Here is a 61,996-nt window from a genome sequence, read left to right on the forward strand (position 1 = left end):
GGCTCTTTCAAGCATATTGGCAAAAACTGTCACTGTGGTTTTAGCATTTGCAGTCACCAAACCAGGATCCAGGATGGTGAAATGGGTTGGGAAACAAATTTCCCACTTCATTCTTTTTGGTTGCTCCTTTGTTCAAGTCTGTATTTGTACTGTATGGCTAAGTACTGCTCCTCCCTTCCCAAATTTTGATATGCACTGCCTGGCAGAAGAAATAATAGCAGAATGCAATGAAGGGTCAGTTTTTATGTTCTATTGTGTCTTGGGGTACTTGGGATTTCTGGCCACGGTCAGCTTCACTGTGGCATTTCTGGCCAGGAAGTTGCCAGACAGCTTCAATGAGGCCAAGTTCATCACTTTCAGCATGTTGGTGTTTTGTAGCGTTTGGTTGTCCTTTGTGCCCTCTTACCTGAGCACAAAGGGGAAATACATGGTGGCTGTGGAGATCTTCTCTATCTTGGCTTCCAGTGCTGGGTTGCTGGGTTGCATATTTGCCCCTAAATGCTACATAATAATTCTGAGGCCTCATTTGAACACTAAGGACCAATTAACCTGGAGAAAATATTAAGAATCTAATCATTTTTAAATTTTATATGATCTTAAAATGGTGGTATTTATTAAAGAATATTATTACTAAAATATATAATTTACTCCTTTGTTTTTCCCAAATAGTATTTTCCGCACACTTAGCTAGGGCTAAGTGTTTAGAATGTGGTGCAAAACTCTTTACTTCTATGATTCAGTGCTTTCTTCATTCTCCTGTTTATTTGGGCTTCTGAAACTGTATCTGTCATGAAAAGTTTATCTATGATGGGTGTAGACGTTCCCCCATTGACTAGTCATTTATGTGACTTCCACTGAAGCAAAACCTCATGTGTCCCCTCAACTACCTATGATAGTTTAATTTTGTAGAAATGTGATGGCTTTGTATTGTATTTGCAAAACATGAGGGTCAGAATACTGGACTGCCACATGGCCAAAAATCATTTTGAAGGACCTACTTTTGCCATGAGTATAGTGAATGATAGTGAACCTGTCAGAAAGTGAATGTACTGTGACACAGTTTCTATCTTTTATAATAAAATATTGTGTTAAGGATATGCAATGCAAGAGAGTTTTTGTAATTTTTAAAAGTTATGTTAGTTTGTAAATGTAATGAATACAAAAATATTTATTTGTTTATTTGTGCCTGATTACTACAATGCATCAATATACATGAAACTTCTATTCCAAATAAGCAGGTTCTTTGCCTCTGTCCTGGAGTTCCTCTATGCTTTTGCACTTCTCTCTCTGAGCTCTTTTGAGAGCTCATGTTACTTGTCTCACTAACTTAAAGTGAGATCTGATATTATTTTCCAGGCATGGAAAACATTTTACATCTCTCTTACTCTACATACTCTGCTTTGCTTTATTCGATCCTCAGATAGCACAGAATGTCATCACTGCCCCCCACCAACTACTTGAAACTTCTGGAAAAACTTTCTTTTTCTAGGCATTTCTCAATTAACTATAATTTTTCCCCCATCCCTGGCCCCGTATTGTACATCTCAGATGCCAAAGCTCCATAGATGCTCATGCAGAATGACCTACTTGATTGTGGTAAGAATGTTGAAGAATTATATTTGTTACAATTAAATCCGTAACTGTCATTCATATGTTCGAACCCACTAATTTCAGATTTGACCTTTTCACTTTGTGACACACCCTGAACACCAATTGGTCACATTGATCATATGCTCACTGGAAGACTGAATACTGAATAAGCCTTTACAGGAAAATTAATAGCTTGATCTCAAGTATCATGGATGTTCTCATACTAGTTTAAGTTTTTCATTTGGCTTGAAACCAACAGCAGTTTTATCTCAACCTCATAGTATACTGGGAAGAAGAAGGGGAGACCAAAGGGGGAGATCTATCTTGGGCAGGGTGCCTGAAGGTTGGCTGGGAGAGATACCTTGCACTCCAATGATGCACTGCTGTGGGGAACAAGTTCCTCTTGAAACTACCATGCTGTAAAATTAGGACTCCATGCAGATTGAAGGTTTAAATATCTGACTAAATTATATTTCTTAAAGTTACGACAGTCTCTGCCACATCTTCAATTGTTCAAAGGAGCACAAACCCCAGGAGAATGCCTGCACTCCTTTGGGGAAATTCACATCCTAAATAGACAGTACCCTGCCCTACTTCCATCCCATGGGCCCTAGTCATCTCTTGTCACTTTTGTCTCATATCCCTACTGAGTGCACATGCAACATTTGTCCCACATATGGTACACTGAGATGTGATAACTTGTCTTCTGTTCCTGAAAATTATGCTGGTATAGGAATTTACTCTGGAAAAATTACATTGGACCCTGTCATTTATACTAAATTACTATGACTCCTCCTGTACTTCAGCAAACTCCCCATGGATTTGTCAAGCTACAGTGGTAATCAAAAACAATCTGAAACCCATATAGATTATACCTTTGTACAGAGGTCAATGACAGGAAGAACTATGCCAGTCTAATTGACAAGTTCACCTTATCAAAAGAATCTGGAGCCACAGAAGAAAGACTGTGACAACATAGTGGAAGGTTCATAGCAGACAGAAAACACAATTCTTGGTCGATATTTACCCTAAGAGAAAATAATGTCTATGTGGTTACTATTCCTCTTTCTGTGGCTGCAGCTGCCCTCAGCTGATGGAAAGGAAGACACTGTTATGTGTATTATGACTGATCTCTTCCAGCTCCCCTACGAATATTATCAGAAAGGGGATGTACTTATTGGAGGGATGACTTCTCAGCTTGGCTGTGTGATGGATGAAATATCTTTTAGTGAACACCCTAAAACAAAGTTTGCAGATCAGCTTCTGTAAGGACTCTTCCCCCACCCACCTGCCCAAATAGACACAAGATTAGGTCATATACAATCTAAAGAAGCCATACAAGTACCTGCAGTTAATATGAATGGATTATTCAAAGGTGTATATGATATCCCATCTACAGTATATTATTGGTATTCATTTGCACCAGTTTGCTTTTTCACATATGAGTGGAAAGCACTTTTGCTGCACATTGCCTCAGAGCAGCACACATTGGAAGATCTGGGTTCTTTAACCATTCCCCCCCTTTTTTTTAGTAACAAAGGTTTCAACTGGCAGCCAGGACTCACATTTTTGCACCAATAAGGTCTGGGAATTAGGAGTTGTGCACACAAAACAAAGAAAAGACAGGCTGACAGACTGAGCGTGGCTACTTAATGTGAGCAACCTGTGGTCAGTATGACATACCCCAATATTGTTTTTCCTCATCATCTTGTCATCTGCAGCACACGCTCTATGTTCTGTATTTATATACTAGTAGTGCCTGGGTACTGAACATATTATATACTCAATCATCATTGCTAGAACAGCTTTTTTAAATAAAACACACACACACACAAAACACCCTCTCTGAGCTCAGTGTGAAGGACATTACTTCTATGGACTCCAGGTTTGGCTTAAAGTTGTTGTTCCTCTCTGACCCACCCATGATTGCCTCATTTTGTTTTCTCCACTGATGCATGTTTTCTTGCAATAGCAGATGCCTTGGCAGCATGTTCCAGTATTAGATAAATTGTTCAACTGCTCATTTTGTATCAGATGTAAGTAGAACTTATGCCATATCATAATGACAACTTCCAGAAGGTTTATCTACAGTATCAATAAATACTTATTTTTCATGTAGATTTGAAAATATGGCAACTTAAGACCTAATTATGTTTGCTGCAAAAACGATATAAGCAAGGTAATTCTCACAGACAGGTGATAACATGAAGGGTTGAGGGTTAGATATCTGTCTTACGCAAGATGCAATTTTTAATTTAGTGCTACACCGAAGAACTATCAGCATGTCCTATCCTTGGCATTTGCTGTGAAAGAGATCAACGAGAATCCAAAGATCCTACCAAATGTCAGCCTGGGGTTCCACATCTATGATAGCTACACAAATGAAAGGATGACTCACCAGAACACCTTGAAGCTTCTGTCCAGCACAGAAAGAATTGTCCCTAACTTCATATGTGACAGGAAAAAGAATATGATGGCTGTTATTGGGGGACAAGACTCTGACATCACCCTTCACATGGCTACTATCTTAGACATCTACAAGATTGCACAGGTAGGATGAGTGTGTGTGCAATGAAGCTTTTTTGAATCTAATATAATAGGCCTTCCCTGGCATTTTCTAAACTTTATTTCTATTACACTCTTCTTTTATGAGTGAGAAAAATATTGCATGGGCAAAACATATAGATGATTCCAAAGCCCAAGTCTTTGCTTATATTTTATCACAGCATCCATGGAGTAGAAAATAAAAATCATTTATACTTCTTTTCATTGTGTACGTATATGTTGAGGAAGGAGCGATACATTTCTTTCATTTTGATTGCAGCAGCATATCCAGCAGTGGAAATGATTTTTAAGATGTTTTGATCTTATGATCTGCAAAGATTATGAGGGAGTGGTTCTTACTTTTATATATATAACCAATTGATTTGCTGTATGCATGTTTCTAATATGGATGCCTCAAGCCATACATATTTTGTCCAAGGTAGGAAGGAATTATGTGGAGAGAAATGATCAACATTTAATTATGTATCTGCAACCTTCCTCCAAAAAGAAAATATCTAATGGAGGGTCTCATATAACTTTTGGTGTTGTAGTTCTGCAGGTCATTAAGAGAAAAAATATAAATATTAATGAAGGGATAACCCAAAATTCATTTTGGCACTTGGGGAAATGTCTGAGTGGCAGGGGCAACCCACTCAGATGGGTGAGGTACTAATAAAATAACAAAAAAAAAATATCACAACACAAAGTAAGGCAACATACATTTTGCACAGGTTGCAAAGAGATCAACATAATTCAAAATAAATATTTCCTATCTGATATTTTGATAAAATAAAAAGAGGATGGAATTTAGCAATGGCAAAAGTAAATCAGTATGCAAAAATTGGAACACAGCTTTTTATATTTTCACTTCTTATATTATGAGAACAAATATAAATACCGAAGAATATTTCTATTTTGGAAAATTATCCTGCCTTCAGAAATTTTGAATAAATCTTGGCAGTTTAGTTTGACTTCTGATCATCATGTTGAAATTAATCCTATTTCCCCTTAGGTGGCCTACTGCGTACTAGCTCCAGTGAGGAGTATTAAAGCCCAGCTTCCTTCCCTCTACCGAATGGTTCCCAAAGAAATCTATCAGTACAAAGGAATTGCACAACTACTTCTACATTTCCAGTGGATATGGGTGGGGATTATTGCAACAGATGATGACAGTGGAGAAACATTTATGGAGATCTTGATCCCATTGCTCTCTCAGCATGGAATCTGTACAGCCTTCTATCAAAAAATGCCATCCTTATCTCAAGCTATAGAGAATTTCAGTTCATTAGACATCATTCGGACCACATCTGTTCGCTTCATCACTTCAGAAGTCAAAGTACTGATTGTATGTGCAGAACCTAAGACCATTGCAGCTTTGATATGGATTATATATTTATTTTCCTTATTAGAAGGTATTAGAGAGACTTCTATAGGAAAGGTGTGGATTATGACAGCACAATGGAATTTTTCGCCAGAAATACTGCACAAAGATTTTGATATACAGGTCTTTGATGGCACATTGTCTTTTGCAATCCACTCAAATGAAATGCAGAGTTTCACAAGCTTCCTGAAGACATTGAATCCTAACACTGCCAATGAAGATGGTTTTATCAGGATCTTCTGGGAGCAGGCTTTCAACTGCTTCTTTTCTGCTTCTAATGAGCACGAGGAAAGGATGGACAGCTGCACTGGCCTGGAGAAGCTGGAAAGCCTCCCTGGGACCCTGTTTGAAATTAGCATGACTGGCCAAAGCTACAGCATCTACAATGCAGTTCATGCCATAGCACATTCTTTGCATAGGATGTACTCATCCATGTCAAAACACAGAGCCATGGCAAAGAGAAGTAAACGAGATCATAAAAATTTTAAGTCTTGGCGGGTGAGATTTCACACCCAGAACAACCACTTGGTTGGTTGGAATACATCAACAGAATAAAACCAGCACACAATATTCACCTCTGTTTTAAACTGCTACCTCTTCCAGCTTGCTTGTTTTCGTTTTCTTGAGCATATTTTATTTTAACTACTGTTTTGTGTTTGTGTATTTATCAATTATGTTTTCCTTGAAAGGTAGCATAAAAATACTTTAATAATAAATATATAAATACATATTACCTATATGTTTCTGAAAATTGTAGTGTAGACACAACCCTTTAAAGAAGAAATTTCATTATCCCCAAAATGGTGCATCTGTGGCCATTTTTCTTTTCTTTTCTTGCCTTGCTAGCAGTGGCCACAGATGCACCATTATGTATTTGTTTACTTTGAAAATTCCATTGAGTGATCTTTATAGTCCTCTTCCCCACCATAGGAAGAAAAATGTATTCTTGTGTTGTCCCTTTTTGTCATTCAGCAAAGTCTGCTTTTTCTTCATTCTGCATAGCTTCACTATTTCTTGAGGAGCATCTCATTTAACAACAGTGTTGGTGAGACAGTTTCATTTGATGAGAATCGTGAACTAGCAGCTGGATTTGATATTATGAACTGGGTTACTTTCCCAAACCAATCCTTCTTGTTACTGAAAGTAGGAAGAATGAATCCACAGGCATCACAAAACCAAGAATTTACATTGAATAAGGAGGACATCATGTGGAACAGTGCTCTTAATCAGGTGAGACTGGACTACCAATTTTTTTAAAAAGAGGGACATGTATTTTTAAAATGTGGATTCTAAGATACAATATTGTATAGTAAAGCATTCCAAAATTTTGCTACACTGAAAAAACAAACTCTATTCCATAGGACTCGAAGCTAGCAGATGATTATGCCACCAAATGTTTATTATGAAGTAGAATTTGAAAATTGCTTGGTTCTACATAAATATAAGAGTTCCAAATATTTGTACGTTTACTAAAAGCTAAAAACTAAACAAGTAAGCACTCTGTGAAATAAAGCTGCAATCCAGGAGTTAGTTTCCTTGAATTGAGATCTCATCTGCACTATACATTTAGAACAGTATCATACCACTTTAAGCAGTCATGGCTTAAACCATTGACTCGTGATGTGACTAGAAACCAACACAGGGGCTGACTGCTAGCCAGTTTTTCTCTTTTCTGCAGAGGGCAAGGTTATTTATATGCTCTGATAACCCCTAGCAAGCAACATTGTAAAATGTTATGAGGTCAGGATTGTAAATTACCCTAACAATCTAATCAGCCTCACAGCTGCTATCTTGGTCTTCTGATGACTATATTTCTATGCTTCAAAAATATTTTACAGCCTCTTATCCTTTTAAAATTATAAATATATTTAAAGTTTCAAAGCTTATACACCTCTTTGACCCTCTAAACTTTTTACACAATACAAACTGTAGGAGTGGTGCAATAGAGTGCCAAATTCATCCAGAATAGTTAGTATTGCTACATAGTAACACAACTCTGTTGAATATTGAGTCAGGCTATCTGGTTTAACTGGAAGTAGCCTTTGAAGGTCACAGTAATATATCTTACCCAGTTTTTTCTGCCTGAGAGTCATCTCAGTGGGGATTGAATCTTCCTGTTTGTGCATCTTGAACTTTGGTGCTCCTCATCACACCTTTGGAATACATCCTGAATTAGGAATAGGGATGAAGAAATATGGCAATTTTGTTTTTCCTCAATATCTCATATCTCCAATCTCCTCATTTCTCCTTCTCCTCATTTTCATTCAGTTTGCTTTAAAAAATTTCTCAGGAAAAGAGTTTATAAACAAATTTGTATTAATATGCATATGTGCATTCTTTCCAGTATAAATATTTTGGAAACAAATTTCCCAAATGCCATGCACTTTAATGTTATCTCCACTAATGTTGCATTTATATGCAGAATTTACATTGGTATATGTCTTTTTGTACATACGTTATGGCCTGTGAAACTGCACTGCAAAATTCAGAGAAGTGCAAATTTCTAAGGATTGCTGTGTGAGAAGTGAATTTAATTTTCAATGCGAATTAACTTTATTCATCATCCTGAATCAGGACTCTTTGCTATCACTCGGTTAGATCTTAACAAATGTTATGATAATTGGAACACCAGTTTCCATTTATACTATGAATACAATGAAATATTTATAATTTTGGCCTCGTTGTAAACAATGTAAATATGTAGCCTAAAGGAAACTTGAACACTTGCAAGTCCTCTGCCTCCCTTTTCTGTGGAATCTAGAGGGAAAATTCCACACACTTTCACCCAAAATGACACCACCATTTTTAGTATTAGTTTCTTTTCCAATCAATAATTTTCCAGGATTCTGCCCATTTGCCTACTGTCTAATTCATGATTTCTTCCCATCAGTCCCAATACCGCTTCTCAAGGCGGTATTTGTTTAAAATAGCTTTGTTTAAAAGCTAAAAACACACACTATTATCTTTTTATGAATAGGTGCCACCCTTTGCTTTGTGTAACGACCGCTGCCATCTGGGCTATGTGAGAGAAAAGAAGGAGGGGAAGCCATTTTGTTGCTATGACTGTGCTCCATGTCCAGATGGGATGATTTCAAACCAAAAGGGTAGGAGACATCATGTGCAGTGGTATAAGATACTCCATCTTATATTTCATATATTCCCATGTAAAAGAGGTTCAAGTTTTTCTTTCACATTGTCAGAGTACTTCCCATTTTCCTTGACTATCATTCAGAATGTTGCTGGCTCCAGCATTTAATTTACTTTTTCACTGTGAGCTAGGTTTGGATAATGGATGTGTTTTTATTTTTACTAAACATTTGTTGCGCACTCTGCAGCCACTTTCAAACACCTCTTTTCATCTTTGAAAACAGTGGAGGCTGGTAAATTACAATAAATAGGGTACTACCCTACCAACCTCAGTTTGCCCTTAGTCAGCCCCCACCTGCTTGCCTTCTAACGTACCTCTAGTCCAGGGGGTGGTAGCACTGGTTGTCCATGTCCAATTAGTCTCAGTGTTGCTATTGTAGAACACAGAAAATATACAAGTTGTGCATTAGTGAAAGCAATTTATTCATAGCAATATTAATTGCCCCATAGCAGGTCTGCAGATAATTGTTTAGTCGTGTCCGACTCTTCGTGACCCCATGGACCAGAGCACGCCAGGCACTCCTGTCTTCCACTGCCTCCCACAGTTTGGTCAGACTCATGTTTGTAGCTTCAAGAACACTGTCCAACCATCTCGTCCTCTGTCGTCCCCTTCTCCTTATGCCCTCAATCTTTCCCAGCATCAGGGTCTTTTCCAGGGAGTCTTCTCTTCTCACGAGGTGGCCAAAGTATTGGAGCCTCAGCTTCAGCTTCCAGTGAGCACTCAGGGCTGATTTCCTTCAGAATGGATAGGTTTGATCTTCTTGCAGTCCATGGGACTCTCAAGAGTCTCCTCCAGCACCATAATTCAAAAGCATCAATTCTTTGGCGATCAGCCTTCTTTATGGTCCAGCTCTCACTTCCATACATCACTACCGGGAAAACCATGGCTTTAACTATAGGGACCTTTGTTGGCAAGGTGATGTCTCTGCTTTTTAAGATGCTGTCTAAGCTTGCCATCGCCTTTCTCCTAAGGAGCAGGCATCTTCTGCAGAGAATAGCAGTCAGTAACCCAAAGTGGTGTTAGCTTACAAAGCCCAAACTCCAATCTCAATCTTTAGGGGATGTAATCATAGACATGTTTACTCAAAGGAACCTACTCCAAAGTAAGTGAGTGTAGGGTTGTGTCCTTGGTCTTTGTCTCAAAATTGCATTCTACATTACAGATACCCACTATGTTTTTTAGTTTATTTTATAAAATAGGGTATTTAACTGATTTTCACTTACATAATATATATATATTCTGCTTTCCTATAGTTCATGTATGTGTCTTGACTAGCTTAAACAAACAAATAAACACACACAGATCTGAACAACAGAGCAGAAATTGGAAATGGATGCATTCACTTCATTTTGCACTTGGGCAATAAATGTCAAAAGAAGAAGAAAAAATGGCAAATGCTTGTGACTATTAATGCCTCTTTTATTTCATTTTTTCAGATATGGACAATTGTTTCAAATGCCCAGAAAATCAATTTCCAAACAAAGACCAAGATCAATGCATTCAAAAAGCCTTCAATTTCCTTTCTTTCTCAGAACCTTTAGGGTTCACTTTAGCTTTCTTGGCTCTGTGTTTTTCTCTGATCACAGCTTTCATACTTGGAATCTTTACTAAGCATCAAGACACTCCCATCGTCAAAGCAAACAATCGGGAACTCACCTACTCTCTCCTCATTTCCTTATTGCTCTGCTTCCTCTGCTCCTTCCTTTTCATTGGGTGGCCGCACATAGTGACATGCTACTTACGACAAGCTGCTTTTGGTATCATATTTTCAGTGGCTGTTTCATGCATATTGGCCAAAACAATCACTGTGATTCTGGCTTTCGTGGCCACCAAGCCAGGTTCCACAATGAGAAGATGGGTGGGGAAAAGATTTACATATTTCATTCTTCTTGGTTCCTCCTTTATTCAAATGAGTATTTGTGCTGTATGGATATGCACAGCTCCACCATTCCCAGATTTTGACTTTCACTCTCTGACTGAAGAAATTGTAGTTGAATGCAATGAGGGGTCTGCCACAATGTTTTATTGTGTCCTTGGTTACCTGGGTCTCCTGGCCTTTGTGAGCTTCACCATGGCTTTCCATGCCAGGAAGTTGCCAGACAGTTTTAATGAAGCCAAGTTCATCACTTTCAGCATGTTGGTGTTTTGCAGTGTTTGGTTGTCCTTTGTGCCCTCTTACTTGAGCACCAAAGGGAAACACATGGTGGCTGTAGAGATCTTCTCCATCTTAGCCTCCAGTGCTGGGTTACTGGGTTGCATCTTTGCCCCTAAATGCTACATAATTATCCTGAAACCTAACTTGAACAAAAAAGACCACTTATTTAGGAGGAATTGGTAATGATCTACTAATTTCAGATTATTATTTTTTGCCAATTAATTTTTATTACATAATTTTTTATGAATCTAAATTATGATGCTTCCTGGAAGAAATACATAAATAAGCACTTTTTTTCCTGTTCAATGAACTTTTGATATTACATCTCTTTCTAATTAATTTTGTCTTGTGGAATAATGTACTTCAGACTTTTAAAAAATAGCAAATCTCATTTGCAAATTATAGAATCATAAAATCATATGTGGGTTTCCTCCTTCCCCAGCTGGGATTATAGTTTAAAAGACAGCAACTGTTTTTAGGGAAGGGAACATTTAGAATGGTAGTTGGAAGTTATGCAACATGATTAGCAAGTCATGAGCTGGAGGGAGGTGTGGTGGCTCCATGTTTGTGGAATGCTCTCCCCAGGAGGGCTCTCCTGGTGCCTTCATTATATATCTAAGGCACAATCATCAAAGGGAAGCACATGGTGGCTGTAGAGATCTTCTCTAGCTTGGCCTTCAGTGCTGGGTTACTGGGTTGCATTTTTACCCCTAAATGCTACATAATTATCCTCTGATTTGAACAGCAAAAATAATCTAATTAAGAGAAATTAGAATACATTTACTAATAATTGAGATCCTTATAATTGACTTTGCATTTGTTTTTGAAAAAAATAACAAAAATATGCATATGCTAATATAACTTCCACACGAGCAACATTGAGTGGCTTTCCAAAATTACTTAAGCTCTATACCACATCAACAATTTTTTATTTAAAAAAAATCTGAATTCCATTCAAAGTACAGCACCTATGTCAGTCTTATAAAACATATGTAGGAGAGTGGAGTGAGGTCCTGCCATCAGTGGAACTGCCATAAGCTCAATGCAAAACAGATAACATGAGCACAAATATATTTTGACTACTGGGGGAAGATTTGGTTTGAAATTCTCTCTCTCTTTCAATCTGTAAAAAATAACAACCAGCAATAGTGTTTCAACCCAATGTTACTGCTGTTTCCTGGATAAATATGGGGGTAAGAGATATTGATATGTTCCTACTTCTATCAAGAAATAAATGTACTGAAAGAAGTGGACTGCTGCCTGATAATCGGAATGAAGTAATAAATATTAACAGAACAATTAAAGCTGTTGAATGTATGAGATCCAACTGAATATGAATATATAGCATTACTGAAATTCATTAACAGATCTGGTTAAAATTGCAAACAAAAAGACACAATATAAGACATCAATGTAACTAACTTTTATTTGTGTGATTATATTAAAGTAAAAGTTAAACCCAAAGCTTTAATATTTGTCTACGATTTTTACTATGGGCCTGAATAATCTCTACACAACAAACACAGCCCACTCAGTTCCAGTGAAATCTGACAAACACATATAATCATTTTGCTCTGTTATTTTGCACATAACAATGATCAAGGCTAAGATTTTGAACCCTGTAATCATCTCAGATTGCTAGGATTCATCCCTCCTCTTTTCAAATCCTATGTGGATTATCTGAGGCAACAGATATCAATAGGGCAGTCAGAAAACTTACATAAGGTATCTCTGTGCTATTCAGAAGGGAGTGAGAAGCTCCAAACAGGCAGGGCTGCCCCAATTTGAATTTCGGCAGGATCTCTTTACCAAAACAAAAGCAAAACCCAGAGCCATTGAATTGGAGGGCCGTTTAACCTGGCTGATTGTGAATTTCAGGTAGAAACTGGCGTTTATATGACAAACATTACCCCAAGATGGCATGGATATTTCTGCTGCTGCTGCTGCTGCTTTCACTGTGGCTAAAGTTGTCTCAGGCTGTGTATACTGTACATTCTGTTATGTGTACCATGACTGATTTGCTCCATATCCCACACAGGTATTATCAAACAGGGGACTTCATTATTGGAGTGATTGCTTCACAGTTTGGCTGTGTATTTGATGAAATACTTTTCAGTGCACATCCCGGAAGAAAGTTTGCAGCTGAACTTATGTAAGGAGATATTTTGTTCTCTGCATAACATGCATTAAATTAGGTCATTAGAACTATATATTTTTTGATAAAAGTAATGGTACGCAACAAAAACCGTCAGCTTCTGACTTTTGTAAAAGTTGCATTTAGACTGTTTAGAATTACATACTGAATACATATCATTGTGTATTGGTTGCATTTTCCTCATTTTAGATTTATTTTCCTTACCTATAATCTGCTTCTGGCTCTCTCATATTGGCTGCTTACCCAGCATCCGGGTGGCCGCTAGTTGTGGCTCATCATGTCAGACCTCCAGCCTCACAGTACAAAGGCCTCCCCATCAGAAGGCCAGAAACCGGGGGAATTCCCCAGCCAGTTGCAGAGGTGTCTGGGATATCCTGCCACCCATTGGTCTGAAAATCAGTCAATCTTTTCTCTTGCAGAAAATGAGTGTTGGCTGAATGACCTATGTAGAGGCATCAAAATTGGTTGCAGCTGTAGGCTGGTTTGGCGGCGAGATGGCAAAGGAGCTGTCTTGAGTGGTGGATAAGGCATTGGGTGGAATTCTTAGTCAGATATTGGGGCAGGGTGAAGTGGTACAATACTTCTACCCCAAAACAGGTACGATCACAGTTTACCATGTTGATTCTACAAATGATACTTCCAGACAAGGCCATCAGCATGTAACTCAGGACTATGAAACTCTGGGCTGGAAGCTGAAGGGACTTAGGGTACAGGTGGTTTTTACAGGAAGAGAGTCAAAAAATACTGGAAGTAACCACTGGCTGCACCAAGAAGTTCTTGGACCATAGTCTCAGCTTCCTTGAGGAAGGACTTTTGGCAAGAGATGGCCTGCACCTCATAGCATTTGGCAACAATGTGCTTGCTAAGAGTCTCACAAACCTGTTTTGGAGAGTTTTAAACTAGAGGGTGGAGGGAAGGAGACAATATTACAGACAAAAGAAGGAAACTGATGTGGTGCTCCAGAAACTGCTAAAGAGCAAGAAACTACATGAAAAAAGCAGCTGGAGGGAATGACTCATGGTTTCTGTTGTCTTCTTGCACAGAGTATGGGAAATAAACAAATATGGCAAGTATGACCTGGTAGACATTACTGAAACCTGGTGGGATGAGATTGATGACTGGGATGTTGGAACTAAGGGGCATAACCTCTTCAAAAAGAACAGACCAAACAGGGAGGAAGAGTAGCATTGTATGCAAATGAGATGTACAATTATGAAGAAATGCATGACCTGGATCATGCAAGGCAGATTGAGAGTATATGGGTAAAAATTGTAGGAGAAAGAAACAACAGTGACCTTACTGTGGGTCGAAACAAACAAACAAACAAAAAACCTTCCAGTAGCACCTTAGAGACCAACTAAATTTGTTATTGGTATGAGCTTTTGTGTGCATGCACACTTCTTCAGATACACAGTGTACTTCAGTGTATCTGAAGAAGTGTGCATGCACATGATAGCTCATACCAATAACAAACTTTGTTGGTCTCTAAGGTGCTACTGGAAGGAATTTTTTGTTTGTTTGTTTCGACAATGGCAGACCAACACAGCTACCTAACTGTAACTTACTGTGGGTTTCTGTTATAGAGTGCCAAGTTAGACTGAAGACTTGGATGATGTCTTCTTAAAGCAGATTATGAAACATTTGAAAAGGAGAGAGATAGTGGTCACGGAAGATGTTAACTACCCTGATATCTGTTGGAACTCAAACTCTGCCAAGAATATAAGGTCTAACCAATTCCTCCATTGGCTCACTGACAATTTCATTTCCCAAATGGTAGAAGCAGCAACAAGGCAATCATTTATCTTGGCACTGGTCCTCACCAATAGGGAGGAACTGATCAATGAAGGGGAAGTACTGGGAAACTTGGGAGGAACATTTTATGAACGTTTTTGGTACATTGAAGTGGCATGGACAGAGATGCTTTTGTCATGTCAATGAAAATGTGTCTGTTGTAACCGATGCCTCCCATCCACCATTCCTGGATTAATGAAATTAATTGTATCAGTTTGAAGTTACATTAGCTAACTAATGCATTGTGCACTTAATTTATTTAGTAAAACATATATAATTCTTCATCAAAAATTTCTGTGCAGGCCCACAGTCACAGACCTGTAATCTCCCAGCTAATACAGAAGAGTTGTCATCCATCCAAATTTATATAAAACAAGAATATCTTTTCTCAGTAACTCTTGGTTTTGTTTTATTACAACATGTAACATTGTAAATGTAATTTCTTCAGAATGCATGAACAGGGTTTTACACAGATTCTTCTCTGTCCTTAAGATAATTATCCCACAACATTGCCTTTCGGTTATCCACATTTTCCCCTTCCCCTTCTTGAGTTCTCTAGTTAAATTATAACGTCACAACATTAGTTTAAGATATTACTGGAAATACATTGGCACATAATGCAAAATTCCGGCTTGAATTAAAACTCAGTTGTCATAATTGCAATATAAGATTATCTGTAAACTATGCTTAAATTCAATAAACATGTTTTCTTTGGTTCTTTTGCTGCAAAAGGTATCTTGAACAATGCAATTCTCTTGGGAGACAGACCCTTTAATTATAATTATTCACTTGGTATCAGCCATTTTGCCAAACCCCTTGTGAATTAACAGCCCACACTGAAGGCTGTTGTAAAATATCCCAGAAAATATGAAGGGCTGCAGGGAAATTCCATGTATCATAAGTATTTAGAACTATAGACAAAAGGTGTTTGTACCAAGCTGCTTCTGGATTATTGATAAAAGCTGGATATTCCTTGCCAATAAGTGGTCAAAGATGACTAGGACATTTCTTTTGCTAGGGCTCAGTTTGTGGTTCCCTCAAAAGGTGTGCAAGGCATACACTGCTAAGTGTAGCTTGAGTGAACCCTTCCAGCTCTCACATCAGTATTATCAGACTGGTGACTTTACCATTGGAACAATTGCAACTCAGTATGCCTTCATATTCGAAGAAATAGGTTTCAAAAAAATCCCCACAATAAAGGATATTGATCGACTTATGTAAGGGAATTTTCTTTCCTTCTATCTACATGTGTTAGAACAGATCAGAACAGCAACATGCACATTATATGCAGTGTTTCCCCCTCCCAGGGGGTACTCAATGGTATACAGTACCAGCACCTCTTTTTTTGTTGCTAAAAGGTATGGCACTTACTGTAACAACTTCGTGGTGAGTAGCAGCACCAATGTTTATAGGGGGGAAAGCACTGATTATACTATAACCACTGTCATGATCAAAAAGCTAAGTGCAGATGATAATTAGCAGGTTTCTTACAACCCAGCATACTCTCTTCTACATTATTTGCTTATCATTACTTCAGTATACTCCCACCCTCACAGCTCACTCTGAGTGGTGTGTATTCTTGTTTATACATTAAAAAGTAGTGATGGAAGTAGTAGAAGAAGAGGAAATATTAGCCAGCTTAGCTTCCGAATCACTTATTTGGGAAGGAAAGATCCTTCATTAGGCATTTCTCAGTGATGCTCTACTTAATGCTGCCTGCAAAGTCCTTTTACTTTTTACAAAGAAAAAAAGAAAAACTCTGCTGCCCCCCTCTTATTTTTAAAATAATAGGAAGGGTCCAAGGGTCCAAGGACATAGAGTAAAGGGAGAAAGGCATACTGATATATTGCACAGAAAACCACAGTGACACAGCAGTACAAAGCATTGTGGTGGCCCTTATCCAACTTGGGTTACTTTGTTGGCATTGCAGCTCAAACTGTGTAGGGATACAGGCACCCCATATTTGTGTGGCTGCACACTCCTAAAATTAATCCACGGTCTATTTTTGTCATTCTGCTGGATTATGCTGTGTTTTGTTAATTTGCATTGTATTTTAGCAATCTTTATAATCTTCCATGTTTTTTTTAATCAGAAAGGCTTCATATATGGGTTTACTACCTGATTTGACAGGTTCCCTGGATTTTTGTACATGCAGTTATAAATCATGATGAATCAAACCAACCAAATTTAAAGGCTACTTGGAATGATTAATTTAATGCAGAAATAAGTGCCATGTCCTTTACGTTCCCTCTGAAATAAAGAGAGTACGATGTTATATAGTATTTATTTCGTATATTTTTGAATGTACTGAAATGAACTGATAGTTGATGGCTCAATATATGTCTTTAACATAACATAACTCTTCCTTTAGAGCAAGGCCTAAGTATTACCAGCATGTTCTGTCCTCAGTGTTTGCCATCAAGGAGATCAATGAAAACTCCCAAATCTTACCGAATGCAACCTTTGGCTTCCACATATACGACAGTTATATCAATGCAAGGATGACTCATCAGAACACCCTGAAGCTTCTTTCCAGCCAGGAAAAGATTATTCCGAACTTCAAATGTGATAAGCAAAAGAATTTGATAGCTGTCATTGGGGGACTTGACTCTGAAATATCCCTTTACATGGCTACTCTGTTAGGCATCTACAAGATTCCACAGGTAACATGCATGTGTCATACACCTTAACCTAGTGTAATGTAATATTTATTCTTTTACTATTTAGCTTAAAACTCAATGTCCGTTGTCTCCATTTGTTTTCTTTTTTGTAAGGAACTATAAGCCTGTGAGAGAAATAGATAATTGTGTTTTTTAATCTATTGTACATTTAGATGGAAATAGTGAGATATTTTGAAATCACCTGCCAAATAAAATGGTCAGATTTGGGTGGGCAGGTGTGGGAATTCACCAAGTCAGATTACAATCAGAAAAACGGTTAAGGGGTGAGAAATGAAGTCCCAAGACTTGCCTTAGGCGTCTAGGGCTAGAATCCTACAACACCTTGAAGGCTACAGGTTCTCTATGTTTACAATACTTTCTTAACAGGGAAATGTGATATCTTCATCCAAAAATAATGGAGTCATTTGGAGACTTGAAGACCTGGATATTTTCCTAGTTTAAAATATTTCTGTAAGTGGGATGATTAATACTTATTCCATTCAGTAGTGTGGGAACTGAGACACAAATGTTAAAGGTATATGAAGTACTTTCTACAGCGTTCAAGTACACCACAGAACCATATTATACATTGCAAAAAAGCTGGTTTAAAGGATGCCGGTGTAGATTAAGCTGGTGTAAGGTTGCAGTAGATCCAAACCCCATTGAGCTTTCCAGCTGCTGGCAAAGGGAAATCAAGACTTTAACATAGGGTTTTATGCTGGGTTGCCATTTCACATGACCTTATTTATGTAATTTTACTATTGTGTTGATTTTTAAAGATTTTCCTCCTTTCGCTTAGCTTGCCTATTGTATAATTGCTCCAGTGATGGATGTTAAAAACCAGCTGCCTTCATTCTATCGAATGGTGCCGAGTGAAGAATATCAGTATACAGGGATTGTCCAGCTTCTTCTGCATTTCCAATGGACATGGGTTGGGATACTTACAATGGATGACGATAATGGAGACCAGTTTGTAACGACATTGATGCCAATGCTTTTGCAGCATGGAATCTGCATAGCCCTCAATGAAAAAACTCCACCTGTATCTCAGGCTATAGAGAAGCTTTCATTTGATTCCATTCTGAAAAGGGCTTGTTATCTATCCAACTCTAAGATCAAAGTGCTGATCGTAAATGCAGAAAATCCCACCATAACATGTTTGACATGGACAATATATTTATATGTTACATTGAAAAGCATTACAGAGACATCAGTAGGCAAAGTATGGCTTATTACAGCTCAGTGGGATTTCTCATTGGATATAATGCTCAGGGCTATTGATATACAAGTTTTTGATGGTACCTTGAGTTTTGCAATACATTCAAATGCAGTGCCAGGGTTCAGAAAATTCCTTTATCACCTACAACCAAACGCAGAAAAAGGAGATGATTTTATTAGGATCTTCTGGGAACAGGCTTTCAGTTGCTCGTTTTCTGGTTCTAAGGAGGTCAAGCAAACGTCTGATAGTTGCACTGGTGAAGAGAAGCTGGATAGCCTCCCTGGGACACTCTTTGAGATGAGTATGACTGGCCAAAGCTACAGCATCTACAATGCAGTCCATGCCATAGCACATAGTTTACATAAGATGTACTCATCCAGGTCAAAACACAGAGCAATGCAGGACAGAGCTAGATTGGATGTTTCAAATCTGCAATCTTGGCAGGTAATGTTTCAAATAAAGAGTACTCTTCTAATAGCCAGTTTAGTGTATGATGGCACACAATTCAGAGCATACCTAAGAAAATGTTTATTTTTTCTTGAACACGGATTCACGGATTTTCTTGAACACGGCTCTAAATGGCTGATTTAGAGCCGTCCAGAGGTTACCTGACTCTAACTCTCCTCAGCCCAAGAAAGCAAGATGAATGGTCACAAATGATGAGAGTCATAGTTCCAAAAAATAAAAAAATAAAAAAATCAGAAGGGTCACAGATTTTGCATCCATTCAGCAAGTGATCTCATAGAATCATTCTTCCCCTTTTTCGCATCTACCTTGGTTTATGTAATGCTGATCTACCCTACAAAACGTCTTGCTCTGGACCTAATCTATTGTTCATAGATTTTACTCTGTGAATTATTATGATCAAATATAATACTCTGTTATTGTTATTGTCATTGACACCTAATGATTTCAGGAATGACCATGTTTACAGGCAATGAACATAAGGACACCCCATCCCACTCCATTCTGCCCCTTTTTGTGACATTTTCATGACATTTTCAGGTTATTTCTGGGATTGGTGTGATGCACACACATGTGGCCATGCACATCTCTGACAGGCCTAAACTGGTCACTAGCTGTATAGTCAGGGACTGGAGCTTATTAAAACTAGAATGATATATTAGAATGATCTTGTTCCTTTTTTATTATTTTGTAAAATCTGCCTTTGATTGTTTTCATTCAAGATTCATCCTTTCCTGAGAAGCATCATATTTAACAATAGCGCTGGTGATAAAGTGTCTTTGAATGAGAAGGGTGAATTAGCAGCTGGATTTGACATAATAAACTGGGTTGCTTTCCCAAACCAATCGTTTGCAAGTGTGAAAGTAGGAATGATGGATCCAGAGGCTGTAACAGATCAAGACTTCACAATCAATGATAAGGCTATCACATGGCACAACACATTTAATCAGGTGGGATTCAAACATAGTTATTGCAGAAAATGTCAACAGGGAAAGAGTTCAATATTTAAACTTTCCCCTATGGTGGTGATCAATGAGAGGAGAAATCAAAACAGCAGACAAGAAAAAGCTTATGGAATACCAAATAAAAACAAAACTAAATGTTGTCCCCGTACCTTCTGACTATCTGGCAGGAGTCCAGCAGGGTTTGATAGACTGTCTATCATTGATTCTAGCTGTTCCCTACCTTTCTGCTTTCCTTTGTCTAAAAATTAAATTATATTTTTCTATATTTTCTTGAAATATGAGTCAAAATGGGTTAAAACAACTTTTCTCATGCTAGACAGCCATTCTAGCCATTATTGAAATCTCACTAAATATGAAAGTTATTTATGACAAGATGCCTTTGCAACCTGAAGCCTTTTCATGAGTTCTTTTTTTCAATAATTAGCAAGGTTAGAAACTTTCCATTGACTTACAGTGAAGTGCTGTAAAAGAATTAAATGTGTATAGAATGGCAGCCTTAGAAACCTCACTTCTATTATAAACATATTTATTTACACCACCATAGAGTACTTGAATACAACAGCAATTTGTTTTTCTCCTCTTCTTATCAAAAGGCGCAGCCGCTTGCTGTGTGTAATGACTACTGCTATCCAGGATACAGCAGAAAAAAGAAGGAAGGGCAGCCATTTTGTTGCTATGATTGTACTCTGTGCCCATATGGGAAGATTTCAAACCAAATGGGTAAGGGCACACAATGTCTAATGGTATAAGTAATGCACTGCATCTTTCAATAGATTTACTTTCAGCTCTACAAAACAGAAAACAGATTATGATCATCAAGTTACGAGGCAGATTCCATATATGTTACACCAGATAGACATAACTCCATAAACCTGTTTTTATAAAGCACAAGCTATGATAATCTTTGCTATCTCTTATGGAAAGAGAACACTTAGCAAGGTTATGACATAGTATTGTCTAAGGAAATTCTGAATTCTGGAAAAGTCATTCCATGGCTGAAATGTAGATCTCTGAATCATATAACTACACCCCCTCTGCTCCCCACTTCCTTGTATTGTACTTTTATGTAGCATTTGACAGTAGATATTTCAAAAATGAAAAAATAAACTTGGACTAAAATAAAGCAAAACTTCACACCATTAGAAGGGCCCACTTTTGTTTGGACTGCTTTAAAACAGAGTTGTCTCACTTTGGGAGGACTCCAAAGATTGCGTTATATTTCATCATCATTGGGCTGTTCATTGGGCTGTTATTCATCAGTTTTTACACTTCCACTATCTTCGGCAGCAGACCTTGGCTCAAAAATATAACAAAATATACATGAAAATATGTACTTGAGGGCGGGGGAGGTATTTTTAAAGAGTAGGATTTTTCAAGGATAATTGAAATGCACATTGTTATACAGCTCTTATTTTATAAATATTTGGTGATTTCTGAAGACATACAAAAAAATATTTTGGTAAACACACATGATAAAGTGATGAGGACTGGAAATAGACTGACAACCATTCCTAGTCCTCCAGTCCCCAAAGTCTTTATGTTCCCATATGAGTTTTCATGGCACTCTCTTTAATATGAAATCAGTGTTAAGAGTGGGTGTGTCAAAATTAGTTTGCTTACAAAGTGTTCTTTGAAATAATAATAGTTAAGTACCCATCCCTGTATTGCATTGAACACAGCAAAGGCTGTCTTCCACTGAATAGTGAGAAACTAAAAGAAAATTTGCTTCATTTTTCAGATATGGATTACTGTTTCCAATGCCCCAAAGGCCAATTTCCAAACAGCAACAGAGATCAATGTCTTCCTAAAGTCCTAAACTTCCTGTCTTTCACAGAACCTTTGGGAATCATTTTAACCTTTTTGATTTTGTCTTCTTCTGTAATCACAGCTTTGGTGCTAGAAATTTTCATCAAGCACAAGGACACTCCCATTGTCAAAGCCAACAATCGGAATCTCACCTACACTCTACTCATCTCCCTCTTGCTCTCTTTCCTCTGCTCTTTGCTATTCATTGGCTGCCCTCAAACAGTGACCTGCTGTTTACGACAAACTGCCTTTGGCATTATCTTCTCCATGGCTGTTTCTTGTGTTTTGGCAAAAACTGTCACTGTGGTCCTGGCTTTCATGGCCACCAAGCCAGGATCGAGGATGAGGAAATGGGTGGGGAAAAGTCTGGCCAATTCTGTTGTATTTAGCTGCTCCATTATTGAAGCTATCATTTGTGTTGTGTGGCTATGCACTGCTCCTCCATTCCCACATTTGGACACACATTCTCTCATGGAAGAAATCATAGTGGAATGCAGTGAAGGATCAGTCACAATGTTTTATTGTGTTCTGGGATACTTGGGATTTCTTGCCATTGTTAGCTTCGCAGTCGCTTTTCAGGCCAGAAAGTTGCCAGATAGCTTCAATGAAGCCAAGTTCATCACTTTCAGCATGCTGGTATTTTGCAGTGTTTGGTTGTCCTTTGTTCCTTCTTACCTGAGCACAAAGGGGAAATACATGGTGGCTGTGGAGATCTTCTCCATCTTGGCCTCCAGTGCTGGGTTACTGGGTTGTATCTTTGCCCCCAAATGCTACATAATTATCCTCAGGCCTTCGTTGAACAGCAGAGAGCAGCTTATACGTAGAAATACCTAGGAATTAAATTGTTTTGCTTTTTATGTATTATTCCATTGAAATGACTATTCAAAAGTACCCCTGAAAACATGTTAAATAACTTGGCCTTTTCAAGAAACATGCTTCTGTGACCCTCAATATTCTATATTTCTTTTCTTATTTAGTCTGATATTCCAAATCTGCCTACTCCCCTTATATGGAAGAGTGGGGTATACATTTTTCTCTGAGGGTCATGTTCTCTCTTGTCCATAGGTATGAATGTAGAGTTTTGTGGCATATATTGCATGTTCAGATACAGTAAGGCTTCCTATCATTGCCTCCCAGTGTTTTTACTGAATACATAGGACTACATTATTGAATCAAAACAGGCCAAATTTTTATTGGTTACTTGTGTAAGTGATTTTGACTCAGGCATTGGTTGATTATCTACATAGCACGTCTGCTGACTGCTTCTCAGGGGGGTCACTTCTGGGACAGAATTGCCCTAGGAATTATATCAAATAGTAGCAGCCCACCGAAACCACTGTTTTGGGGCTTATGGACAAAACACTTTTCCATGGATCCTTTTAATGAAAAACCCCAATTCCTGGAAGGGGAAGGCACAACCATACAATTCTTCCAATTAAATATCATGAATTCTACCTAATGCCTAACCATTGAAGTTGTGATGAAAGCTGTGAAGGAGTCAAAAACCACAAGACCGGTCAATTTGTCGAGAGATAAAATTCCTTCCTGATCCCAAATACAGTGATTCCTTGGCAAGGTCAAGAAGCAAACAACAAAGCATCACACCAGGATACTACAAAATTTTTGGACAGGGATGCTGGAGACAAAATGAATCCATAAGTTGTTTACAAACAATAAATAACAATAACAGACATAAAACATCATAAAACCATCCAAAACCAGATTACAATATTTCCCTTAAATTTACTTTTTTTAAAAAAAATCCTTCCATTTTCCGCCAATGAGTGATGTCTTACAAAGTGCAATACTTGTGGGTGGTAACTTTGAACACTTTCATTATCACAAATTGCTAAATGTCCTCATTCATCTTGCCAATTCCCACATGGATTTTTGTGAAATCACAAGCACAATAATTAACACTCTGAAAGATAATATTAAGTGTCTGTGAGTTTCCCTTTATCAAATTTTTTATAGCCTTTGAAAAGGTTTGTGGTGTATAACAGATTGAACCTAGGCATTCTGTATAACAAAGTATCTCACAATGATTGTGGTATTTCTTTTGCCTCTTCTCATATTGTTACTGCATGTACCTCAAACTGAGTGTGAGCTACATGCTGTTATGTGCGCTGTGGTAGATAGTTTCCAGCTCCCATATCAATATTATGAGATAGGTGAGCTAATCATTGGAGCAATTGTTACTCAGTATGGCTGCATATTTGGAGAAATATCATTTAGTGAACACCCCACAACAAAATTTCTAGATGAACTGAAAGAATTTGCGTAAGGATGCTTTTTCCCTCTGCATGTGTTGTGTCAGATCATAAGTACTAAGGAAAAGGTAATGGAAGGGAATGCAGATGATACAATGGTGGTTGGTTTAATCACAGCTGGAGAGGGGGAGGCGGCCTATAGGAAGGAAATTGAGCAGTTGGGGGAGTGGTGCAGGAAAAACAACTTACTCCTTAACTTAAAGAAAACAAAAGAGATTATTGTGGCCTTTAGGAAATGTAAATTGAATATTCAGCCATTTATTATTGAGGGGAAGTGCGTGGAACAGGTCTTGGTGTTTCAATTTCTGGGAATGGAGTTGAGAGATGACCTAACCTGGGGAGAAAACAGCAAAGACCTGATGAAGAGAGCACAGCAGTGGTTATATTTTCTGAGAATCCTCTGGAAATACAATCTCTCAAAGGACCTGTTGATGGCATTTTACCATTGTACTGTGGAGAGTGTATTAACTTATGGTCTGTGTGTGCGGTTTGGGAGCTGCACAGCCAGGGAAAAAACAATGCTGTCCAGGGTTGTAAAGAATGCAGAGAGAATAATTGGGTGCACTCTTCCCACCTTAGATCAAATCTATGCTGTCAGGTGCCATAAGAAAGCTACAGAGATAGCGCAGGATAGTACGCACCCTGGAAATGATCTCTTTCAGCTTCTGCCTTCTGGAAGAAGGTATAGGGTTATAAAGACCAGGACTAGCCACCTGAGAAACAGTTTCTACGCAATTGCAATTCTGGTTCTAAACGCAGCATAAGGAGTCTCTATAGTATATTGTATTTTAAAATGGGGTTTCAGAGTTTTTAGGGGTTTTTGAATGTCTTACATAGATTTTCAATTTCATTGTTCTATATGGGACAATGACAATAAAGATATTGTATCGTACCATATCGTATCGTATTGTAGTGGTTGTAGACTAGGGATGGGGAGCGAATTTGTGGCCCTCCAGACTACAATTCCCATAGTCCCTGATGATTGACAAACTGTCTGGAGCTGATGGGAGTTTGAGCCCATCCACATCTACAGAACCATAGGTTCCTTCTCCCACTTGTAAACACATATGTAGGTCCAAAGCAAATTCATAATTACCTTTGAGTAACTTGTACAAATTTAATTCTTAGGACGGCATGAAGAACAGTATGATATAATGCTATAATCTGAGGAAACTGTATAAAAGCCTAGTATGTTCTAATAAAAACAGCTTCCTACCATCAAAAACAATTTGCCTTATACTTGCTGGCTATTCAGCTTAAATATCACTGATCAAACTTTGGACTTATGAATGCTTTGCTACTCAACTGTTAAGATCTAAACTTTGTAACAAAACATGCTTAAGCACTATTTATTGTTCTAGGCTAATATTTACTTTTGATATTTATGTCTTATTTATTTGTCAATCAAAGTGAACCAAGAATTCAAAGATTTCCCTACTCATAACTAACATTGAAGAAGTGGTAATCAGTTACAGGCAATGAGCCTAGGACTCCCTAGATGTATATAGTCTTTCTTCTATGCATTACACTTTATATTTGCTTATTATTTTGGTTTGACTTGGTTTGGCATGTTGTTGTTTTTTGTTTCTCCTCATCATGCTGATTCTATATTCCACATGTCACTTTGTCACATCATAGAATCATAGTATTTTAGAGCTGGAAGGAACCACGTGGAACCCCTGCAATGTAGGAAACTTTTGCCCAACATGAGGCTCAAACCCATGACCCTGAGATAAAGAATCTCATGCTCTACCTGACTGAGCTATACTATTATTTCAGGTAATTTATCACTTACTTTTTTCTCCCTCCTCTCAGTCTTTCCATACTTTCCAATCCAGACGTATTATTACTTTTTGTATCTTCCCTTTAGTTCATTTCTTTCTATTTTATTCCATAAAACACCCAAGATTTCTCCCCATTATTTTTCTCAACCAAAGAAACATACTGCATAACGCTCATATCCATTCAATTATATGGACCACATTTTAAATGACATTTATTTATTTATATTGATTGATTTAAAAATGTTCTTTAATAGTAATTTCAGCTGTATCTCTGATTTTGCTATTGAGATCCATTGCTATTGGAGTGTGACTTCAGAGGTGGATTTAGGTTAGTACTACTGGATCCACCACACTGGGCACCAAGCTTATGGGGCATTGGAATGCATCACAACTAGAAATAGTGTATTGATGACTGGCTGATAGATTTTACAGAAAGTTGTGTTCAATGTGGCTTTCTTGAGCAGCACATTCACAGTTACCACAGTCTCTGAAACTCTGAAAGTAGATATTGAATACTCAGTGCTAGGATGCTGGGTGGTGTAGAGGCAGGGTGACAGCTGTCAGACTGATCTGTGTCCGATTGCCTTCATCAGAAAGGGTCCAGAGCCACTGAACAGGCTGGACCTTTATTTTGGATTGATGCTGGGCATTCTGCATGAATATGTGGCTCAAGATGATGGGGTTGTTTCTTTTGCCTCTGCTTCTCTTGTTTCTGCGACTCCCTCAGACTGACTGTGATTCACATGCTGTTATGAATACCATGGTTGATTCCCCCCAGTTCCCACACCAATATTATCAGTCAGGGGACCTAACAATTGGATTTATTGTTACTCAGTATGGCTACTTATCTGATGAACTATCATTCAGGGTACATCCCACAAACGCGTTTCTGGAAGAACTAAAACTTATATAAGGAGTATGTTTTCTCTGCGTACTTCAGGCCAGATCATAACTATTACTCCTTGAAAAAAGTGGTTTAAAAATGTCCTTAATGAATTCTGGGTATGCTATACACATATATCAAGAAGTAAGGCTATATATCTGCCTTAATTAACTCTTTCTTCAGTTCAAGGACAAAGAACTACCAGCATATCTTGTCCTTGGCATTCGCTGTCAAGGAGATAAATGAGAACCCTGAACTTCTACCAAATGTCAGCCTTGGCTTCCACATTTATGACAGTTATACAAATGCAAGGATGACTCATCAGAACACCCTGAAACTTCTTTCCAGTCATAAAACTGTAGTCCCCAACTTCAAATGCAATAAGCAGAAGAATCTGATGGCCGTCATTGGAGGACTCGACTCTGAAATCTCCCTTTACATGGCTACTCTTTTAGGCATCTACAAGATTCCACAGGTAAAATATTTGGATTGGCTATGCAGCTTTCCCACATGGAAACCCAGCCAGATGGGCGGGATATAAATAATACCTATTATTATTATTATTATTATTATTATTATTATTGGATAATATTTACCTTTCTACTATTGGCCTTTTCAGTTTCTCTTTTGTTCTTTTTGGAAAGAAAGTGTCAGTCTGCAAACAATGAATGTGTAGTTAACACAACTGTGTAATTGGCCCCCTAGTCATGCTGGAGGAAAAGTGAACAATTAATCCCATTCTTTATGGGAAGGCACAAGTGGTAACCCTCCCTCCCTCCCCAAAACAACTACAAATGGAATTGCCACCACTCAAGGGTATGTTTTACAGCTGGGCCAGAGCATCTCCCATTGGCAATTGTGACACCTCATTCCAGTGTCTCTGGCATAGAATGGGTAGTCAAAGATAGAATAAGAAACCTAGCCACTGACTAAATGATCAAATAAATGAAGTGTTCCTTGTCAATTTAAATAAAATATACAATAAAATACTAGCAACCAAAGAAATGGGATCCTCATAACAGAGGGTTCTGGTTGTGTGTGGGACCCAAGAGCTCACCTGATAGGGTTAAAATAGGGGGGGGGAGTAAGAGGTCCTGGCCATGCCCCTGGGATCACACCAGGTGATTTTAGCTGACAGCCAGTGAGTGGCGTGATCCCAGGGGCTTTAAAAACAGCAGTGTGACGCAAGGAGGGGCATTTGCTTTGCACTGTTGAACACCCGCCCACCCTCCCTAGTTTAGGTACAGTTGCTCAGCCTTACTTTGGTTTGGGTCACCTGTTTTGGAACAGGGGCTGGGTAGGAATTTTTCCGTTTGGCAGATTGGCTTTAGCCATTTGGTTTTCGCCTACCCCTTGGCAAATCGTCACAACTTGTAAGGTGGCGGTTAGGCATTGGCTCAGTTGGATTGTGGGGAGGGGAGGTGCGGCCATCACCTGCCCCTCCAGAAACTGTGTATTCCGTTCAAGGAATCTGGGCATCCTGGATCTCGTCCAAAGTCCGCTTGAGGGGCTAGGGCCATGCCCGGACCACAGAAACCTCGGGGTGAGTTTAGGTTGGTCCTCATCGACCTAGCTCCCTCGTTTGGTTTACCCCATTAGATGATCACCCTGAGAGGTGGAATCAGTTATAGTGGGGAGTCAATGCCTAAGCCAATACCGCTCACGTGATTGTATTTCAATAAAGTTGTGGCCAAAACTTTGCCCAAAAACATAAACTAATATAAGTGTCCGTGTGTATTTATTTTGGGTATAGGTCTTGGGGCCTTGGGTATGGGTCTTGGGGCCTCAGGGACGCGGGTGGCGCTGTGGGTAAAAGCCTCAGCGCCTAGGGCTTGCCGATCGAAAGGTCGCGGTTCGAATCCCCGCGGCGGGGTGAGCTCCCGCTGCTCGGTCCCAGCGCCTGCCAACCTAGCAGTTCGAAAGCACCCCCGGGTGCAAGTAGATAAATAGGGACCGCTTACCAGCGGGAAGGTAAACGGCGCTCCGTGTGCTGCGCTGGCTCGCCAGATGCAGCTTGTCACACTGGCCACGTGACCCAGAAGTGTCTGCGGACAGCGCTGGCCCCCGGCCTCTTGAGTGAGATGGGGGCACAACCCCAGAGTCTGTCAAGACTGGCCCGTACGGGCAGGGGTACCTTTACCTTTACCTTTACCTTGGGGCCTCGAGATGCAAATGGTACAAGCAGTAAATTACAACTTGGTAATAGCTGGGATAGCTGGGATAGGAGGCTTGTTGGTTTTTGAATGTCTGATGTAGATTTTTTCAATTTCATTGTTCTGTATGGGACAATGACAATAAAGCTTATCGTATTGTATCAAATGATGGTCAGTGGCAAGTCCCTGCTATATAGTTTGAAGACATTTGTTTTCTCCATTATGACTTTTCAGGAGTATCTTATGTCACCCCCCACTCACCCAATGAACTCTTGAAAAAAAGACTTTCCTGACATTTTACTGAAATTTGCATGTCTTTTTACTTAGATTGCTTATTGTGTAATTGCTCCAGTGACTGATGTTAAAACCCATCTCCCTTCATTCTACCGGATGGTGCCCAATGAAGAATATCAGTATGAAGGGATAGCTCAGCTTCTTTTGCATTTTAAATGGACGTGGGTTGGAATCCTCACAATGGACGATGATAATGGAGACAAGTTTTTCCAGACCTTGATTCCAATGCTTTTGAAACATGGAATTTGTATAGCCCTCAAGGGAAAAATTCCAGCCACCTCTCAAGCGGCAGATACACATACTTCCTTTGATTCCATCTTAGACGAAGCTATTTATCTATCGAATGCCAGTGTTCAAGTGTTGGTTGTAAATGCAGAAACTATTACTATCTCTTTTTTGTTAATTAAAATATATGCATATGCAGCGCTGGAGGATATCCTACCATTAGCTGTAGGAAAAGTATGGATCATGACAGCCCAATGGGATTTCTCAGCAGACACAATACAGATGGAGATGGATATGGATATGCAAGTCTTTGATGGTGCCTTCACTTTTGCAATACACTTAAATGAAGTGCCGGGGTTCAGAAAATTCATGCAAAGTGTTCGTCCTAAATCAAAAAATGAAGATGGGTTTATTTTGCTCTTCTGGGAGAAGGCATTCAACTGCTTATATTCTGATTCTATGGATAGCATGGGAAATAATAATAATGCCTGTAGTGGTGAAGAGAATTTGGAGAGCCTCCCTGGGACACTCTTTGAGATGAGTATGACTGGCCAAAGCTACACCATCTACAATGCAGTTCATGCCATGGGACATAGTTTACATAAGATGTACTCAGCCAGGCGGAAACACAGAGCCATGCCAAACAGAGGTAGAGTGAGTCCAGTAAAAGTACAACCTTGGCAGGTAGTGTTTCTCATCCAAAGTTAATTTCTTTGAAAGCTGTATGCACATATCTGCTAACAATGTCCTGGTGTTCCTTGAATACTTTGCCCACTCACGTGACTTCTTTTCTCCTTGTAATTTTTTATTAATAATACAAAAGGTGGATAGAATTTCAGAATTAAAAGAAAACAGGAAAAAACTGCTGGTTTATTTATTTGGAACAAACAAACTTTTCTACCCTATTATAGAGACACATAATTATTCTATTATATAATCCATATTAGGGCAATATATTCATTTGGCCAACTAAAATGTTGCAAAACATGATCGCCTAATAAAGTATTAGCCTACTATGGATTTGGAGCATTGGTTTTTCTTTTTATAATAGTCCCACACAAGTATCTTTCTTTTTTTGTTTGTTATTTTTATGACTTTACATATAATGATTTGGTGTTGTTAAGTATAATATTTTACTGCTTAAATATGCTGGATGTGATTACTTTTACAAGTGCCAATTATATGCACAAATTGAAGAATTTTGCAAAAAGAAACAGTTATTTCACTATTTCCTCTCCATTCACATCAGAAGGCAAGGAAGGCATATATACTTCCCTATACCCCGGGGTTCACAAAAAAGATCAACATAAAACCCACAATATATTTAATCAAAATAAAAATAGCACCCCAATAACACCTCCCCATTGGTCCCATTGGTGCACTGGTGGGAATTGTTATTTTGGAAGATGTTCAGTAGGGCTTGTTCTGGGGTAACTTCTAGTACCTGTTTAGTCATTTTGCTGACCGTATTTTTCGCTCCATAAGACGCACTTTTTCCCTCCTAAAAAGTAAGGGGAAATATCTGTGCATCTTATGGAGCGAATGTGTGGTCTATCCCTGGCTCCCTTTCTGGCCCCGCCCCCTTGCCCAGGCCTCCATTGTTGAATGTTCTGCAGACAGAGGCTGTTTGTTTCCTCAGCGACATGTGATTGGCTGATTAGATTATATGTCTGGAAACTGTAGAAACAACTCCTTTTTCTTTCCTAAAGAAGCTGCAAAACTGTGAGTTTAACCCTATAAAAACAGGATTTTTTTCCCTTTGCAAAGTCAGCTCAACAACTTTGAGCTGATCCTCAAAAAACTGGGGCTTTCCCCCTTTCCTCCTCTAAAAACTAGGTGCGTGTTATGTTCAGGTGCATCTTATGGAGCGAAAAATACAGTATTTCTTGTATGACTGTTGTCCAGAAGAGTTGGGTTTGGGGGCATTCCCACCACATGTGGAGGTGTATGCCTGTGGAAGAGTAGCCTCTTCAGCATTTTTGTGAGGTTCCTGGGTGTATCAGGGCCAGTTTCTGTGGTGTTCGGTACCATCTGTAAGTGAGTTTCATAGTGAGTTCTTTTTTTTCACTGATAAGGGAGGTTTAGACCACATTCTAGTTTACTGAGTGAGATTAATTTCATAGCCTATGCCATCTTCCCATTGTTTTTTATTGTATTGTAATCATATAAATTCTTTAATGAGATTAATTAAATAAATAGGGGCTTGTGTATATAACTAAAAAAGAAAAAAAGAAAGCAGGGAAGGGGGGGGGAAAGAACAAGAAAAAGAGGCAGTATTAATTCTGTTGTGGAGCCCCCAGGGCTTGGTGTTGGGTCCCTAGATCGGAGCTGAGACGGCAGTTCCAGGAAACGCCTCCAATTGTTCAGGTCTCCTACGTGGGCACCACCATTACGCTTCTTCAAAGGGTTTTGAAAATATTGATAATAAATGAAATTAAAATTAAAAATTAAAATAAAATATGGGGGGGGTTGTGCCGGTCTGCACATCTCCGCTGGCAGGGGAGGGCCTGTGCCGCATTTGTCTTTCCCCAGTGTGGTCCCCAGAATGTGGTTCCTCACTGGGCCCCAGTCTGCTCTTTTGCGCCAGTTACCAAGGATATTGGCTTGGTGTCAGGCCTGGGCTAGGCTGCACATTTCCTCATAGCCTCCCTGACTTTCTCGGTCCCCTCCTGCCATTCTCACTTGGCAGTGGTGTTGGTGATGGCAGCAGCAGTAAGTTGGAGGCCTCCAGTCCAGGAATTTCATTGGGGCTCTCTTGGTCCTGGTGGGATCAAGATTGTTGGGGTATGGGTGTGTGAGGCTCTGCGCTGCCTCTTCACTTGTCATTTTGGGCTCCCTGGGCTCCCTTTTCATTGCTGTGATGGTGAAGGTGGTGTGGGGACTAGACAAGCAGCTTGGTTGGTTCTGGTGGTCCCTAGGAGTTCAGTGTAGCTATGGCACTCACTATCTTGCCTTGCCAAATGTCCCTCTTTTAAAAATTTTTGGCCTGCACTTTTTTTTCATTCCAGCTTCACTCTTTCTTGCAAAGTATCTCCTTTAACAACAGTGCTGGTGACAGAGTGTCATTTGATGAGAATGGTGAATTAATATCTGGATTTGATATTGTAAACTGGGTACTTTCCCCAAACAAATCGTTTTTACGAGTGAAAGTAGGAGGGATGGATCCACAGGCTTTACCGGATCAGAAATTCACAGTGAATGAAGAGGCTATCACATGGCACAGAATATTTAACCAGGTGGGATCCAAATATAGAAATAAGATAAAACTTAAATTAGTAAGAGGCACAATAAAGAACCATGCCAGGTCATTCCATTCAGTAGGAGAGTCAATCTATCTGTCTACTTATTCATATGTACATGGAAAATATAAGAGCAAGTGCTAAATGGGAAGAGTTCCAACAATGAGCCTTCATAATTCTTCTTACACTGATATATTATTATTCTCAGTAACATATATGGGGGACTTTCTCTCTTATTAATTCAGTTATATATTGCCCATATATATTAACACCTCATTATTTAAAAAGTATAAAGGCCAATCCAAATTTTAAAACATTGTAATAAATAAATGTAAGTCAGTGCAAGAGAAGGTAAATGTAAAACTGCTGCCCTACTGTATTATCTTGACAAAATGAAAAAAATGAACAAGGCATCAACTTCCAAGGGTCATTTTCCTAGTGAGCAGATTTTTTTTGTATAATAAAGTCCTGGTGCGATATCCTGGCCATTCTTAGTTCTATGTTAGGAGTTTTCTTAGACACAACCAAACATAATTAGGAACAGAATTTGATATCAAAAATGTAAGCTGGTTGTTTCTAGTGTCCTGTATCCTTGCTCTGTTCTTTTCACTGGTCCTGCATTACCATGGGACCCAATGTTCTCAACAGCAGCATTTTGTGTGTGTGTGTGTATGTGTGTGTTTGTAAAGGTACATCAATTTATTTCTCTTCATTTTTAATGGATAGGTGGTGCCACTTGCCAGATGTAATGATCACTGTCATCCAGGCTACAGAAGAAAAAAGAAGGAGGGGAAGCCATTTTGTTGTTATGATTGCACTCCATGTCCGGATGGAAAGATTTCAGACCAGAATGGTAGAAGACATAGTGACCTAAATGATGGATTGCACATTGAATCCCCCTTTTCTGCTGTCAATCTAGTTCCCTAAAACAGAACGGGGATGACAGTTGTCTAGTTCTGACATAGATCCATAACATTTTCTATCAAGTCCAGATAATGTGTTTGGTATACTGCCAAATTTCATTACCATTCCCATGCTTTTCTCTTATTTCAAGTCGAATGATGCATGTGTTTTTGATGTACATTTTGATACAGAACATTCATATCATGGGTGTAGTTGAAATCTCTGGAAGATAGAGATTTCTGCTTCATCCATAGTGATTGTAGTTGTAGTTGTACATTGATTTCTCAATGTATACACCTCCCACATGTATTTTTGCATTATGTATTATTGTTTTACCTAAGAAATATCAAAATATTTTTATATAAATGAAAATACAACAAGAAATGTCTACTCTGATAGAGTGTTTGTGTGTGTGTGTGTGTGTGTGTGTGTGTGTGTGTGTGTGTGAAAAATGAATGCTGAAATGATCTAGCTTGCTTAATCCCAGCTGGATATTCTGAGACCAAAAGAGCAATGGTACCAATGTAGAGGAAGAAACTTTCAGAAAGTATTCCCATTTACTCTTACTTAATCAGACAGTTCTATTCTGAGTTCTATTATTAAGTGATTGATACAAACTTTGTCCCATTTTCAGATATGGACAACTGTTTCCAATGCCCAGAAGGTCAATTCTCAAACAAGAACAAAGATAACTGCCTTCCTAAGACCCTTAACTTTCTCTCTTTCACGGAGCCCTTGGGGACTACTTTAGCCTTCTTTATTTTGTTTTCTTCTCTAATCACAGCTGCAGTGCTGGGGATTTTCATTAAGAACAAGGACACCCCAATCGTCAAAGCCAACAATCAGGAGATCACCTACTCTCTTCTCATCTCTCTACTGCTTTGCTTCCTGTGCTCCTTGCTATTCATTGGCCGACCTAACATAGTGACCTGCTATTTAAGACAAACAGCGTTTGGCATCATATTCTCAGTGGCTGTCTCCTGCATTTTAGCAAAAACCATTACTGTGGTTTTGGCTTTCATGGCCACCAAGCCAGGATCCAGGATGAGAAAATGGGTGGGGAAAAGATTGGCCAGTTCTGTTCTTCTTGGCTGCTCCACTATTCAAGCCATTATATGTGCTGTTTGGTTATGTACTGCTCCTCCATTTCCACATTTTGATATGCATTCTCTGACTGAAGAAATCATACTGGAATGCAATGAAGGTTCTGTGACTCTGTTTTATTGTGTTCTGGGGTACTTAGGATTTCTGGCCACTGTCAGCTTCATTGTGGCTTTTCAGGCCAGAAAGTTGCCAGATAGTTTCAATGAAGCCAAGTTCATCACTTTCAGCATGTTGGTCTTTTGCAGTGTTTGGTTGTCTTTTGTTCCTTCTTATTTAAGCACAAAAGGAAAATACATGGTGGCTGTGGAGATCTTCTCCATTTTGTCCTCTAGTGCTGGGTTACTAGGTTGCATCTTTGCCCCGAAATGCTATATAATTATCTTGAGGCCTTCCTTGAACACAAAGGACCAGCTAATAAGGAGGAATATCTAGGAAATTAATTGTTTGGAGATTTATGCATAAAATGATATTAAATTGAGCCATTTTTTCAAACCAAATATATGTACTAACTTTTTCAACTTTTCAAGTCTTCTCCATTGAGTGCTTTTGTAAAAAATATCAGGATAAAAATGTAACAGATTTACACATCTTGGTGTGTACAAACTGTGAATTACACTTTAAAATAGTGGTTAATTGCCATTGGTTATGAATCTGACTCAATTCATTAGCCATTGTGTGTTGCAAACGATTGTCTGTAATTTGTGCCAAATGCTAAGTCAGCATTTTTCTACGAGGCCCTGGGTAGTGACCCAGGGACCCCCCTGACACCACCTGCCGCACCCTGGGGCCGCCAGGCCTGGTGGGGGAAGGGGTTAGGCCACGTGCAGCGTCGCTTCCCCCCACGGCCCACACGCCCCCGCAGGCACGGGGCGCCAGCCACAGGGCCCCTGTGCCACCACCCAACACCCCGGGGTAGCCAGGCCCGCCAGGGAAAGGGCCCCCTTTTAAAGGGGGTATTCTGGGATCTATTACCCCCCCCCGCCATCCTTAGGGAGCCCTGTCACGGGGGGGAGGGACAAAGGCCCCAGGCCTACCTTTGGAGCGAGGAAGTCCAGCGACGTCCTTCCCGAAGAAGCTCTGGAGCCAAGTGAGGATTCCCAGCTAAGATCCTCCGTCTGTTGTGTGGGCAGGTAGTCCCTCCCCTACCTGGCCTGGTCTCCTTGGCAACGCTCCCCCAGCCAGGATTGGACAACTGACTGAGGTAGGCAGAGACCTCCAGGTGTCCCACCTGAGGGAAGGCGAAGCCAAGCCTATGCTGATGGAGCCGCTCCAGATCCAGGGGCTGCACAAGTCTACGCAAAGGGCGCCCCCGTTTTTATTCGGGGAGCAGTAATTTTTGGAGAAGTTCTCCTCTAGGCTATACAGCAGGAGGTGAAAAAGTGATGAAGCATTAAAAGGCCAATAAGAGCAATATCAATTATTTATGGTCATGAGAAGTTTACTGGACAATATGTTAATATAATACAGCAACGAGTCATTTCCTCCCATTTGAAAAAATCCAGTTCTAGGTATATTGAAGTGCTAGTTTCATAAACATAAAGTAAGAATTATTGTTGGGGACATTAACAGTGATGCTAAGTTGTATTTGTGCTTAGAAGAAATATGGGGGGGAAGTTGATTTACAGGCATGCTTACTTTTCGTGTTTCTTCATGTATGATAATACTGTATTTCCAAGGACAAATTCAAATTTTCACATAGTTATTAGCATAAATAACAAATTCCCCAGATCTACCATGAATTTTCAGTTATAATCGCAAGTTGCAATAAAAATTCCGAATTAAATTATCGCTATTGTTATCATCACCATCATCATCATCATTTTTCACACACAATCCTATCTTTCCACCTGTGATTTAATTTTATTGCCACCATATCGTTCCTTTCCCCATTGAATGAAAGGGTATGATATATTTTTATCTGAGGGTCAGGTTCCCTTTAGTATAAACTCCTTGATGTAGATTTTCAGATGCACATACTGCTTTAGTGGAAGAAACAGGTTTTCATCCTCTGGTTAGAGTAAAGGTCTATCCAAGGCTTTGTTTATTTAGACATGGCAATTGCATTGCAGAAGACCCACAAACCATCAGCCAGAATCTCTTTTAAGCTTATCAATGGGATGTTCTGCCTACATACGGAGCTAACAGCTTCTTAAAGGGATGGTAGCTTTTTCACAACCAGCTTAATAAGAAACCACAATAAGCTAACTTCAGAGGGAAAACACAAGAAAAACAGCATTGCTGAAATCAAAACTGCCAACATTCTGTACTTCCTTTGTTCTTTTACCTTCTCTGACACCTTCATGCTAACTTTCTTTTTACATCTAAGAGAAACATGCCCTTAAGATATAATTCATAATTACCTTTGAGTAACTTGTACAAGGGACGCGGGTGGTGCTAGGACTTGCCTAGGGCTTGCCGATCGCATGGTGGGCGGTTCGAATCCCCGCAGCGGGGTGAGCTCCAGTCTTTCAGTCCCAGCTCCTGCCCACCTAGCAGTTTGAAAGCACCCTTAAGTGCAAGTAGATAAATAGGTACCGCTTTATAGCAGGGAAGGTAAACGGCGTTTCCGTGTGCTGCACTGGTGCTGGCTCGCCTGAGCAGCTTCGTCACGCTAGCCACTTGACCCGGAAGTGTCTCCGGACAGCGCTGGCCCCCGGCCTCTTAAGTGAGATGGGCGCACAACCCTTGAGTCGGATACGACTGGCCCGTACGGGTAGGGGTACCTTTACCTTTACCTAACTTGTACAAATTTAATTCTTAGGAAGCCATGAAGAACAGTATGATATAATGCTATAATCTTAGGAAACTGTATAAAAGCCTAGTATGTTCTAATCAAAACATCTTCCTACCATCGAAAACAATTTGCCTTATACTTGCTGGCTATTCAGCTTAAATGTCACTGATCAAACTTTGGACTTATGAATGCTTTGCTACTCAACTGTTAAGATCTAAACCTTGTAACAAAACATGCTTAAGCACTATTTCTAGTCTTAGGCTAATATTTACTTTTGATATTTTTGTCTTATTTATTTATCAATCAAAGTGAAAGAAGAATTCAAAGATTTCCCTACTCATAACTAACATTGAAGAAGTGGTAATCAGTTACAGGCAATGAGCCTAGGACTCCCTAGATGTATATAGTCTTACTTCTATGTATTACACTTTATATTTGCTTGTTATTTTGGTTTGACTTGGTTTGGCATGTTGTTGTTTTTTGTTTCTCCTCATCATGCTGATTCTATATTCCACATGTCACTTTGTCACATCATAGAATCATAGTATTTTAGAGCTGGAAGGGACCACGTGGAACCCCTGCAATGTAGGAATCTTTTGCCCAACATGAGGCTCAAACCCATGACCCTGAGATAAAGAGTCTCATGCTCTACCTGACTGAGTCATCCTATTATTTCAGGTAATTTATCACTTACTTTTTTCTTTTTTTTAATAGATTTTTATTAAATTTTTCCATAATATCTCCAATCATACAATTTTCCAAATCACATATTTTGACTTATTGAACCTCCCTCAACTCCTCTGACAATCATCCGTAGTTAAATTTCTATCTTCACATTCCATAATTATAGTATCACCTTTAAGTAAAATTTTTCTGTCCTCATTTACATTCTTGCAATATTCCTTATTTTTTTCACAAATCTTCTTTAAAACACACTAGCGTTGTTTGTTCCTCACATACAGTCTTCAAATATTCTCTGAATTTTCCCCAGTCCTCTAGGAACTTATGGTCTCTTTGAAGTCTGATTTTTCCAGTTAATTTGTCCAGTTCTGCATAGTCTGTTAGTTTTGTTCTCCATTCTTCCAAAGTCGGTAGTTCTTCTTGTTTCCATTTTTGGGCCATCAATATTCTCGCTGCTGTTATTGCGTACTGAAAGAGTTTACAGTCCCTCTTATTTATTTCATTTTTAGTTATTCCCAGTAAGAAGGTTTCTGGTTTCTTTACAAAGCTATATTTCAGCATTTTCTTTAACTCATTATATATCATTTCCCAGAACCCCTTCACTTTCTTACACTCCCACCACATATGAATAAATGTACCCTCTTTCTCTTTACATTTCCAACATTTGTTACAGGTTTTGTACATTTTTGTCAATTTAACTGGTGTCATATACCATCTGTATACCATTTTCATAACATTTTCTTTTAATGTAGTACATGCTGTAAACTTCAGATTTTCATTCCATATTTTTTGCCAATCTTCCATATCTATACTATACCCTAAATCTCTGGCCCAGTGAATCATTACCGCTTTGACTTCCTCATCCATCGTGTGCCATTCCAGTAAAATTTTATACATTTTTGAGATTATCTTTCAATCATTATTAACAATTTCTGTTTGAAATTTCGAATCTTTTTCTTTATACCCTTTTTCTTTCACATCCTTTTTAAATATATCACTTATCTGATAATAGTGCAGCCAGTCAAATACATGTTCTTTTACTTGCTCATATGGTTTCAATCTCCATTTCTCTCCTTCTTTCACCACCAAATCTCCGTAAGTAATCCAATTACTCCTCATGTTAATTTTCTTGACTCCCATAACCTCTAGTGGGGATAGCCAATGTGGAACCCCCATTTCTAATAAATTTTTGTATCTGTCCCATACTTCAATTAACGATTTCCGGAAGATATGGTTTTCAAACGATTTATAACCCTTTTTCTTCTCTTGCCATAGATACGCATGCCACCCAAATCTGTTATCAAATCCTTCTAGATCCAATAGTTTTGTATTTTTAAGTTTTATCCATTCTTTTAACCAGCAAAGACATGATGCCTCATAGTATAACTTCAAGTCTGGCAGGGCAAAGCCTCCTCTTTCTTTTGCATCTGTTAGTAATTTATATTTAATTCTCGGCTTTTTGCCCTGCCAGATATATCTTGAAATCATTCTTTGCCATTCCTTAAAAATCGTTACTCCTTTTAGTATTGGAATCATCTGAAATAAGAATAACATCTTTGGTAGCACGGTCATCTTGATCATTGAAATTCTACCCCAAAAGGATAGTTTTAACCTTCCCCATACCTCCAGATCTTTCTTGATTCCATTCCACACCGGAACATAATTGTTCTGAAACAAGTCGATATTTTTTGGAGTTAACCATATTCCCAAGTATTTAACCTTTTTAACAATTTCAATACCCATTTGTTGTTGCAGCACTTCCATCATTGTTTGATCCATATTTTTAATTATAATTTTAGTTTTTTTCCTATTTAAAATAAAACCTGCCACATCACCAAATTTTTCAATTTCCTCTAACACTTCAGTTGCACTAATCATCGGATCTTCCACCATTATAACCAAATCATCGGCAAAGGCTTTGACTTTATATTCATTTTGGCCTACTGTCACCCCCTTTATCCTCTCATTTTTCTTAATTGAATTCAGAAAGACCTCCAGGACCATTATAAACAGCAAAGGTGAGAGCGGACAGCCCTGTCTAGTACCTTTTGATATTTTAATTTCTTCTGTTATCACGTTATTTACTATCAGCTTTGCCCTTTGTTCAGTATATATTGCCTTAATTCCATTAAAGAAATCATTCCCCATCTCCATATATTCTATATTTTTCAACATGAAATCCCATGATACATTGTCAAATGCCTTTTCGGCATCTACAAACATTAACATTGCTCGTCTCTCATTCCTGGCTGTCAGATATTCCAAAATATTTATTATATTCCTCACATTATCTCTCATCTGTCTGCCAGGAAGGAAACCCGCTTGGTCCTCATGAATGATTTCTTGTAAAACCTTTTTTAATCTCTTTGCCATTATTCCTGCAAAGATTTTATAGTCCGTATTTAATAAAGAAATCGGTCTGTAGTTCTTTACTTGTGTTGGATCCGCGTCCTCTTTTGGAATAAAAGTTATAAATGCGTCTTTCCAGGTCTCAGGAATCTCTCTCTCTTTTAAGATATTATTCATTACTTCTTTTAATGGTGTCATCAGGGTTAGTCTCAACTCTTTGTAGTACCTTGCTGTAAAGCCGTCTGGTCCTGGGGCTTTCCTCTTTTTCAGTTCTGTTATTACCTCCTTGATCTCCTCGATGTCAATCGGGGTGTTCAGCCTCTCTGTTGCTTCTGTCGGGATCTTTTGCACCTCTTTCTCTTTTAAATATCTTTCTATTTTCCTCATGTTGTTCTTTTCTTTGTTCCTATACAATTGTCTGTAAAAGTCCAGGAATCCTTTTTTAATACCTTTAGGGCTGATTATCTCTTCTCCTTCCACTTTAATTTTGTTTATTGTACTTTGTCCTTCCCTTTTCTTGATCTGCCAAGCAAGCCATTTTCCTGATTTGTTTGCAAATTCAAAGTTCTTTTGTCTTAATTTTTTAATGTTCCATTCCACCTCTTTGTTTATTATCATTGCAAATTGGGTTTGCAAGACCTTGATGCTTTGTTTAATTCTTGTATTGTTTGGTTTTTTAATTAGTTTTTGTTCATTTCCATAATTTGTTTTAAAATCTCTTTCTTTTCTTTCTCTCTGTTCTTCTTTTTGATTGAATTTTGTTGTATAAGAAACCCTCTCATCACCGCCTTGCTTGCATCCCACACTATACTCATCTTCATTCCTTTGTTACAATTGTCCACAAAATATTCATTCAGTTTCTTCTGCGCCTCTTGTACAAATTTTTGATCATCAAATAGATAATCATTCGTTCTCCATCTGAATGTTCTTTCTTCAAAGCCTTTGAGTTCTAACTTGATCGGACTATGATCTGAGATTACTCTTGGTTCAATTTCCTTTTTTAAAAAAAGATATTTATTAAAATTTTCCTTTGTAATACATTAAAAAATCAAAAAAGAAAAAACAAAAAATTTTAAAAACACATAGAATTCACAATCCTTATTTTCAATAACATATTTCCCTGATTTCCCCACACCTCCCCCTCTTGTATTCCAATTCCAATTGTTGGTTCAACAAGTTCTTATCCCTAATTTTTATATTTAGTTCCTTTTAAAAAACCAATTTTGCCTTATAAACATCAATAGTTATACATCAGTGCTTATTCTTAAAACCTTTTTCTAAAGTCGGCCTAAATTCCCTTCCACGATTTCCTCAATTCTCATGCAAATAACAAAAGTAAAAACAAAACAGATTATAGTTATACACCCTTTGGATTCCTAAACTCCACCCCCCCTCCTGGTTTCAATCCCCAACAAACGTCCATCAGTCAGTCTACTATCAGCCTGGAGATCTCACGTCAGAGGCTCTTAATTCTCTCTCAGTTCCTCTCTGCCGGGTTTTTTTGATATTCCTTGGTATTAAGCACCAAATCTCGGAGAAGCACTAATCCAATAGGGTCCATGTTTCTTCCAGCCAGACCTCCATACTTAAAAGTGGAGCCTGGATCTTGTTTCTTACTCCTTTCAAGTCCAAATGTCGCCAAAGCTCCAACTTCCGCCTTAATCAAATTTGTAATCCTTGGGTCTTCCGATCTCCACATAAGGAGATCTCTCCATTCTTCAGTCTCCAATTCAGACCAAATTTTCACCATCAAGTTCTTATTTTCCTTTGTAAACATCATGTCAGGCCTCTGGCCCTCCTTTATTTTCTGTAACATTACATCTCCTCCTTCCTTTTCCTCAGGAACAACAAATATCTCTTTCTTCACACTCTCAAAACTCTCAAGTTTCTCTTCTTGTCCAGCTGCATGGGCTTCCTGAGTCAATTCCTTATCAAATTCAATGGATTTGTTTACTGTTAAGTCCAGAGTTGCAACATTTGTAGCCAAAACATCAATTTGGCCTTGTAGCTTTCCCAAGAGAACAAAGACTCTGTCCAATTCAGCTTGAATTTTTCCTCCTTCAGCCATTCTTGTAATGTCCCAAAATCCCCTCTAGAGGGATTATGGTTACTTAGTATTCCTTCCAGTTCAAATCCAAAAATCAAATTAGTTTGTATCAGCTGTCAAACTCTTCGATGTCTTTTCAACAGGCTCTCTCGCGGATCACTCCCGGGTCCGGGGGGGTGGCACTTCAGCTCCCAAAATTAGCTCTTATCCTCCAGTAAAATTTCTTCTAGTGCCAAATCGTGAAATTAATGTCTTTTACCCAATAATAAAAGAAAGAATTCTCTCGACCTTAGTTAGCAGGTCCTTGCTTTAGATTGTTTACAAGACGGGGGAGACGGACTTCCTGTTTGCGCCTTCCCCGATCGTGCCTAATTTACAAAAATTTCCTTAAAAATCCAATTTCCTTAGTACTCACGGGTTGTTATTTTAGAGTCCAAATCACAAGAAGAAGTCAGCGCTCTCCGGCCATGGCAGCGCGGCTTCACTCCGCAGGAGAAGCAGTCAACTCTCAGCACCGCGCCGCTCACCCGTCCCCCGTTCCGAAGCCTTTAAAAAGGCTCCTTCGCAGGTCGGGGGGGCGCAAATGGTGCCTGCCGAGTCACCAGGTTCACAGGCTTCACCGCCTGTGATTTTCATGGGTCCCCGCGTCGCCGCAGCGGTAAGACCCTAATCCTGTGGAGCCGATTCCCTCTGGAGCTCGAAGGGAATCCGCCATTAGCCGATGGCGCTAACCCGGAAGTCCCCGGTTCAATTTCCACTTGAAGGATTCTTGGGGTTAATTCGCTTGAAATCCAAATTTGATCAATTCTAGACATCGACTGATTTGGTTCTGAATAAAATGTAAATTGTTTTTCCAATGGGTATCTTAGCCTCCAAATGTCTATTAAATTATTTTTTATAATTTAAATTATTAAACTATTTTTTACCATTTCAAAAAATGTTTTGGGTAGTTTACCTTCTTTCGTTCCACTGTCTCTCAGTCTATCCATTTCTGTTGAAACTACCCCATTCATATCTCCCATCACAATTATCTTTTGGTCCACATATTCCAACAATTTTTCTTCCAAACTTTTGTAAAAATCAGTTTTATTTCCATTAGGTGCGTAGATCCCGACAATTATTAATTTTTCACCTTGCCAGTTAATTTGAACAGCAATAATTCTTCCTTCTTCATCCTTAAAAATTTGCTGGGCTTCAATTTTACTTTTTATATACAGAATCACTCCTCTTTTCTTTTCTTTGTCTGAAGATATAAATTCGTTTCCGAGTCTTTTGTTAATCAGAATTTTCCTGTGCCTTTTTGCCACATGTGTCTCCTGCAGACAGATTATATCTAAGTTTTTTTTTCTTTAGAAATTGTTCCACCTTATTCCGTTTTTTTTGTCGTTCAGTCCATTAATGTTCCAATTCCATATTTTTAACGCCATATTGTTTCCAATTAATAAAAATGATAATAATTTTTCCTCTAATTTATTTTATTATAGTCTTTCTTCTTCTTCTTCTTCTTCTTCTTCTTCTTCTTCTTCTTCTTCGTCGTCGTCAGGCTTTTCTCCAATTTTCATCTTCTCCCACAAATCCTTCACTCCTTTAACATCCACTCCTCCTGTTGCTCCTTTGACTTCTTCTTCTTCCTATGTTAGTAATTCTTTATATTTTCTCTGGAATTTGCCTATCTGTTCCGGGCTGGTCAGTCTGTGCCTCTTATTTTTGTAAATAAAAGAGATTCCTTCCGGGAACTCCCATTTGAATTCTATATTGTTCTTTTTGAGAATTTGCACCTGTGGCTTGTAGGGGTCTCTCCATTTTAACAATCTAATTGGAATATCTTTAAAGATGATTATGTAACTGCCATCTATAGATAATCTTTTTTCTCTATTTTTTTGAAGTACCAAATTTCTCATGTCTCTATCCTTAAAAGTTATAAGACAGTCCCCTGGAAATTTTCTTGCCTTAGTCGTTCTCACTTTCATTCTGAAAGCATTCTGTACCGTACTTGCCACCTCCTCTACTTGTAACTCCAACCATTGTGCCAATTCTGTTACTAATTTTTGTCTGATATTCTCACCTTGGCTTTCTGGTACCCCCCTCAGCCTTAAGTTGACTTCCCGTTGCCGAAGTTCATTCATGGAGATCACATCCCACATTTCTTCTTGTGATTTATTGGTTTCCAAGAGACCTACCCTGATTTTGTCATCTTCACGTTTCAATTCCTTCATTTCCAATTTCGTCCTTTTCATTCCTTCCTCTAACGCATGAGTTCTTTTGGATACCTCTTTAATTTGCCCTTTCAGTTCATTTACTGTTTCATCTATTTTCTTGTCCATTTTCCCAATCTTTGAGTCCACCTGTTCTATTTTTGTTTCCAAATTCTTCTCACTTTGTCTGATCTCTGCGAACATTTTTAATATTTCTGTTCTGAAATCTGATTCTTGCTTAGACCCCTTTCTTTCTGCTGGAGTCCCCCCATCCCCACCTTTCTTTGGTGGATGAGACATTTTGTACAAATATGTTAGTAGTGCACCAATTAAATATAAAACCTATTTCAATATTAGAATCACCAATCCCAAAAAAAGAAAATATAAATCAGTTTTGCAAATATTTTACAAAGCTCAGAGCAAATTCCAATTAATTAAGTTCACTAAAGTTCAGTATATTTGGTTCTGATGTATTTATAATAAATCGTTTTGAATAAAGTTCCAATATCTTCATCTTGTTGCCACCAATTAGGCTAATCCACCGAATAGGATAATCCGAAAGCCCCCCAAAAAAGAAACCAAAATTCAAATTGTAATCGCTCCAGGGGTATCCAAAGTTTAAGTTGAAATCAGATGCTTAGATCAATTCTTAAATCTTCATGCCTCCATTTAGGCTATTCCTTATAGGGTCGTTTGTAAAGTATTTTTTTAGAACCACTCTTAGTCTTCTTGCCCTCAATTGGGCTAAATTCCACAGAGATTCAGACCAGCAAAAGGTTCCAAAAGAAATTCAGGCAGACCAGAGTTCATCCCCCAAAAGTAAAAATCCAACCTTCAAAAACGACAGGCCGGCCCAGGGAGTCAAGCAAACACCAGAAAAACAAGTTGTAATTTCTCCCCCATCCACCAGGAGTCCACCATCTGGCAAAAAGAAAAAGAAAAAGAAAAAAAGTCTGCCCAGCTTTTGTTTTAACTTCCCAAAAACAATGGCAATAGTGGCATGTCCATAAAAATTATTTAGAGTTATTTAAGGTTGTCTAAAGTTATTTAAGGTTACGTAAAATCAAAATCCCGAAGGAAAAAGATAGCACAAAAGACGCACCTTCTTCCCCCTTCCTCTTCCAAAGCACACAAAGACAATGAGCAATGGAGTCTAAACAATGAAACAATGGAATCTTCCGTTGCGCAGAACTTTCAAAGTGAAACTAGATTTCCCTTCTTTCCCACTGTCACAAACAGGACTAAAAGTAACAAAATATTATCCCTTTGCTCCCCCTCTACTTTCCTCTTTTGCCAGTTATTTTGTATCTTCAAGTGTAATCAGAGAAAGTTAGAGAGGAGAGAGAAACTTTGGCCGCTAGCGTCACTCACGTTTTCCTCCGCTTTGTTTAGATCTCTGCGTCCGCGATGATTTCAGATAAGAATTGAGCTCTTTTTTTACTTCCTTTTGTTCGAATCTTTCCTTAAATGACATCCAGATTACTTTTGTCCTTTTTTGAGCTCAAATTTCCTTTTTTTGAGAATCCAGCGCTTCTCCTACAGGCTCGGGGCTTCGCTTTTTCGGAGATAGCTATGGCTTCCCTCAGCCCGCTTCTCCCCCCGCCGTACTCTTCGCTCCAAACCGGAGTTACCTGACGGCCGGGAGGTCCGCGTTTTGGCTCCGCGGGAACCAGTGTATCTGAACACCCTCCAGATACTTTTCAGGGGACCATGGCGCCCTGTGGAACCCCTATTTTCTCCGAAAAGCTCGGGATTCTCCGCTGGGAAGAAATCCCCGCCTGAGTCGGAGTCGCGCTGAACCGGAAGTCATATAACTTACTTTTTTCTCCCTCCCCTCAGTCTTTCCATACTTTCCAATCCAGCTGTATTATTATTTTTTGTATCTTCTCTTCGAGTCCATTTCTTTCTATCTCTTTCTATACTGCATAATGCTCATATCCATTCAATTATATGGGCCACATTTTAAATGACATTTATTTCTTTATATTGATTGATTTAAAAATGTTCTTTAATAGTAATTTCAGCTGTATCTCTGATTTTGCTGTTCAAAGAGATCCATTGCTATTGGAGTGTGACTTCAGAGGTGGATTTAGGTTAGTACTACTGGATCCACCACACCGGGCACCAAGCTTAGGGGGCATTTGAATGCATCACAACTAGGAATAGTGTATTGGTGACTGGCTGATAGATTTTACAGAGATTTTAGTTCAATGTGGCTTTCTTGAGCAGCACATACACAGTTACCACAGTCTGTCCCACTGTCAGACATCTCTTACCATCAGAAAGTTCTTCGTAATGCTTAGTTGCAATCTCCTTTCTTTTAACTTGAAGCCTTTGATTTTTGTCCTACGCTCCAGAGTAGGAGAAAACAAGCTTGTTCCATCTTCTGTGTGAGAGCTCTTTAGATATTGAAGGATGGCTATCATATCTCCTCTCAGTCTCCTCTTATCCAGAGCTTTCATCCATCCTGCATTTTTCAGCAATTGGTTTGGAGAAGCCTTACTGCCTCCAACCTTGGAGGCTGTGTATAGACATGACGAGTGGCCATTTTGATCACCTAATTCTCCATGAAGTTGTTTAATCCACTTTTAGAGCCATTCAAGTTACTGGCTATCACTGCCTTCTGTTGCTTGAAACCATGCAGGGTGTGGGCTGGGCTGGGGCCTGCTCTTGTGCTTGAGTCCCACTTGTGTGTTTCCTTCAGGCATCTGGTAGGCCACTGTGGGAACAGGATGCTGGACTAGAAGGCCCATTGGCCTGACCCAGCAGGCTAATTTTATATTATCTTATGAATATGGGCAGTTCTCTGAATTAACTGCTGTGTAAAGAAGTCAAGGACACTTCAAGGAATAAGAAGAATGGTCCTCTTGTGGATTACAAATTGCTTAAGTTACAGCAAGCAAATAGTAGGAATAAATTGAGAGTTCACCAAATAGACAGAAGTAAAAAAATGGAGTCCCCCGAGGAGGAGTATTGGGATCTGTGCTTTTTAACAAAAGTTATCTAACTCTAGATTAACGATCTAGAACTTTGGAAATACAACCTTAGGAGGCAGCAATGAACACAAATTTGGATGCCTTTAAAAGAGAATTGGACAATTTTTGGAGGATAAGACTATCAATGGCTGCTAATCAAAATGGCTATGCTCTGCATTCATGGGCAGAGTGAGTAATGATTCTAAATATCAGTTGCTGGAAGCTACAGAATGGGAGAGTGGACATCCAATTGAATCCTACTTGCTTGTTTCTTCCAGGCATGTGGTTGGCTACTGTCAGGACAGAATGCTGGATTACATGTGCTGTTGATTACATGTGCCTGCTATCCAGCAGGCTGTTCTTATGTTCTTTGCTTTTAGCTAATAATTCATCCACTCAAATGACCTCAAAGTTGGGTTATGCTATCATAAAATTGCAATAACAGTCCTTGAAATAGAGTGGAATATTGCCTAGAATGCAGAGTAAACCAGAAACTCCAGTAAAAAATAAATTATGGTCAGTATCCTAAAACTATCCAGCTGTCATAACAATCAGAGAGGCTTATCTATTAAGTTAGATTAAAAATAAGAATACTTTATTCTATTGTTCAGCCACAATTAATGTTTTGCACAATGCAATACACTGAGGAGACATCTTTGAAAACTTTGATTATCACAAAGTATTAGTTGTCCTCCTGCATATTGCCAAATCCCATGTGGATGGATTTTCTCTGATCACAATCACAATAATTAACAAACTCTGAAAGTAGATATTGAATACTCAGTGCTGGGATGTTGGGTGGTGTAGAGGCAGGGTGACAGCTGTCAGACTGATCTGTGTGAGATTGCCTTCATTAGAAAGGGTCCAGAGCCAGTGAACAGACTGGACGTTTATTTTGGATTGATGCTGGGCATTCTGCATGAATATGTGGCTCAAGATGACGGGGTTGTTTCTTTTGCCTCTGCTTCTCTTGTTTCCGCGACTCCCTCAGACTGACTGTGAGTCACATGCTGTTATGCATACCATGGTTGATTCCCCCCAGTTCCCACACCAATATTATCAGTCAGGGGACCTAACGATTGGATTTATGGTTACTCAGTATGGCTACTTATCTGATGAACTATCATTCAGGGTACATCCCACAAACGCGTTTCTGGAAGAACTAAAACTTATGTAAGGAGTATGTTTTCTCTGCGTACTTCAGGCCAGGTCATAACTATTACTCCTTGAAAAAAGTGGTTAAAAATGTCCTTAATGAATTCTGGGTATGTTGTACACATATATCAAGAAGTAAGGCTTCGCACATGCTTGATCTACTCAACAAACCCCGGCTATCTCCTCCATGTTAACACACAGGGTTTCCCCTTCTCATTTCCCCTTTCCAGTTGCATTTCTGAAGCCACTTCTATCTTCTGTAATGTAGCCCTACTTTGCACTGATTTTCACCTTCGTCTTCAAAACCAGGTTTGTGTGTGAGGGGAGGAGAAGGTGCTTTTTTCAGCTAAAGAAGTTTGAGGAAATGGAGGTGAAGTGAGGCTGAGAAAAAAGTGGTAGGATTTTGAATAAACCGAGGGATTTTTAATAAAGAAATAAATCAAACGAACCACTTTTCGCCAGGAGAAATAGCAGATATGAGTAGAACACAGAAGCTAAGACTGAAAAGCTAATGCAGAACTTTTCCAAGCTGCCTTTTCACTGCACTCATATCTTGTTTTAAACTGCCACTCCCCCCCATGTTGAACACTGTTCAGTCTACTGAAACCTTTGCTTTCTTTTAAAATCACCAGATAGTTATTCTGTGTTCCCTTCTCATTGCACTCAGACTTCTCTGTCTTTCATTCCTCAGCAGCTTCGTATGTGATAGATAACTAATGTGGACCTCCCATATATTCCATTGTACTCAAAGCTATATCTTTGGCAATTTTCCTCGCAGTTCCTCCCAACCCTGCTTTATTGAAACTTCTACCAGTGTTTAAACCACTGTTTTCCTCCCTTGCAGTGTTGCTCCCTTCTTGCTGCCTTGCCAGGGCCACTGCTGTTGTGCAACCTGCCTTCAGCTTTGTTTCCCTACCCCACTCTGGTTTCATGCGAAGCCAGGTTTCCTATGTGGCATTACAAATCTTCCATCGGGGCTGAACAATGGCATGTGTGTGTGTGTGTGTGTGTTTGGGGGCAGTTGAGTTGAATCTTTAGAAAATGTATAAGAGCATTGTAGTTTCTAATCAAAACTGACTGAGAATACAATATTTTGTACATTCTCGCGTGCATATTGGCATATTCTACATTTTATATACAACTAATATGATTTTGGATTTATTAATGCTTTCGCTTTCGAATCTTAAGATCTATGGTTGAGAGCAATAAATGTTTAAGCACTACTATTGTGCATCTTAAGTCATGATATTTATTTATTTATTTATTTATTTATTTATTATTCCTCCAATACTGCAAAGTCATATAAAGTGTGTGTGTGTGTGTGTGTGTGTGTGTGTGTGTATCAATCAATCAATCAATCAATCAATCTTTATTACGGTCCAGAGACCCAACAAATCATTACAAATATATATATATATATATATATATATATATATATATATATATGTTGTGCACAAGATCTCATTTAAAACCAGTGCAACATAACAAACACAACTGAAGTATAATACATAAAAGAAGCAAAAATGCATGATGTGTTACCTGACAAGAAGGTTATTAAAACATTGGGGGGGGGGAGTTGTTAGAAAAATAGTATGCATAGTAATAAACATTTATTAATGTTATGTACTGAGTTGAATAGGATCCAAAATGCAGCAGTCTGAATGATCCTAGAACAATAGGATCCAAAATGCAGCAGTCTGATTGGTCCTAGAACAATAGGATTCAGAATGCAGCAGTCTGATTGGTCCTAGAACAATGCAGCAGTATGATTGGTCCGCAGGAGCCACCCAATCCAGCTCCAGGTGGAAGTGAATCCACAACCTGATTGGCCTACAGGAGAATCCCGGATTTAGCCAATCACGTGCAGCCCATTGTGTAAACAATGTATATAAAGCAGATATTGTGGGGGAACTTCCATTCCTCCTCACCACTATGAGCTCAATAAAGAGCATGAAATCCACTCTCAACTCCGAGTATATTTCAATTAATAAAAAGGGGAAATGGAGCCATAGATATTATACCAGTGATCAATCTTTATTAATTGCAAAGTTTTCCAACATCTGGTAGTTTTCCAACTACCGTGCTAGCTGCTGTTAGTAAATTTGTTATTAAATCCTAACTTACAAAGCAGGCAAGATTCTTTCCTAATATTCCTTCCAATTAGAAGTAATCTAACAACTGATGGTTGATGAAGAGCTATATATCTGCCTTAATTAACTCTTTCTTCAGTTCAAGGACAAAGAGCTACCAGCGTATCTTGTCCTTGGCATTTGCTGTCAAGGAGATAAACGAGAACCCTGAACTTCTACCAAATGTCAGCCTTGGCTTCCACATTTATGACAGTTATACAAATGCAAGGATGACTCATCAGAACACCCTGAAACTTCTTTCCAGTCATAAAACCGTAGTCCCCAACTTCAAATGCAATAAGCAGAAGAATCTGATGGCCGTCATTGGAGGACTCGACTCTGAAATCTCCCTTTACATGGCTACTCTTTTAGGCATCTACAAGATTCCACAGGTAAAATATTTGGATTGGCTATGCAACTGTCCCACATGGAAACCCAGCCAGATGGGCGGGATATAAATAATACCTATTATTATTATTATTATTATTATTATTATTATTATAAATAATAACTATTATTATTATTATAGATAATATTTACCTTTCTACTATTGGCCTTTTCAGTTTCTCTTTTGTTCTTTTTGGAAAGAAAGTGTCAGTCTGCAAACAATGAATGTGTATTTAACACAACTGTGTAATTGGCTGGAGGAAAAGTGCTGGAGGAAATTCATGCTGGAGGAAAAGTGAACAATTAATCCCATTTCTTTATGGGAAGGCACAAGTGGTAACCCTCCCTCCCCAAAACAGCTACAAATGGAATTGCCACCACTCAAGGGTATGTTTTGCAGCTGGGCCAGAGCATCTCCCACTGGCAATTGTGACACCTCATTTCAGTGTCTCTGGCATAGAATGGGTAGTCAAAGACAGAATAAGAAACCTAGCAACTGACTAAATGATCTAATTAATGAAGTCTTCCTTATTCATTTAAATAAAATATACAATAAAATACTAGCAACCAAAGAAATGGGATCCTCATAACAGAGGGTCCTGGTTGCGCGCAGGACCCAAGAGCTCACCTGATAGGGTTAAAATAGGGGGGGAGTAAGAGGTCCTGGGGGACGCTGGTGGCACTGTGGGTAAAAGCCTCAGCGCCTAGGGCTTGCCGATCAAAAGGTCGGCGGTTCGAATCCCCGCGGCGGGGTGCGCTCCCGTTGCTCGGTCCCAGCGCCTGCCAACCTAGCAGTTCGAAAGCACCTCCGGGTGCAAGTAGATAAATAGGGACCGCTTTCTAGCGGGAAGGTAAACGGCGTTTCCGTGTGTGGCTCTGGCTCGCCAGAGCAGTGATGTCACGCTGGCCACGTGACCCGGAAGTGTCTCCGGACAGCGCTGGCCCCTGGTCTCTTAAGTGAGATGGGCGCACAACCCCAGAGTCTGTCAAGACTGGCCCGTACGGGCAGGGGTACCTTTACCTTTACCTTAAGAGGTCCTGGCCATCCCCCTGGGATCACACCAGGCGATTTTAGCCAATAGCCAGTGAGTGGCGTCATCCCAGAGGCTTTAAAAACGGCAGTGTGACGCAAGGAGGGGCACTTACTTCGCATTGTTGAACACATGCCCACCCTCCCTAGTTTAGGTAGAGTCGCTTGGCCTTGCTTTGGTTTGGGTCGCCTGTTTTGGAACAGGGGTTGGGTAGGAATTTTTCCATTTGGCAGATTGGCTTTAGCCATTTGGTTTTCGCCTACCCCTTGGCAAATCATCACAACTTGTAAGGTGGCGGTTAGGCATTGGCTTAGATGGATTGTGGGGAGGGAAGGTGCGGCCATCACCTGCCCCTCCAGGAACTGGGTATTCTGTTAAAGGAATCTGGGCATCCTGGATCTCGTCCAAAGTCCGCTTGAGGGCCTAGGGCCATGCCAGGAACACAGGAACCTTGGGGTGAGCTTAGGTTGGTCCTCATCGACATAGCTCCCTCGTTTGGTTTACCCCATTGGATGATCACCCTGAGAGGTGGAGTCAGTTACAATTGGGAGTCAATGCCTGAGCCAATACCGCTCACGTGATTGTATTTCAATAAAGTTGTGGCCAAAAATTTGCCCAAAAACTTAAACTAATATAAGTGTCCATGTGTATTTATTTTGGGGGTGGGTCTTGGGGCCTCGAGACGCAAATGGTACAAGCAGTAAATTACAACTTGGTCATGAAAAAACCCATAAATGCCTTACTCCACGTATGCCTACTCGACTGCTTTGAACGACAGAATTAACACTACTACAAGTGCCACATAATACCCATGATGCATTTGTAAGAGCTCAACTATTTAGTGTGACAACACCTACGCATAGGGACACCATGTCTATTCTTTTTGGCACCTGTTAAAACTGTGGGAGGCAGTGGAAAACAGGAGTGCCTGGTGTGCTCTGGTCCATGGGGTCTCAAAGAGTCGGACCCGACTAAACGACTAAACAACAGCAAAAACATTCTTGTTTAGGCAAGCCTACCTAGATGCTTAGAAAGTTGAGGAAATTTTTATGTGTTCTAGTATTTTAACTTTTACATATTTTAAAGTAGGCTTGTAAATGGTCATTTGAGATTTTTTTAAAAAACACACACCAAGCAACGTATAAATTTTGTGAAATAAATAAGAAAAGGTGCCAAAGTGTAGCCAACCAAAATTGGGCATGGATTGTTTATAAAGTGCATACAACATTCCTATGCAATGTGGAAACAATTAGAACATGTAAATGGGAACAGGCATAACACACTAGACAAATGGTTCCCTCCTCACTCAAAAGTTTGATCTATCCCCTCTACCCCTTAGCCCACTTTCATTCCCTAGATTCCCACAAAAGCATTCAGTCATTGGAGAACACTGAAAGGAAAGAGCATCCTTCATGTTATCTGAAGAGGGGACCTTTAGGTTTATAGCATTTGGTGGGAAGCTGTACACCATTGCTGGACAGCAACACTTCCAAGAATGCCTTGACAGGAGTGCAACATAATATGAGGTGATGTTTCTCTCAAGTCATTCCAGGATATGTGGGCAGGGGAAAGCTGAGTTACAAAGCTTGAACTTTTTTAAAGTTAACAACAACAACAAAAAGTAGAAAGTGGAAACAATTTGGCCACTTTGTAAGGGTTGTAAAGACTGTGGAGAGAATAATTGGGTGCACTCTCCCTACCTTGGATCAAATCTATGCTTCCAGGTGTCATAAGAAAGCTGCAGAGATAGTGCAGGATAGTGCGCACCCTGGAAATGAACTCTTTCAGCTTTTGCCTTCTGGAAGAAGGTACAGGGTTATAAAGACTAGGATTAGCCACCTGAGAAACAGTTTCTATTCAAATACGATTTTGGTTTTAAATGCAGTGTAAGGTAGTCTCTATGGGAGTACATTGTATTTATTTATGGGGTATCAGAGTTTTTAGGGGGCTAACCAGGCTGGGATAGCTGGGATAGCAGGCTTGTTGGTTTTTGAATGTCTGGTGTAGATTTTTTCAATTTTGTTGTTCTGTATGGGATAATGTCACTAAAGATTATTGTATCGTATTGAATGATGGTCAGTGGCAAGTCCCTGCTATATAGTCTGAAGACATTTGTTTTCTCCATTATGACTTTTCAGGAGTATCTTATGTCACCCCCCCCCACTCTCCCAATGATCTCCTGAAAAAAAGACTTTCCTGACATTTTACTGAAATTTACTTTTTTTTTTTACTTAGATTGCCTATTGTGTAATTGCTCCAGTGACTGATGTTAAAACCCATCTCCCTTCATTCTACCGGATGGTGCCCAATGAAGAATATCAGTATGAAGGGATAGCTCAGCTTCTTCTGCATTTTCAATGGACGTGGGTTGGGATCCTCACAATGGACGATGATAATGGAGACAAGTTTTTCCAGACCTTGATTCCAATGCTTCTGAAAAATGGAATCTGTATAGCCCTCAAGGGGAAAATTCCAGCCACCTCTCAAGTGGCAGATACACTTACTTCCTTTGATTCCATCTTGGACGAAGCTATTTATCTATCGAATACCAGTGTTCAAGTGTTGGTTGTAAATGCAGAAACTATTACTATCTCTTTTTTGTTAATTAAAATATATGCATATGCAGCACTGGAGGATATCCTACCATTAGCTGTAGGGAAAGTATGGATCATGACAGCCCAATGGGATTTCTCAGCAGACACAACACAGACGGATATGGATATGCAAGTCTTTGATGGTGCCTTCACTTTTGCAATACACTTAAATGAAGTGAGGGGGTTCAGAAAATTCCTGCAGACTGTTCGTCCTAAATCAAAAAATGAAGATGGGTTTATTTTGCTCTTCTGGGAAAATGCATTCAACTGCTTCTATTCTGATTCTATGGATGGCATGGAAAATAATAATAATGCCTGTAGTGGTGAAGAGAATTTGGAGAGCCTCCCTGGAACACTCTTTGAGATGAGTATGACTGGCCAAAGCTACACCATCTACAATGCAGTTCATGCCATAGGACATAGTTTACATAAGATGTACTCAGCCAGGCAGAAACACAGAGCCGTGCCAAACAGAGGTAGAGTGAGTCCAGTAAAAGTACAACCTTGGCAGGTAGTGTTTCTCATCCAAAGTTAATTTCTTTAAAAGCTGTCTGCACATATTTGCTAACAATGTCCTGTGTTCCTTGAATACTTTGCCCACTCACGTGACTTCTTTTCTCCTTGTAATTTTTTATTAATAATACAAAAGGTGGATAGAATTCCAGAGTTAAAAGAGAACAGGAAAAAACTGTTGGTTTATTTATTTGGAACTGTAAAGGGAATTGGGGGTTGCTTGTGCGTAAAGGGTGCTGCAGCTCTAGGCAACGTTGCCTGGCTAAACCTTTCCCTGGCTGGACAGCCCTTTCTCCATGGCTGTGTCAGTCACTGGCAGAATCCGTCAGTGGGCGTTTTCTGAACTTCTTCCAACATAAAAACTCTTTGACCCCAAGTCTTCTCCTAGCCGCTCTGCGCGGAAGTCTCCTGCGCAGAGTGGGTGTGCCCAACGGAGGTCCTGGGCTCTCCCCGCTGCTCTCTGTGGAAGAGTCTTGGAGCCCTCTCTCCGCAGTCCCCCCTTGCTTCCTGGTGTCCCTCCTATTTCCTTCCTCAAAGGAAGTTTGCTCATTCTCCCTGCTGGTCCCTTCTCCTGCATCGTTAGGGAGCCTTACCTCCACTCTAGGCTCCGATGCCAGTTCCCTGACAGGAACAAACAAACTTTTCTACCCTATTATAGAGACACATAATTATTCTATTATATAATCCATATTAGGGCAGCATATTCATTAGGCCAACTAAAATGTTGCAAAACATGATCGCCTAATAAAGTATTAGCCTACTATGGATTTGGAGCATTGGTTTTTCTTTTTATAATAGTCCCACACAAGTATCTTTCTTTCTTTTTTTGTTATTTTTATGACTTTACATATACAGTGGTACCTCGCAAGACGAAATTAATTCGTTCTGCGAGTTTTTTCTTCTTGCGAGTTTTTTGTCTTGCGAAGCACGGTTTCCCATAGGAATGCATTGAAAATCAATCAATGCGTTCCTATGGAAACCGCCTTCAGACCAGGTCCGGGGACAGTCTGTCCCCCGGCCTCTTCTGAAGGCTGGGGGGGGGGGAACAAGGGCTTTTCTTGTCCCTTTCAACTCCCTTTCCTTTCCTAAAGAAGCTGCAGAACTGTAACTTTAACCCTATAAAAACAGGATTTTTCCCCTTTGCAAAGTAAGCTCAACAACTTTGAGCTGATCTTAAAAAATTGGGGCTTTCCCCCTTTGCAAAAGAAGCTGCACAACTGGTAGCTGATCCTCAAAAAAAAGGGCTTTCCCCCTTTCCTCCTCTAAAAACTAGGTGCGTTTTATGTTCAGGTGCATCTTATGGAGCGAAAAATCCAGTATTTCTTGTATGACTGTTGTCCAGAAGAGTTGGGTTTGGGGCATTCCCAACACATGTGGAGGTATATGCCTGTGGAAGTGTAGTCTCTCCAGCATTTTTGTGAGGTTCCTGGGTGTATCAGGGCCAGTTTCTGTGGTGTTCGGTACCATCTGTAAATGAGTTTCATAGTGAGTTCTTTTCTTTTCACTGATATGGATTTCAAGGGAGGTTTAGACCACATTCTAGTCCACTGGGTGGCATTAATTTCATAGCCTATGCCATCTTCCCATTGCTTTTTTATTGTGTTGTAATCATATAAATTCTTTAATGAGATTAATTAAATAAAAGGGGGCTTGGGTATATCACTAAAAAAGAAAAAAAGAAAGCAGGGAAGGGGGGGGAAGAACAAGAAAAAGAGGCAGTATTAATTCTGTTGTGGAGCCCCCAGGGCTTGGTGTTGGGTCCCTAGATCGGAGCTGAGACGGCAGTTCCAGGAAACGCCTCCAATTGTTCAGGTCTCCTACGTGGGCACCACCATTACACTTCTTCAAAGGGTTTTGAAAATATTGATAATAAATGAACTGAAAATTAAAAATTAAAATAAAATATTTGGGGGGGGGGTTGTGCATGTCTGCACATCTCCGCTGGCAGGGGAGGGCCTGTGCCACATTTGTCTTTCCCCAGTGTGGTCCCCAGAATGTGGTTCCTCACTGGGCCCCAGTCTACTCTTTTGCACCAGTTACCAAGGATATTGGCTTGGTGTCAGGCCTGGGCTAGGCTGCACATTCCCTCACAGCCTCCCTGACTTTCTCGTCCCCTCCTGCCATTCTGACTTGGCAGTGGTGGTGATGGCAGCAGCAGTAAGTTGGAGGCCTCCAGTCCAGGAATTTTATTGGGGCTCCCTTGGTCCCGGTGGGATCAAGATTCTCGGGGTATGGGTGTGTGAGGCTCTGCGCTGCCTCTTCACTTGTCATTTTGGGCTCCCTGGGCTCCCTTTTCATTGATGTGATGGTGAAGGTGGTGTGGGGACCAGACAAGCAGCTTGGTTGGTTCTGGTGGTCCCTAGGAGTTCAGTGTGGCTATGGCACTCACTATCTTGCCTCGCCAAAAGTCCCTCTTTTTAAAATCTTTGGCTTGCACTTTTTTTCATTCCAGCTTCACTCTTTCTTGCGAAGTATCTCCTTTAACAACAGTGCTGGTGACAGAGTGTCATTTGATGAGAATGGTGAATTAATATCTGGATTTGATATTGTAAACTGGGTACTTTTCCCAAACAAATCGTTTTTACGAGTGAAAGTAGGAGGGATGGATCCACAGGCTTTACCGGATCAGAAATTCACAGTGAATGAAGAGGCTATCACATGGCACAGAATATTTAACCAGGTGGGATCCAAATATAGAAATAAGATAAAACTTAAATTAGTAAGAGGCACAATAAAGAACCATGCCAGGTGATTCCATTCAGTAGGAGAGTCAATCTATCTGTCTACTTATTCATATGTACATGGAAAATATAAGAGCAAGTGCTAAATGGGAAGAGTTCCAACAATGAGCCTTGATAATTCTTCTTACACTGATATATTATTATTCTCAGTAACATATATGGGGGACTAAATCATATAGCAGAGTGGTTGAATAAATGATTATTTTCTCTCTTATTAATTCAGTTATATATTGCCCATATATATTAACACCTCATTATTTAAAGGCCAATCCAAATTTTAAAACATTGTAATAAATAAATGTAAGTCAGTGCAAGAGAAGGTAAATGTAAAACTGCTGCCCTACTGTATTATCTTGACAAAATGAAAAAAGTGAACAAGGCATCAACTTCCAAGGGTCATTTTCCTAGTGAGTAGATTTTTTTGTATAATAAAGTCCTGGTGCGATATCCTGGCCATTCTTAGTTCTATGTTAGGAGTTTTCTTAGACACAACCAAACATAATTAGGAACAGAATTTGATATCAAAAATGTAAGCTGGTTGTTTCTAGTGTCCTGTATCCTTGCTCTGTTCTTTTCACTGGTCCTGCATTACCATGGGACCCAATGTTCTCAACAGCAGCATTTTGTGTGTGTGTGTGTTTTCCTTTTTGTAAAGGTACGTCAAGTTATTTCTCTTCATTTTTAATGGATAGGTGCTGCCGCTTGCCAGATGTAATGATCACTGTCATCCAGGCTACAGCAGAAAAAAGAAGGAGGGGGAGCCATTTTGTTGTTATGATTGCACTCCATGTCCAGAAGGAAAGATTTCAGACCAGAATGGTAGAAGACATAGTGACCTAAATGATGGATTGCACATTGAATCCCCTTTTTCTGCTGTCAATCTAGTTCCCTAAAACAGAACGGGGATGACAATTGTCTAGTTCTGACATAGATCCATAACATTTTATATCAAGTCCAGAGAATGTGTTTGGTATACTGTAAGATTTCATCACCATTGCCATGCTTTTCTCTTATTTCAAGTCGAATGATGCATGTGTTTTTTATGTACATTTTGATACAGAACATTCATATCATGGGTGTAGTTGAAATCTCTGGAAGATAGAGATTTCTGCTTCATCCATAGTGATTCACAACATCAGTGTAGTTGTACATTGATTTCTCAATGTATACACCTCCCACATGTATTTCTGCAGAGTCTTGTTATTGTTTTTCCTAAGAAATATCAAAATATTTTTATATAAATGAAAATACAACAAGAAATGTCTACTCTGATAGAGTGTTTGTGTTTGTGTGTGTGTGTGTGTGTGTGTGTGTGTAAGATGAATGCTGAAATGATCTAGCTTGCTTGATCCAAGCTGGATATTCTGAGAGCAAAAGAGCAATGGCACCAATGTAGAGGAAGAAACTTTCAGAAAGTATTCCCATTTACTCTTATTTAATCAGACAGTTCTATTCTGAGTTTGATTATTAAGTGATTGATACAAACTTTGTCCCATTTTCAGATATGGACAACTGTTTCCAATGCCCAGAAGGTCAATTCTCAAACAAGAACAAAGATAACTGCCTTCCGAAGACCCTTAACTTTCTCTCTTTCACGGAGCTCTTGGGGACTATTTTGGCCTTCTTTATTCTGTTTTCTTCTCTAATCACAGCTGCAGTGCTGGGGATTTTCATTAAGAACAAGGACACCCCAATCGTCAAAGCCAACAATCGGGAACTCACCTACTCTCTTCTCATCTCTCTACTGCTTTGCTTCCTGTGCTCCTTGCTATTCATTGGCCGACCTAACATAGTGACCTGCTATTTAAGACAAACAGCGTTTGGTATCATATTCTCAGTGGCTGTCTCCTGCATTTTAGCAAAAACCATTACTGTGGTTTTGGCTTTCATGGCCACCAAGCCAGGATCCAGGATGAGAAAATGGGTGGGGAAAAGATTGGCCAGTTCTGTTCTTCTTGGCTGCTCCACTATTCAAGCCATTATATGTGCTGTTTGGTTATGTACTGCTCCTCCATTTCCACATTTTGATATGCATTCTCTGACTGAAGAAATCATACTGGAATGCAATGAAGGGTCTGTGACTCTGTTTTATTGTGTTCTGGGGTACTTAGTATTTCTGGCCTCTGTCAGCTTCATTGTGGCTTTTCAGGCCAGGAAGTTGCCAGATAGTTTCAATGAAGCCAAGTTCATCACTTTCAGCATGTTGGTCTTTTGCAGTGTTTGGTTGTCTTTTGTTCCTTCTTATTTAAGCACAAAAGGAAAATACATGGTGGCTGTGGAGATCTTCTCCATTTCGTCCTCTAGTGCTGGGTTACTAGGTTGCATCTTTGCCCCCAAATGCTACATAATTATCTTGAGGCCTGCCTTGAACACAAAGGACCAGCTAATAAGGAGGAATATCTAGGAAATTAATTGTTTGGATATTTATGCATACAAAGATATTAAACTGAGCCATTTTTTTCAAACCAAATATATGTACTAACTTCTTCAACTTTTCAAGTCTTCTCCATTGAGTGCTTTTGTAAAAAATATCAGCATAAAAATGTAACAGATTTACACATCTTGTGTACAAACTGTGAATTACAGTTTAAAATAGTGGTTGATTGCCAATGGTTATGAATCTGACTCAAATCATTAGCCATTGTCTGTTGCAAATGATTGTCTGTAATTTGTGCAGAATGCTAAGTCAGCATTTTTGAAGAAGTTCTCCTCTAGGCTATACAGCAGGAGGTGGAAAAGTGATGAAGCATTAAAAGGCCGATAAGAGCAATATCAATTATTTATGGTCATGAGAAGTTTACTGGACAATTTATTAATATAATACAGCAATGAGTCATTTCCTCCCATTTGAAAAAATCCAGTACTAGGTATATTGAAGTGCTAGTTTCATAAACATAAAGTAAGAAGTGTTGTTGGGGACATTAACAGTGATGCTAAGTTGTATTTGTGTTTAGAAGAAATATGGGGGGAAAGTTGATTTACAGGCATGCTTACGTTTTATGTTTCTACATGTATGATAATACTGTATTTCCAAGGACAAATTCAAATTTTCACATAGTTATTATCATAAATAACAAATTCCCCAGATCTACCATGAATTTTCTGTTATAATCTCAAGTTGCAATAAAAATTCTGAATTAAATTATCGTTATTGTTATCATCACCATCATCATCATTTTTCACACAGAATTCATACTTACCTTTGAGTAACTTGTACAAATTTAATTCTTAGGAAGGCATTAAGAACAGTTTGATATAATGCTATAATCTGAGAAAACTATATAAAAGCCTAGTATGTTCTAATCAAAACAGCTTCCTACCATGAAAAACAATCTGCCTTATACTTGCTGGCTATTCAGCTTAAATGTCACTGATTGAACTTATGAATGCTTTGTTACTCAACCTTTAAGATCTAAACTTTGTAACAAAACATGCTTAAGAACTATTTCTTGTCTTAGACTAATATTTACTTTTGATATTTATGTCTTATTTATATATCAATCAAAGTGAACCAAGAATTCAAAGATTTCCCTACTCATAACTAACATTGAAGAAGTGTTCCAGTTACAGAAAGGTAGCCGTGTTGGTCTGCCATAGTCAAAACAAACATTTTTTTCCTTCCAGTAGCACCTTAAAGACCAACTAAGTTAGTTCTTGGTATGAGCTTTCGTGTGCATGCACACTTCTTCAGATACACTTGAAACAGAAGTTGCCAGATCCCTCTATATAGT

The 61,996-nt window shown here is 39.2% G+C and overlaps 3 protein-coding genes across 3 annotated transcripts; all 3 read left to right on the forward strand.

The window, feature by feature from the left end:
* Positions 1–14,175: 14,175 nt before the first annotated feature.
* Positions 14,176–22,713, forward strand: LOC128398820 (vomeronasal type-2 receptor 26-like). The gene is made up of 7 exons (XM_053360075.1): positions 14,176–14,235; positions 15,809–15,981; positions 17,136–17,427; positions 18,224–19,087; positions 19,831–20,058; positions 20,667–20,793; positions 21,812–22,713. The coding sequence occupies exons 1-7, from the start codon at positions 14,176–14,178 to the stop codon at positions 22,711–22,713; spliced, it is 2,646 nt and encodes an 881-aa protein (XP_053216050.1).
* A 1,207-nt stretch (positions 22,714–23,920) lies between these two features.
* On the forward strand, positions 23,921–35,166 carry LOC128398821 (vomeronasal type-2 receptor 26-like). The gene is made up of 5 exons (XM_053360076.1): positions 23,921–24,159; positions 27,000–27,291; positions 32,497–32,724; positions 33,454–33,580; positions 34,265–35,166. Exons 1-5 carry the CDS (start codon positions 23,921–23,923, stop codon positions 35,164–35,166), a joined length of 1,788 nt encoding a protein of 595 aa, XP_053216051.1.
* A 13,573-nt stretch (positions 35,167–48,739) lies between these two features.
* Positions 48,740–60,669, forward strand: LOC128398822 (vomeronasal type-2 receptor 26-like). Its single transcript, XM_053360077.1, has 5 exons — positions 48,740–48,888; positions 51,100–51,391; positions 57,977–58,204; positions 58,958–59,084; positions 59,768–60,669. Exons 1-5 carry the CDS (start codon positions 48,740–48,742, stop codon positions 60,667–60,669), a joined length of 1,698 nt encoding a protein of 565 aa, XP_053216052.1.
* The last annotated feature ends 1,327 nt before the right edge of the window (positions 60,670–61,996 follow it).

Source organism: Podarcis raffonei, chromosome 13 (assembly GCF_027172205.1).
Source record: "Podarcis raffonei isolate rPodRaf1 chromosome 13, rPodRaf1.pri, whole genome shotgun sequence".
NCBI classification, from domain to species: domain Eukaryota; kingdom Metazoa; phylum Chordata; class Lepidosauria; order Squamata; family Lacertidae; genus Podarcis; species Podarcis raffonei.

Coding starts and splice junctions, on each gene's coding strand:
- LOC128398820 (XM_053360075.1), top strand. CDS start 14,176: ATGTACAATTATGAAGAAATGCATGACCTGGATCATGCAAGGCAGATT. Junction 17,428..18,223: donor GCATCTACAAGATTCCACAG/GTAACATGCATG, acceptor CCTTTCGCTTAG/CTTGCCTATTGTATAATTGC. Junction 19,088..19,830: donor CAAATCTGCAATCTTGGCAG/GTAATGTTTCAA, acceptor TTTTCATTCAAG/ATTCATCCTTTCCTGAGAAG.
- LOC128398821 (XM_053360076.1), top strand. CDS start 23,921: ATGATTGTGGTATTTCTTTTGCCTCTTCTCATATTGTTACTGCATGTA. Junction 32,725..33,453: donor GGCACAGAATATTTAACCAG/GTGGGATCCAAA, acceptor TTTAATGGATAG/GTGGTGCCACTTGCCAGATG. Junction 33,581..34,264: donor AAAGATTTCAGACCAGAATG/GTAGAAGACATA, acceptor TCCCATTTTCAG/ATATGGACAACTGTTTCCAA.
- LOC128398822 (XM_053360077.1), top strand. CDS start 48,740: ATGGTTGATTCCCCCCAGTTCCCACACCAATATTATCAGTCAGGGGAC. Junction 51,392..57,976: donor GCATCTACAAGATTCCACAG/GTAAAATATTTG, acceptor TTTTCATTCCAG/CTTCACTCTTTCTTGCGAAG. Junction 59,085..59,767: donor AAAGATTTCAGACCAGAATG/GTAGAAGACATA, acceptor TCCCATTTTCAG/ATATGGACAACTGTTTCCAA.